Source organism: Passer domesticus, chromosome 23 (genome assembly GCF_036417665.1).
Source record: "Passer domesticus isolate bPasDom1 chromosome 23, bPasDom1.hap1, whole genome shotgun sequence".
Classification (NCBI taxonomy): Eukaryota; Metazoa; Chordata; class Aves; order Passeriformes; family Passeridae; genus Passer; species Passer domesticus.
Genome location: NC_087496.1, coordinates 250991 through 319725, shown reverse-complemented (window position 1 = coordinate 319725; position 68735 = coordinate 250991). Strand labels below are relative to the sequence as shown.

The 68735-nt window shown below is 49.8% G+C and overlaps 4 protein-coding genes and 1 long non-coding RNA gene across 5 annotated transcripts; all 5 read left to right on the top strand.

Moving 5' to 3' along the window:
* Positions 1-8607: 8607 nt before the first annotated feature.
* Positions 8608-12672, top strand: LOC135285340 (serine/threonine-protein kinase pim-1-like). The gene is given in 9 exon segments (XM_064397529.1): positions 8608-8618; positions 9376-9622; positions 9739-9789; positions 9994-10186; positions 10189-10359; positions 11007-11183; positions 11431-11580; positions 11799-11914; positions 12531-12672. Coding segments are annotated over 7 exon segments (957 nt in total). The 3' UTR covers positions 11538-11580; positions 11799-11914; positions 12531-12672.
* Positions 12673-30910: 18238 nt separating this feature from the next.
* LOC135285339 (uncharacterized) lies at positions 30911-37003 on the top strand. The gene is made up of 6 exons (XM_064397528.1): positions 30911-31110; positions 32301-32515; positions 33360-33520; positions 34835-34878; positions 35081-35292; positions 36839-37003. The coding sequence occupies exons 1-6, from the start codon at positions 31071-31073 to the stop codon at positions 37001-37003; spliced, it is 837 nt and encodes a 278-aa protein (XP_064253598.1). The 5' UTR covers positions 30911-31070.
* A 2287-nt stretch (positions 37004-39290) lies between these two features.
* Positions 39291-41840, top strand: LOC135285530 (uncharacterized). Its single transcript, XR_010350356.1, has 3 exons — positions 39291-39468; positions 40432-40582; positions 41685-41840. It is a non-coding gene; the product is annotated as an uncharacterized LOC135285530 (long non-coding RNA).
* Positions 41841-43957: 2117 nt separating this feature from the next.
* LOC135285338 (TOG array regulator of axonemal microtubules protein 2-like) lies at positions 43958-48208 on the top strand. Its single transcript, XM_064397527.1, has 3 exons — positions 43958-44112; positions 45720-45825; positions 46564-48208. Exons 1-3 carry the CDS (start codon positions 43958-43960, stop codon positions 46801-46803), a joined length of 501 nt encoding a protein of 166 aa, XP_064253597.1. The 3' UTR covers positions 46804-48208.
* Positions 48209-49652: 1444 nt separating this feature from the next.
* LOC135285529 (TOG array regulator of axonemal microtubules protein 2-like) lies at positions 49653-58277 on the top strand. Its single transcript, XM_064397876.1, has 6 exons — positions 49653-49762; positions 50733-52410; positions 53584-53800; positions 54884-54970; positions 57132-57581; positions 58036-58277. The coding sequence occupies exons 2-5, from the start codon at positions 52339-52341 to the stop codon at positions 57365-57367; spliced, it is 612 nt and encodes a 203-aa protein (XP_064253946.1). The 5' UTR covers positions 49653-49762; positions 50733-52338; the 3' UTR covers positions 57368-57581; positions 58036-58277.
* Positions 58278-68735: the final 10458 nt, after the last annotated feature.

Below are 68735 nucleotides of genomic sequence, written 5' to 3'. Positions count from 1 at the left end.
TGTGAGACCAAGGGACCATTGTGACATTGTGGGGCCCTGTGAGACCAAGGGACAATTGTGACACTGTGGGGCCACATGGAATCATGGAGAGCACTGTGACATCGCTGGGCTCATGGAACCAAGAGGACTGTACTGATACTGTGTGACTCCATGGAATGTAGGTATCATTGTGACACTGAGACGCCCCATCAAACCAAGGGTCCATTGTAACATCGTGGGGCCTCCTGCAACCGTGGAGACCATTATGACACTTTGGGGTGTCATGGGACCAAGGGGCCATTGTGACACTGAGGGGACTCCATGAAACCAAATGTCCCTTGTGACATTGCAAGGCCTCGTGGAACCATGGAGGCACCATTAAGTGACTTTACAGCCTCATGGAACCATGGGGCCGCTGTGACAAGGAGGGGACTCATGGAATGATGAAGATACTATGGGGCCCTATGGAATAAGCAAAGCATTTTGATACTATGAGGCCTCATGGAACCAGTGAGACCATTGTGACCCTGGGAGTCCCCACAGAACCAAGAGGAACATCGTGATACTGTGGGGCCTTGTGAAACCAAGAGGCCTTTGTGACACTGCAGGGCTGGAACCAAAGTTCCATTGTGACATTGCAGGGCCTCGTCGCATCAGTGCTCCATTGTGACACTGGGCAACCAAAGGAGACAATTGTGACACTCCAGGGCTCATGGAACCAAAGCTCCAGGGCAACACAGAGGGGCCTCCTGTCATCAATGGTCTATTGTGACATTGTGGAGCCAAAGGAGACCATTGTGACACTGCAAACCCCCAGGGTCCAAAGGTCCATTGTGACATTGCAGTGCTCATGGAACAGAGGAGTCACATGTCATTGTGGGGCCTAGGGAACCACAGAGACCATTGTGACAATGCAAGGCTTCATGGAACCCAGGCATCGTTGTGACATTATGAGGCACCATAAAACTAAGGGAACACGGAACAAGTCTGGCTGGTTTGACCTTCCGGGCCCCCTGAATGGTCCAGCTGACCTTGGTATGTTGAGAATCTCCTGTTACCTCCTACTGAAACACTGGGGCTCCGTGCTTTCCTTCCTATGGAAAAGAACTCTCCTTCTCCTCCAGGCACACATGGCCAGAATTCAGATTTCACCTCCAAATTTCCTTATATCAAGGAATTCTTTCCACAGGAATATTGCCAGGACAAGTCTGGCTGGCAGTGGTTTCATGGTCACTTCCCATCTGTCTTCAAAACACTGGTGAAGGCTCCGTGCTTTCCTTCCTAGGGAAAGAACTGTCCTGCTTCTCCAGGCACCCATGGCCAAGACTGGGGTTCCATCTCCAAAATTCCCTAATTCCAAAGACTGCTCCCAGACAAAATCTGCCATTGCTGACAACTCTGCTGACCTTGGCCTAGTGAGGCTCTCACCTGCCTTTCAAACCCTGGGGCTCTGTGCTTTCCTTCCTATGGAAAAGAACTGTCCTTCTTGTCCAGGTGCCCATGACCACAATTGGGATTTCACCTCCAATATTCCCTATTGTGACAGACTGGAGGAGATTGTTGGCTGGAAACATTTCACGTGTAGGGGAGGAAGGGGCAGGTCCAGCCCTGCCCTGGAAGCCCAGCACTGCCCTGCCCTGGGACCACAATCCCCCCAGAGCCTCTATCCCAGCCCAGCAGTGGCTGCCAGTCCCTGGCACAGCACAGGCAATGCTCCACAGCCACCTCTGGAGCCCCCAACCCAGCTCCTGAGTGACCAAATGAGCCCAAGTCTCACCTGGGGGAAGGGCCCAGGAAGACCAAGGGGTATTGAAGGCTGACCACAAGGCAAGCACACATCTTGACGCTACCTCCTCTTGGAATTTCTGTCTGAACACTGCTGAAATCCAGGAGGCAGTAGCTGTGTGTGTGCTCCTCTGTATTTTTCTTACTTTTTTTCTCTCTCCCTGTCTGCTTCTACTTATATGCCCCTTGGAAATTTTGATGAACTTAAAATTGAACAGCTTAGAGTTTGCGAAGTTGAATGTGCCAAATTAATGCTTTGAAAAGTGTTTTTTGTTGATTTAATGTCATAATAAAACTTTTGCCAAAGTTTCTCTGATTTTCTAAAGTTGCCAGTAAAGGCTGTATTGCTCTTTCTCTTGTCAGTATTTCTCCAGGGAGTCCAACTCAGAGTTCTCTGGGGGATGGAGGTCAGGGCTTGTCTGTCCTGCTTGGCACAGCCCAGGCAGGGCTTTCCCAGCCACATTCCACACTCCATTGGCCAGCTGGAGCCGCTGGTGCCTCTGAGTTCTGCTGGCCCAGCCCCAGGGACGCTCTCCTTGTCTGCCCGTTCCCCCACGGTCTCTGGGCAGGGATGGCCTCAGTGGGGGCTGCTGACATCCTCAGCAACTTGGAGCCTGCTGCTGGATTTCACTGCTCCAGAGGCTTGTTCAGCCTGCAGCTCTTCAGTGCAGGAATTCAGTGTCCAAGGGCTCACTGACATTCAGAACACCTTAACAAGCCAAGCCTTTGGGAATAATTTGATTTTAGCTTTCAAATCTTGTGTGGTTAATTCAACACATTTCATAAGTGTATTCAAAGTGAATGTATAATTGAATGAATACTTACAAAGACAGTGAGAAAATATTCTTTAGGTCCTAATTAGTTTTTTTTTTTCCTGATCATAAATCGATATGTGCAATCTACAATTGACACTGCATCCAAGTACCTCCTCATGCAGTTTGAATAGATATGAAAATCAAGACCCTTCATGGCTGACAATCAATCAGACTCTGTCCCTACCCCCTCCCCACCATTTCCCCCATCCAAGCCCTGGCACTCAGAGCAGCCTTGTGCAAATCTGAGCTGCCTCCAGCCGAGGCTGCACCTGCAGCTTTCAGCTCCTTGGCTCCAACTCCCACCTGCTTTCCTTGGAGAAGGAACTGCCTGAGACACAGAGGGATGTTCATTTCTTGTCAGCCAACAAAGCCGAGGGTAGGCACAGCTCCATCAAATGCAAAAGTCATTCTTCTCCCTGGCTCTGGCCCTGGCCCTGATCCCCACAGCCTGTCTTGTTTCCTTCATCCCTCCTTTGCCAGGGAGCTCTGCTGTGGCTGTGGAGAGAGATCCAAGCGCAGCCCCTGGAGTGGGAACCACAACTCATCAGGTTTGTATGCTTTGAGGGAGCAGGAACGGGTGAGACTCAGAGGCATAGAAAGGTTTCTCTTCATGGCACACATAATAAATGTGAACATGATAAAATTTAAGAAACATCAAAACCCTTCCCTCAGCAGCTTGTGACATGCCAGCAACATCTGACATGTCCACCATCCACAATGGATTGCCATACAGGAAGGATTTTAGACAAAGACTTAGGAAGAGGTGACATAAAAGATACAAATACAACTAAGATGTTCACTAAGAAGGTGTTGAAACTCCTGAAAGATTGGGCCACTCCCTGATGCTCAAAGCACTAAGGCAGTCAACAGAGACACAATGGAATGAGCAGAGACCAGCTGCAGGAGGAGATCTGGGAACAACGGGAATTACATAGATCCGGTTACTCCAAATCAAGAAATCTCCTTAGACATGGCCATTTCAACAAGAGAGCTGGAAACACCTGAAGGAAGAAAGCCATTAAATACTAGAAGGAAAGTTGGTAGCAATGGTTGAGGGGAAGATCAGTATTTCTTCTCCTGACATCAGTAAAAGAAACCAGTAGATCCAGGAAATTCCCGTTCCTGGTGGGAAAATTTTGCCATTTCTTAAAAGTACTCAAATGACCCCGATAAAAAATATTTTCTGGTATATTATGAAACCAACAGGTATTAAAACCTTTGCACCTTTCCAGGCAGACATCACTTTTGTGTCCATGAAGAGGCAGTGCCACTTCTGCATTGAGGTGCCCAGGGATTGGATCTCTCTGAGAGCACCTGAGGGAGAGCAGAGCACCTTGCAAGCTGCAGGTCCCTGACAGCCCCGCAGGGCTCCTGTCCCATCAACTTCTGCCCTGCCCCAGTCTGAAACAGGGCCCAGCATGGTGCCGGGATCATCAGAGAGCTGAGGTGTGTGCTGGAATTCCATGCTCTCCCCATCCTGCAGCAGCCCTGCATTTCCCTGCTCCAGCCTTGGTCTCCAACACAGCCATGGAGGCTCTTTGGGCTCCTGACTGTTCCTGCAGCCCCCCAGGGCAGCTGAGCTCTGCCTGTGGCACAGTCAGCCCTGGCCAGCGCAGGCCATGCTCAGCAATTGCTTGTGTGTACCTGGCCTTGCTGTCAGCCCTGGCAGTGGCTGCGTGGCCCCTTGGTGGCCCTGTGCTGGCCCAGCCATGGTGGCCCAGCCCCTGTGCAGGCCCAGCCCAGGCCAGGAGCATTGCGGCTGGGAACGGCCCCTGTGCCATGCTGCCCACAGCAGCCTTGGGGCTCTGTGCCCCATGGCCTCCCTGCTGGGCAGCCTCTGCCAGCTCCTGCACAGCCCCAGGCACCTGTGGGCCTGCACAGACAGCCCTGCCCCGGGCTCTGCCGGCCTCTGGGCCAGCAGAGAGGCCGGCCAGGGCTGGCCATGGCCGGGAACAGGCCCTGAGCCCCGCAGGAGGATGGAGCTGGGCCACAGCCAAACTCAGCCCAGGGCAAAGCTGGGCTCAGCAGCCAGGGCTGCCAAGGCCTGGGGACAGAGGCTGGCAGTGACAAATGTCCTGGGCCCCCTCCCTGCTCTGTCCATGCCCCCAAGGGCACAGAGCAGCCTCCTCTCTGGGGCACTTGCCTGTTTTCAATGCCTTGCACAGGCGCTGGCCCTGCCCCACAAGGCCTGGCCTGAGTCCTGCCCCTGCACGCTCAGCCAGGCTGAGATGGACACTGATGGTTTCTGGGGCAGGCTCTCTGAGCCCAGCCCAGCTCCCTGCAAGCTCTGCCAGCTGCCCTGAGCTCTGGGCAGCACCAAGGGCCTGTCCCCAGCCCAGCCGGCTCTGGCCCCACAGCTCTGCTCAGGCCAGGCTGCTCTGGCCACTGGCCCCACGGCCTCAGCCCCTGCCAAGGGCACAGCAGCAGCTGCAGCTCACACAGGACTCTGCCCCAGCCATGGGGGAAGGTGCTGGGCCAAGGCCAAAGGAGGCTCCCTGGCTGCCCTGCTCCCCTCTGGCTCAGGTGCTGAGAGCTCTGCAGCCCCTGCTGGCATCCCATGTGCCCAGGGCAGCACAAAAGCCCCGGCCTTGGGGCCCTCAAGAGCTGCTCCTGCTCCAGGCCCAGGGCCTATCCCAAAGCTGGGGCAGCCACAAAGCTGTGCCCATTGCTGTTCATTGCTGCTCTGATGGGGATGGATCCTCAGCCACTTGGAGGTTGATGATGAATTTTCCTACTCCCAAGGCCTCTTCTTTCTTGAGCTCTTCAGTTCAGGAATTCAGTGAGAAAAGCTCATAAACATTTGTTCAACATGCCCAAAGAAGAAAAGCCATTTGGAATAACAGAAGTTTTCAAGTTTTCTCTAATTAATTAGACAGATATCTGAAGTGTATTCAAAGTGTATATACTGTCTTGAAAACAATGCAGAGAGAACAGTTTGTTCTGTTTAATTTTTTTCCTGTTTATAGATTGATATCAGCAATGTCCAGTTGATATTGACCCCCAGCACCTTCTAATGCAGACTGAATAGCTATGAAAATCTAGACCCTTCATGGCTGAGAGTCAATCAGACTGTGTCTCCTGCCCCCTCCCAACCATTTCCCTCATCCAACCCCTGGCACTCCTATGGACCAGCAATGGTGTCACCAGCAGGACCAGGACAGCAATTCTTCCCCTGTGCTGGGCGCTGGTTGGGCAGCACCTCGGGTGCTGTGTCCAGTTCTGGGACCCCAAATTTAGCAAGAATTGGAGGGGCTGGAGTGTGTCCAGAGAAGGGCAACAAGGCTGGTGAAGGGTCTGGAGCAAAAATCCTGTGAAGAGAGGCTGAGGGAGCTGGGGTTGTTTATCCTGGAGAAGAGGAGGCCCGGGGGAGACAAGGTGGTGTCAGGGCACAGGTTGGACTTGATGATCTCCAAGGACTTTTCCAACCTTGCTGATTCTGGGATTCTCTGAAACCACCCTTGCAGCAGTTGCATGATGAGCCCTGGGCCTCCTCCTCAGAAGCGCAAGCAGCCCAGGTGCCTCAGCTTCTCCTCCCAGGCCCAAAGCCCATCCTGTCAGTCCTGCAGAGCCTCTGCAGCTCCTCCTCATTGCCCAGAACAGGGAGCCCCACAGGCAGACACAGCAGCCCAGATGTGCCCCCCTGGCCTGTGGTGCCTCTGGCAAGGGAGCAGCACCAGGCACTGCAGGAGCCTGCAGACAATTCCTGCAGCACCTGGGGGATGATCCTGCTGCCCAAGGGACGTTCCCATGGTGCCAAGTCAGGAACTGCAATGGGGAGTGGGGCCAGAGAGGAAAGGGCAAACAGGGATGGGCTTTTTGCAGGGGAGGGAACAGGGGTGGGCAACAGGAAGAAATTTGTACCAAAAAAAGGGGGGAAAAAAGCAAAGGTGAAGCCAAGGAAATGCTCAGGGCAGTTCAGGGGTGGCTGTCAGGCAGCCCTGGCTCTGAGCAACAGCATCTGCAGTGGGACAGGAATCTCCCAGCTAATGGGAACAAACTTTCTGGCTGACTGCAGAGGCCAGGACAAAGCTGAGTGGTTTCCCTGCTGTCCCCCAGCCCTTGCTGGCCCCAGGGGCTGATGACATTTGTGCTCCCTCAGGTTCATGTCCCCACAGCAGCAGCATGGGTGTGCTCCTGCCTGCTCTGTGCAATGCAAACAGGGGCTCCTGAGCCAGTGCTGCCGTGGCTGTGCCTGCAAGGATGCGGCACCTCTGTGAGCTGGGGGAGAGGCCAGGGCTGCAGAGGGGGGATGTTGTTGGCAGCTCCATGAGGATGCTCTGGGACGCTGCCCTGGGCTGTGCAGCACCCTGGGGATGGATCAGCCCCTGCTCTGCTGCTCCTTCCCGTCTCCCCCAGGGCCCTTGCAGAGCCCCAGCCATGCTGTTTGCCCCCAGCCTGCCCACGGCCAGCCTGGGGCTGCTCACCCTGGGGCTTTTCTGTGCTGAGCATTGGCCTGGCCGTGTTCTTGAGAGAGCCTGGGCAAGGAGCCTGCAGCCCCCAGGGCCTGGCCTGAGGCGTCAGCGCTGCCCCAGCAGTGCCCATGGCCTGTCCCTGCTGCAGCCCCGGCACTGCCACCCCCAGGACTGTGCCCGGCCCCGAGAGCACTCAGGCCCTGCAGCAACACCAGGGCCACCAGGGCAGCGGGGCAGGGCCACAGCAGCAGCACTGGCAATACCAAGTGCTGCTGCTGCTGCTGGGCACAGCTGCTGTGCCAGCACTGATCTGCCCCAGCTCTGCACACCGACATTGCTGCTGCAGCTCCAGAGAAGGCAAGAATAGAGGGATCTCTGCAGAAAACTTTGCTGGGAGATCCTTTAGTTCCTTTAAAACCTTTGAGACTGCAGCCCCTCATTGGCACAGTCTGTGGCCACAGGGAAGGTGGAGAGAAACAAAGTCAGAGATGGCAGAAACAATCGTCTAGCTTTAGGAAGAATATTTAAAAAGAAAAACGACAGGGAAATCAAAGAACCAAACCAAAAGAGCTATAAAAGATTACTTTTATTACAAGTGATTTGCCCAAATTAGCAATCAGTTTAATGCTTCCTAAGATGTCCAGTCATCAGTCTCCTCACTGCAGCCTTGAGCTCCTGGTTCCTCAGGCTGTAGATGAGGGGATTCAGGGCTGGAGGCACCACTGAATACAGAACTGACACCAACAGATCCAGGCATGCAGAGGAAATGGAGGAGGGTTTCAGGTGGGCAAGTACTGCAGTGCTGAGAAATGCATTTCTCCTGCATTTTCCCTTTTCAGATTCTTTCAGTCATCTCCTCAGAGGTACAGTTTGTTTTGGGGCTTTTCATGAACTGATTGTACTCTTGATTTAGATGGAGACTGTGGAATTGTTTTTAGATGTAGAAGAATCTGGACTGAAGACAGAAACAAACTCCCTGTCAGCCCATTTTCATCTTCTAGATCATTTTCAAGATGTCCTTGGGGGTGTTGGAATGATAATCACACAGCTCTCCACTTCTGGCTGCAGGCTCTAGAGTTTCTTTCTCTGCATTCAGTCAGGCTTGCATTCCCTAAGAGTTCTTGGTAGCCTGTCATCTTTTCTTAGGGTAGAACAGTAACAATGAAAACCTTACCAATGGCACAACTGCCCAGCCCACAAGGAAAAGAAAAGAACAAGCTGTCAAATTCTTCAAATATTTCTCCTGCTTTGCTGCAAGTGTTGTGCTGCACCCACAGTGTGGAAAGCTGCAGTTGGTGGCACACCTTGTGACAGAAGCTGCACCTCGTTCTCCGGGAAAGGTTCTTGGAAAAAGCAAACAGGACTGAGGAGAAGATTCTGGAAAAAATGAAAGAGCTTTTAAGAAATTAAATGAAAATTGAAACAATTCAAGATGTTTTTCTCGATTTGTTTTTATGCTCCCCTTTTCCATCTTGCACTAGTTGTCCATCCCATTAATTCCAAACAGATCTCACTTCTAAGATCACTTCTAAGATCCATGAGTTGGCAAGTTTTAGACATTTTAAGATACCATGACCTAGACACACTTTGGCTTTCCCTGTTTTTCTTGGAAATCAATGCTGGAGAGGTAAGTGCAGTGCTTGGGTCAGGTAGAAATTCTGCATTCAGGGAATGCGCTCTGAGAGTGTTTGACCCTCAGCAGGGACAATGCACAGCAGTGACCGAGGGGATTCCTGAGCCACTGTGCAGGAGTCCAGACTCTGGCTCTTGGCTGAACTCGGCAAAGTTCCCATGTTTGGACAGGCTCAGGGGCTGCCCTCGGGGAACGTGGGGCTCGGGGCGGGGGCGAGCGGGCAACGGACAAACGGACACGGGGACAAACGGCCCCGGAGCTTCAGTTGCAGCAGCGGCAGCAGCGGCAGCAGCGGCAGTAGCAGCAGCGGCAGCTTCGGCGACAGAAGAAACTTTAGATTCCCTTCTCCTCTCCCTTTCCCGCCGCCCCGTACCTCTCCCGCTCTCCCTTTCCCGCCGTCCCTCTCCTCTCCCCGCCTCCCTCTCCCCGTGCCGGGCCGGGCCATGCCCCCGGCCCGCCCCCGGCCCCGGGCGGGGCTGCCCCGTGCCCGCCCCCGGCCGTCCCGCCGCCGCCTGGCCTCAGCCCGGCTCTGGCCGTGCTGGCGCTGGCGGTGCTGGGCGGGCGTCAATGCCTGGGGCTGGGGCGGCTTCACCGGCTTTTGGCTCCGCCTGGCCCGGCCCCGGCCCCGGCCCCGGCCCCGAGCCCGAGCCCGGCCCCGGCTCCTCCCGGGGCCCGCGGAGGACACAGGCGGCGTTGCCTCTCCCGCCGCCTCCGCTGCGGCTTGCCCGGCCCGAGCTCCGCCGCTCGGCAGCGCAGCCGCCGGCCCCGAGCCTCCCGTGCCGCGTTCTGAAAACCGAACGCCGGGGGATGGCCGGGCCGGGGCGGGTGAGGGGCGCTCGGGGGCCGTTGCTGGCCCCGGGCCGAGCGCTGACAGCCGCGTCTCGCCCGCAGGGAAGGCGCAGGAGGCCCTACAGGAGCGCTACCGCCTGGGTTCCCTGCTGGGGCGCGGCGGATTCGGCAGCGTCTGCTCGGCGACGCGGCTCTCGGACGGCGCCCCGGTGAGCGGCGGGGCCGGTGGCGGGCGGAGGAGGAGGGGGCGCAGGAGGAGGAGGAGGAGGATGGGGCTGGGCAGGGCGGGCGTTGAGCTGAGCCCGCTGCTCCCCTTGGCTTGCAGGTCGCCATCAAAAGGGTGCCACGGAACCGCATCCGGCACTGGAGCGAGCTGGTGAGTGAGCCGGGACAGCGGGAGAAGCCGGGCCGTGCCGGGCGGGGATGAGCTGAGCCCCGGCATGGTGGAAGCCGCCAGGACGTCCCGATGGAGAGCGGGCGTGGGGCCAGCGCAGGGCGCAGAGCATCCCGGGCTGGCTGAGGGGTTGCCCAGCCCTGGCCCGGCATCGGCCCCACTGATGGCATCGTGCTCCTCCCGCAGCCCGACGGCACCAGCGCTCCCCTGGAGGTTGTGCTGCAGGACAAGGTGTCCACTGGCTTCCCCGGTGTCGTAAAGCTGCTGGAGTGGCTTGAGCTCCCCAGTGACATAGTGATGGTGCTGGAGCGGCCAGAGCAGTCTCAGGACCTCCTGCATTTCATTCGGGCACGGGGGTTCCTGCGCGAGGAGGTGGCACGCCGCTGTTCCGCCAGGTGCTGGAGGCCGTGCGGCACTGCACCAGCTGCGGGGTCCTGCACCGCGACATCAAACCAGCGAACATCCTGGTTGACCTGGCCACCGGGCAGGCTAAGCTGATTGACTTTGGCTGTGGCACCTACCTGCAAGACACAGCCTACACTCACTTTGCAGGTGAGCCTACACAGGGCTGTGCTCCCGCTCCTGGCATCTCATGGCCCAACATCTCTCAGCCCAAGCTGGCTGTGGCAGCGGGGATTCTCCCTTTTGCTGCCACTCAGGGGACTGAATCTGCAGCTGAGTTGCTTTAGAGCAGGGGTGGGTGGGGAGCCATCTTCCAGCCCTGCTGGCAGCCTTTGCCCACCATTGTGCCCAGGACTGGGGCTGGGCTGGGGCAGCCAGCCTGACAAAAACAGCCGTGGGTGGGGGTAGCAGAGAGGGAGGTTGGAACCTGTGTCCCAGCCAGTTTGTGTGCAGGCAAGAGGAAGGGCTTGGACTGCTCCACTTGCCCTGTTTGTCTTGGCTTTATAATATGTTTGGGGCAATGCAGGCAGGGAGAATGAGGGCATGGTTTTTCCCCAGCACGCAGTGGGTATTTCCTTTGCATGTCATGGTCAGGCCTAGCCAGGGCTTCCACTGTCCCCTTCCCACACCAGTGGCTTCTTTTGCAATCCCAAGTTTGTACACCAGTCCCAGGTGCTGGTGAGAGGACAGTGGTCACCCTGTGTGCCACTGATGCAGCCCTCGCCCGCCCAGGGATGCTGGGGCCAGGCTCTGGGAGCAGCAGCATCCCCCTGATGAACTCCATCTGTATTCCACAGGAACACCATCATACAGCCCCCCGGAATGGACCCGCTTTGGCTGGTACCATGGCGAGCCAGCTACCATCTGGTCCCTGGGCATCCTGCTGCACGAGATGGTCTGTGGGAAGATGCCTTTCAGGAGGGGCTGGAACTTCAGCTGGGGCCAGCTCTCGCTGCCACAACGGCTCTCTCCAGGTGGATCCTCTTCTCTGGGCATGGGTGCAATACCAGTGCTGGGAGACAGCAGCGGGCTCGGGAGCATCCCGCTCTGGCAGCTGCTGAGGAGGTGGCACATGTCCTGCTCTCCCCCAAAACCAAGAATTGATGGGAAAGTTCAGGCCCAGCTCTGAGCGCATCCAGAATGGCCTGGGCAGGGAATAGTGGGGCAAAACCAACAGGAGCCTTCTCCAGCTGACGGGCAGTTTCTGGTTTCTCTCCCCAGAGTGCCAAAATCTGATCGGGTGGTGTTTATCCATGCACCCCTTGGCCAGACCCTCATTAGAAGAGGTGTACTGTCATCCTTGGATGCAGGATATTCATCTGCCCTAGAAGAAGGGAGAGAGCCACAGGCACACTTAGATCCAGGGCCCTGGTAAGTTACAGCTGCACATATGCGTTGGCAATGAGAAGCAAAGGAACCCAGCCTGTGTCACTGCACCAGGGTCATGGGATGGGAACACGCAGCCCTTGTGCTGGAGCTGAGCTGCTCTGCCCAGCCCTGGTGGCTGCCATCCAAGCAGGTTTTGCTTGTCCTGGTTCCCTGACAGCTGGGGCCCTGGGCAGAGCCCTGACGGCCTGGTCACACCCCAGGGAAAGAGAAGGAGCCCCTGGAGAAGCTGTACCGGGTGGGACTGCTGCTGCAGGAGACAGCGAGGATGACATGATGATGACAACCTCTCCCTGGACCTGGCCACCAGCAGTTGAAGGTGATGCACTATGATTGTGGCACCTTCTTCAAAGCCAAACTCCACATGGAGTTTGCAGATGAGTCCACATGTGGGGAAATGCTCCCAGATTTGGGCATTGCCCAGCCTGGCTGGGAAGCAAAAGTTGCCCCTTTGCTGGGGCAGATGGAACTAAATCTTCAGTCAGCTGCCCAGCTGCTTTTTTGGCAGGGCTGGTGGGATGGGCTGGAGTGGGTACGAAATGGGAGTGGGCTCCTGGCCCTGCCAACAGCCCCCAGCACCCACCGTGCCCCGGGCTGGGGCTGGGGCTGGGGCAGCCAGCCCGACACAAACCCCTGTGGTGGGAGCAGAAGTGGGACTCCAGAACCTGTGCAGGGGCTGCTTTGCTGTGCAGGCAAGGAAGGCCTTGGGCTGCTCCACTGCCCTTGTTTGCTTTGGGATCACTGTTATTTTGGGGGGCAGTGCAGAGGGAAAGAGAGAAAGTGTGGACCTCCCTCACCCATGGCTGGATTTTTCCCTAGCATGTAGGGGTTGGGCCTTCCTCAAGGCCCTGACAGAGCTAAGAGTTTTGACCTTTCTTCTTCTTTTCCCTTTTTGTCTCTAACCTCTTTTCAACAATTTGTTTGTTTTTTTCTAGAGGAAGCATTCTAGGTGGTCCAGTCTGGATTGGGAAGTGCTTGGGACCAGCTGCAGCGTGGATGGGCCGTGCCCTTGGAGCAGGCTGAGGACATCGTTTGGGACCAGCTTTTCTTCCAGCCGTGGATGGCGTGAGGTGGGTGCCCGTCTGCTTGGCAGGGTGGGATCAGAGCTTTTGGGAGATGGCAGCGAGCACAGGAGCATCCTGCTCTGGGCAGCTGCTGAGCAGGTGGATGTGCCATGGCTGGCTGCAGGCTGGGCACATGTCCTGCCCTCCTGCCCTGCTCCCAAAGGCAGCACTGATGGGCAGCTCTGGGCACAGCTCTGAGCCTGGCCCGCATGGCCTGGGCACTGCGGGCAGCTGGGACTAGGGGACAGGAGCCCTCAGCTGACGGGCAGTTTCTGCTTTCTCTCCTTGCAGCCAGGCTCTGCGGATGCTGAGGCTGCTCTGGGCTCTGGCAGGGCTCTGCTGGAGCTCAGCACCGGGCTGGAATCAGCCAAAGAAGAAATGGTGTCACCTGCAGCACAGACTTGCTTGAGCATTTTGACAACGCAGCTCAAGTTTGCAGCGTGGACACCTCCAAGGGAAAACATGACACCTCCCAAAAATTAAAATTGTTCAATACCTTCTGAAATCAAATCAATCTGGAATGACTCCAAATGACGTTTTTCAGCTTGCTCAAGATGTAGCTCAGCCCTTCTCTGAACAGTTCTCTCCCCCACCTGCCTTTTACTTCTCAACTGCTCCCTTTTTTCCCCCAGTGAATTCCCAGCCCATCACAGTCTCCTTTACTTGCTGGCCTTCCGTGTTGCCCCTGACCACAAGGAAGGCCGAGCCCCAGGCTTAGGGACTCGTGCTGTCACTGGCTGAGGAGCAGCAATGTCTCAGAGGTCCAGTGGGATTTTAGTGTCATTCAGAGCCACTCTCCAGCCCTCAGCTCTCCTCACTCCTGAGTTCCCACTCCCTTCATCCTTGCAGCAGGATGAGCTCTGTGAATCCCCTTGAGCCTCCCCACTCTTCCCAGCCCACACAGCCACCTCAGTGAGGCTGAAGCTGAAGCTTCTCTGTCTTCTCTGGCACACCAGTCCAGTCCCCTGTGTGGGGAGCCCCAGCCCCAGAGCACAGCACACAGCAGTGCAGTCTGGGCTGGAGCAGCTGCCCTGCAGCCCTGGCTTGGCTGTTTGTGGCAGCTGAATGCTCCCTGTTTCCAGCTGTCCCTGCAGGATGGCCCCGAGGCAGAGCCCAGCTGGGCTCCCACTGCAGCCCCTGGAGCTTGGGGCAGACAGTGCTCCCAGAGCTGAGGTTCATGGGGAGCACCCGCAGCTGTGCCTCGCACTCAGTGCTGGCAAGTGTTGTGTTCTCATCTCCTGCAGCCTGAGGGGAAAACAACCTGTGCTGCCAGGCCAGCACTGCCCCTCTGGACAGGGACAATGCTGAAGGGCTTTCCCATTCCAGAGGAGCTGGTACTGAGCCTTGGCAGGGCCTGGCAGGGCTGGAGCCAGGTCTGGCCTGCTGTCTGGGACTCGGTGCCCACCAACCGCCCCCACCCACCACGCTCCATTCTCCAGGGACAGAAGGGTCTGTGTGTGCCAGGGGCTCTTGGATGTCTCTGTATCCATGGACAGAAGGGTCTGTGTGTGCCAGGGGCTCTTGGATGTCTGTGCATCCATGGACAGAAGGCTCTGTGTGTGCCAGGGGCTCTTGGATGTCTCTGTATCCATGGACAGAAGGGTCTGTGTGTGCCAGAGACTCTTGGATGTCTGTGCATCCATGGACAGAAGGCTCTGTGTGTGCCTGGGTTTCCATAATGTCTCTGTACCCATGGGTATGGCATGAACATGGACAGTGAAAGTGTCAGTCATGTTGCTTGCACACTCCTTCCTTTGTATACAAGACAAAACCAGGCACACCCCCAGGTATGGATATATTAATAGGATATGGATGGATAGGGGTTTCCCACAGTGCAGTAACTTTTGCATAACTCACCATTTAACTGGTGGCCAGGGGATTTTTTCCCTACTCTGTGTGAGAAGGTGTCCCAGAGCTGAAGGAGCAGCATTCAGAACAGTTTCAGGATTTCTAGGCAGGAAGTGGAGCTCACAACCATCCACATAACTCGCCATATTCATTGGGATGGGCTGCTGCTTCTCTAGGAATTCGGCCCAATGCAGACATGAGACTTGGAAAAATCCCAGCTCTCTGTGGGTTTGTGCAAAAGGGGGAGCAGCACAAACACTTTGTGCTTGCCTGGGGGACACAAGGTCCAAGGAGCTTTGGTGGCAGAGGGTGACCTGGGCTGGTGGCAGGTGAAGTTCCATTCCATTCTCAGAGTGGCACAGGACAAAGGTCCAAGTACCCCCAACACCACTGATTAAGTCCTTAGAGTGCTGTACATCCTCTAGGAAAAGCTGCTGTCAGACAATCTATTGGGATTTATAACTTTCATTTGCAACACTTTAAATCCAAATTTCAAACTGCAATATTTTTACACTCAAGACACAGTAATGCATAAATGCATAATAGATCTTTCAATTTCCTATTGATGCAATCACAATTTAAAATAACATAATATTGCAAACAAAACCCTGAATGTTTTAAAAAAGGGATGCTGAGGTCAGTAAGATGAATCCATGCCATCAGAACATTTACAGAGTAACTGATTTCTCTTCTTAAAAAGATCAGTTGCCTCTTAATGCAAAGTTACCAAAGATTTTCACTACACATTTGTTTTTTTGGTTTTATCTTTCATATTTTTTTCTTTCCTTTTTTGTCCAGTGTTTTTAACAGAGAACTCAGAGAACTCCTACAAAAGGAATGTACAGCAAAATGAGAAATATTTCTGATAAACAATGAAAATCTAGGCTCCTCCTCTGTTTCCTTTTCTATGGATACCCTGAAGAAAAATATCTAGCAGATGTGAGCAGAGGTGTGATGTGTTTCATTTGGACTGTGCTGGAGTTCAGCACTGCTGACATCCTGATCTAGTCAAGAGCTGCAGAATTCTTTTGCAGATCTCGAACCTTGTGTTTGCAGGCACAGCACCTGCAGTGCTGACACACCAATGCACATGAATAACTCTGTTATTCCCTCTCAGAATTTGGGCTCTGCCCCAGCACGAGGTGCTGCAGCCCTTTGCTCCTGGTTCCCATGTGGAGCAGCTCCCTTCCTGCTGGCTGAGCTGCTCAGGCAGAGCCCGGCAGCTCCTGGCCCTGCAGGGCTGAGGCTTTTCCCCACTGCTGGGCACAGACTGATGGAGCAGCACTGCTGAACACGGGCACACCCAGAGGCACCAGGAGCAGCTGCCTTTGGCCACCTGAGGCTCCAAGGCCCAAACTCTGAGCAGCCAGGGCTGGAAGAGACTCGCAGGCTCCCTGTTGGCTGTGCTGCCCCACTTGTGCCCTGTCGCTACAGGACACAAGACAACATGACGCAGACACGCTGCTGCTCTCAGACAGGAAAAAAAAAGAGTTTATTTTCTGACTCCTACATTTATAGATTTCCAAAGGTGACAGAGGATTGGAAGGTGAAAGTGCCACCTCTCCAGGGGCACTGGACAAACCAACAGTCCATCAAATTTCTCCTCCTCCATAAAAGAATGCAAACAATAAGTTGTTTACAGAAAAGTGTGTGAGAAAGTTTCATACAAGAATGCAAACATCAGAAGGCTTTAGAAAGTCTTAAAAAATCAGGGCGACATCTCACCCTTCTCAGTTTTAAAAAGAAAAGGAAAAAATGAACAACGTGAAAAGAAAAAAACCCATGAACAAAATTCAGCATCCATCCATGGAGGAATCATCGGAGTGATCACTCGCATCATCTGCATCCGAATCATCACTCCATGATTCACCCACTTGACGCCTTTCAGGTTGGTCACGGCTTCTGTTTTGCCTGTCAGTCGGATTCTGTCTCTGCGGTTGCAGGTCAGGGCGAACACACTTTGAAGGTACCCAGCGCACCCCGGTATCTGTGGATACACAAGCATACCCACGCCCCGAAGCGATAAGATCATAGGGACCTTCCCACTCTTTGGTGACTAAATTCCGCACCCGAACCTTCGCTCGAGGCTGATGTGCTTCGTCCGCAGCCTGCAACAAGAGATGGTGATTCAAAACAACAGGGTTATTTGAGTTCTGCGGCACCGTAAGATGATTGATGGTGTACAATGCCTTTGCCAACCGACTGTGCGGGGTTTCACCCTGCATTCCCCGTTTTTGTTTTTGAAGAACCCGCTTCAGAGTACCATGAGCACGTTCTACAATAGCTTGGCCAGTCGGAGAATGAGGGATACCAAACTTGTGTGACACACCCCACAACTGCAGGAACTGCCGCACCTTTTGCGATGCGTAAGCAGGACCATTGTCGGTCTTCACAGCAGAAGGTATGCCCAGAATGGCAAAGGCCTGCCTCCAGTGGGCAAGGACATCACGACGCAGACACGCTGCTGCTCTCAGACAGGAAAAAAAAGAGTTTATTTTCTGACTCCTACATTTATAGATTTCCAAAGGTGACAGAGGATTGGAAGGTGAAAGTGCCACCTCTCCAGGGACACTGGACAAACCAACAGTCCATCAAATTTCTCCTCCTCCATAAAAGAATGCAAACAATAAGTTGTTTACAGAAAAGTGTGTGAGAAAGTTTCATACAAGAATGCAAACATCAGAAGGCTTTAGAAAGTCTTAAAAAATCAGGGCGACAGTGCCCAGCCCAGCTCTGCCTGGGGCAGAGGGAGAACAAGGGGCAGCTCCCAGCCCAGCCCAGCCCAGGGACCCCTCCAGCCCCAGGGCTTGGGGCACTGTCAGCACCTGCTGCTCCAGCCACCACTCCTGCTGACCCTGACAGCAACACCCAAACTGGGGCTGATCCTGAGGAAACAGCAGCAGGGCCTGGATCTGATCCCTGACTCTGGGGCAGGGCTGGACAAATGACCCCACAGCAGCAGCAGCAGCAGCACATGGAGCTGACTTTCAGCACAGCCCCTGCCACTCTTCCCTCCTGTGTGCAGCGGTGTCACAGCAGCCTGAGGCACCTGGGAGCCCCCAGTGCCAGCAGGGACTTGAGATGGCAGCCCTGGGCTCCTGGAGGTTTTGCAAGGAACAGAGGTGGGGACTCCCTGTCCATGGGGAGCTTCCAGATGGAAAAGGCTGCTGTGCCCAGGCAGCTCCAAGGGCAAAGAAAGGAGAGTCTCGACCACTGGATCTGAGCCAGTCCCACAGTCCTGGGCAGCAGCCACTGAGCCCTGGGGGAAGAGAGGGCACAGCAAGAGGGACAAAACCAGGCGAGGTCAGAGACTGGAGAGAGCCAGAGCCAGCAGCAGGAACAGCTGCTTCACTGCACTTTTGGAAAAACCTCTTGGCTGGTTCAAAGCACTGAAAGGCATGAAGGGCAGAGAGAAGGCCATACCAAACAATGCTCCTGTTTCCACACCCTCCCCTCTCTGTGTCCCAGAAGGAATTGCATGGACTGTATTCAACTCTCCGAGTCGTCTCGTTCAGCATGAGCAGCTTAGCACCAGGAGCTGAAGGAGCTGCCACCATAGGCCACAGGAGCTGAGCAAGAGGGAACTTTTAGAGCAAAGTAATGCTGCTCAAATAGACCTAGCTAAATGCAGCGGATAGAATAATGGAATCACAGCATCATTTCTGTTGGAAAAAACCTCTGAGCTCATCCAGTCCAGCTGTTCACCCAGCAGTGTCAAGCCCAGCACTAAACCATGTCCCTGAAGTGCCAAGGCCTGGATAACAGCCCTGAGTGAGGCCTGAGCAGCAAGCCCTGAGCCAAAGGTGACCTCTGGATGAACCTTCCAACCAAAGGTTATCTTTGTATATGCTCACTGATGAAATATGCATGGTCATTAGCATTGTGATGGATGTAGCCACTCCTCAGTGACACATGTATTGGTCTTTTTGTATTTGCAAGCCAGACAGGGCCATGAAATCTGACATCTGTCCTTGTTTGGGGCTGAAGGATCAAAGTCAGCTCTCTTGGTCCCTCCTTGAGCCCTGGCCAGGCTTTGGGAGGAACCCAAGAGGAGGATGAAACCAGATGTTCCTGCACTAGAAGTGCTGTCAGTTTGTTCACTCAGCACTCTCAGAGCTGGGCCCTCTCACAGCGAGGTTGGAGCCTCACCTGTGGCTGGAGGCACCTGCAGGAATTCCCAGTGTCCAGGAGTGGCTCTGCAGCCCTTGGCTGGGACAGCTTCCCCCAGCTGCTGTGTGGATCTGGGGGATGGTGAAGGCTGAGGGTAAATGGTGCTGGATCTTTCTGCAAGCAATCTTTGGTTCTGATGATTGGGTGCATTGCTGAGCTGCTCCTTTTGTGATTCTTTGCTGCTTTGAGCTGCAGTAAATGACACTGATTCCTTCAGTTGCAGTCTGTGTCTTTGGTGCTGACCCTGCCCACTGGTAAAACAAAACTGGCAGAGTCTGGCCAGATCACAGCAAAATGTCACTTGTTAAATGTAAATGTGAGGAATCAGTGGCATCAGAAATTCCCAGATGGGAAGCCCTTCCCTGGAGTTGGCTGGCTCTGGAGTGGGCTGAGGTCGCAGCACTGTGTGAGCAGTGGGGCAGTTGGTTAAAAGAAGCTGAACCCCTGGATGTCTTAAAATGTATCCAAAAATTGCATATGGAAAAGGAAAAGAACTTGTGGGTTTGGGCAGACAAAGATGAATTTGTTAACCGTACATTGAAAACAGCACCTTCAGAAGGAACAATTCTTGTTGGAATGCTCCCACGTGGAGCAACAGAAGGTTTTAATCTTGAGCTCCAATGCATTTGTGCAAGTGAAATATTAATATCATAAATAACTATGTACATATTTATAGTATAATAAGACCTTAATATATATATTGATATATATATTTTATATATATGTCTATAGCTATCTAGCTATATCTATATTTCTATACCAATATCTATATCTACGTATAAAATAGTAATAATGTGAAATAGTGCTGACAATACTAATTTGGTAGCTTTGGCTGCTCAGGGATGTAACATTAAACACTCTATAGAAAAGGATTGGCCTGGACCCTAATGTCAGAGGTAAACTTTGTGAGATTGTATACAATGAAAAAAGGAGGAGGGCATAAAATTGTCTATTTTTACAGGGTTTGCTGATACTGTGATGCAGAGTGCTTTGTCTGTTACTGTGAAAAATACCGTGATTAAGACTGCAGGGTTTTTCATGTTCCAAACTATCCTCAAGCTGCAGGATTTGTTGAACAGGTGAGGGGGTTGTTAAAAGAGCAGTTGAAAAAAGGAGGAGATGGGAACCTGTCCCCATGGTGAACCCATCTCCCAGATGTGCTCCATACCCTTAACAATGGCCCACTGGGGAAATGGAAACCCCTGGCTGTACATGGCTGCACCCAGTTTGCAACTACAACCATGGACAGAGAGACTTGGACTGCCTGGGAAATTGTTGTGGGTGTGATGGCCCCTGGCAGGGCCAGCCCAGAGGCTGCAGGGCTGGACCTTCATGCATTGGAATTAATTAGGATAAATCCAAAGCAAATGAAAGCTATCAATACTGAGAGAGGAATTCCGATTCCTCCAGGACACTTGGGTTTGGTAACTGCTCGCTTGGAGCTTGGTCTTGCAAAATGTTCATGTCATGGCAGGAGGAAAGGAGGAATTGATGCTGAATATAAAGGAGAAATTACTGTAATTCTGTTAAACAATTGTCAATAAGATTGGATTATTCAACCCCATGACAGGGTAGCACAGTTATTGATATTGCACATTTAAGCACGATTGTGAAAAATGGAGATCCACCTCCAGTCATTACCATTTGTGGAGATAAAGGGTTTGGATCCAGCAGTCCTAACAATGGAGCCAGAGTGTGGGCCCGGAGGCCAAAAGGCCCTCCTGAGGCAGCTGAAGGAGCAGCTCCTAGGAAATACAATATTGAATCCTGAAACCTGGGCAGGAATAATGGGAATGTCCCTGCAGCCAAGTATTCTGTGTGAGAACAAGTAGATATTACAGGATACTGTTTTACACATCCTGCCAGATCAAATCTCCTTGTTTGCCCCAACGGCCCCTTTGGAAAATGCTCTGATCCACAGGGCTCCCTGTGAATGCTGCTCTGACACTGAGGGACTTGCACACAAATTCCATCCAGGAGCTTTGGTGCCCTCAGGGACTGGGACTCAGCCCCCTTCCAGCCAAAGGGGAAAGGGCCCCACCAAGCCTTGTTAGCCACAGACAACATGCTAAAGCTGACCAGCAAAGGACTTTGGAGGCTTTGTTCTGGAATTGAAAAGGCTCCATCTCCATGGACAACACAATTATTCTTTACTGAAATGAGATTGAGAAAAAATTAAGACCAGTGTCACTAAAGTACTATTGATGTCTGTAAGTTGTACCTTGATAGTGTGCCAGAATCTTTGTTTGCCACAAACACCTCCAGTGTTTCACCAAGGGATTAGTTCATCAAAATTTAATGATTAGTTCTGAAAATTTCAAGATCAGGGTAGTCAAAGTACTCCATGTCACTAATTTCTGTGTTTGTTCTCAGCTGAAGTTGGGAGGAATGGGGTTCTCTTGGAGGGCCCACCCTGTGGGGTGGCCAGAACTCAGTCCGTGGGCTCTGACTCGTAACTGTCAGTGAAGGGACAGTTCAAGAAAACACAGGAATACAATGATCCGTTTGACAGGATTCACTAAGATTTCCCTTCAGGAGAAACCCAAGCCTGTTCTAGTTACAGAGGCCACAGTGTGAGAGGATTTCTGTGCTTTACCATCACTCCCAATGTCAGTAGAACTTGGGCTGCTGGAGCTGGTCAGTGTCAGTGTTACCCCACTCCTGGCTGCAGGGCCACCATTTAGGGTCCTTCAGCAACAACCACAAGGAAGAGTTGGGGCCCAGAGAACATTTTCCCTGTGGAGTGCCTTGGGTTTCAGAAAGCAAAAGATTCTGGTTCATCCTGTGCCCCATGTGTGCTGCCCCGTCCTGTGGAGTTGACTGGATGGATTATTAGAAGTAGCAAATGATGCTGTTAAAATGTCCAATAAGCACATCCTATGGGCTCCAACAAACACAAATGGGGACTGCACAGAACCGCATGGCCTTGGATTATCTGCTTGCTGGCCAAGGAGGAGCCTGGGCTGTCATGGGACAGGAATGTTGCACTGCTGTCAGTGATGCGTTAGAAGGCCAACAGTCAGCAATCACCTTGACAGAAAGAGCAGGAGAAGAGTGGCAGAAAGAAGAAAATTCTTCTTGGTGGGATTGGCTTCATGGCTGCCAAATTGGAGGCTGCTGTGAAATGCATTTGTGGCAGTGTCTGTCATCATTGCAGTGTGTGCACTTGGTGTGCACTCTAACATTCCATGTTCAAGTTGTTGTGACACTTTATGCTGGGAAGTGAAGTATTGAGACTTGTCTTAAAAGAGACAGTCTCAAGTAAAGAGAGCATTTGATAAATAACAGAATAACAGCAACTCTTTAGGCATGTTTGAAAAGGAACGTGAATAGCTCTGAGTAATAAAATTTAACAGCACTTAATTGAAGCACAAGGGGAGATGCCTTTATGCCTAATATCTAAATCTAAACTGTGCTATTGAAATAATTGTTATGAAGCTAGTAGTTCACTGTAGCTCTCCGGACCCATCCAAGTAGCAAGGCCTGAACAGGCTGGGATCAAGGCCTGAACAGGCCTGGAGGCAAAGTTCATCTCTAGATGAACCTTCCAAATAAATGGTATATTTGTATCCACTCACTAACAAAGCATTATTAACAACATGATCAGTGGATGTGTTCCTTGATAAAACATGGATTTCTCTTTCTGTATTTAGAAACCAGACAAGGCCCCATCTGGCCTTGTTTGGGGGTGAAGGATCAAAGTCAACTCCCTTGATTCCTCCTTGAGCCCTGGCCAGGCTTTGGGAGAAACCAAACAGGAGAATGAAACCAGATGTTCCCACCCTAGCAGTGATGTCAGTTTGTTTGTTTGAGAGTGTAAAAGCTGTGTCCTCTCACAGCGGGCTTGGAGGCTCCTTGCCTGCAAAGGTGGAGGCACCTGCAGGAATTCCCAGTGTCTGGGAGTGGCTCTGCAGTCCTTGTCTGCCCCAGCTGATGTGTGAATCTGGGTGATGGTAAAGTCTGAGGGTAACTGGTGGTGGATCTTTCTTTAATCACTGTAGGCAATCTTTGTTAGTAATGACTGGATGGATTGCTGAGCTTCTTTTGTAATTCTTTGCTAATGATTATGTGCTTTGCTGAGATTATCCTTTTGTAATTCTTTGCAGCTGTGCATTATATAAATTACAGGATTCCTGAAGTTGGTGTCTGTGTCTTTGGTACTGACCCTTCCCGCTGGTGAAACAGGGTTCCCTGTTGCCTAAGAGTTACCTGGGAAGGCAAAAACCCTCACTCCAACATTTCCCCCTTCCTCCTTGTTCCCCGCACTTCATACACTGAGCATGATGTCCTGTGGTCTGGGGTATCCCCGGGGTCAGTTGGGGTCACCTGTCCTGGCTGTGTCCCCTGCCAAGCTCCCCCCCAGCCCCAGCCCCTGCCCAGCGTGGCTGGAGGAGGGGCAGGACAGGCCTTGGCTCTGTTGCAGCTCAGCAAGAACAAAACCATCTCTGCGTGCTCAGCCCTGTGCTCAGCACCCGGCCCAGCAGTGTCTCAGTGCCAGTGTCTGTGCCCTCAGTCCCTGCCAGGGCTTTCCATGGCAGCTGCCAGGACAGGTGACCCAGGTGTCACCCCCAGTGAGGGCTGCCATGGAAACAGTGCCAGCACTGCCCCTTTCTGTCTGGCTGAGCTGGCTTTTGGCCCTGGCAGTGCCCTTTGCTGCTGGTTCCTGGTGCCTGAGCGGCCAGCGCGGCACAGGGCAGGTGGCCATGGCACAAGCCCCCAGCCAGGGATCCCCTCTGGCTCTGGGCAGTGACAGCAGCCCTGAGCAATAGGCTGGCGCGCTGGGGTCGGTGCAGTGTCCATCCAACAGTGTCTTGTAATGGCCCAGTGCAGACTGGGATGATGATCCACCCTCCCAGCTGGCCCAGGGCAGCTCTGCAGTGCCCTTCCCCACAGCCTGTCTGCACAGAAGCACTTGCTGGGTGCTCTGCATTTCCCTTCCCTCACTCTTGGGTCTCTCCCACACCTCCCAGCTCAGAGCTTTCAGCTGCAAGGAGTTCAAAGCTGGTCTGTCTGTCAGGAGTTGGTCTAATTCTGCCCTGAGCAAACTCTGGATTTGTGTTTATTGCAGAACTTCCTGTGTGTCTAAAACATTCCTTCCAGGGTTCTGCCTTAGGGAAGAGGAACCTCCTTGGTGGCAGCTTGGGCTTGGCACACACTTGAGGAGGATGTCTGTTTTCAATGGGGAAAGTCAGGAGTTTTAGATTGCTTCAAAATATAAAAGAAACTGTACCCTCTTTGGCTGTGTACAGCCAGTTCTCTGAGCAAAGCAGGTGCCAGGTGAGTGAGGAGAGACAAAATGGGCTTGGGGAATGTGGAGCAAGGTTGTCCACACTGGGTCAGAGCTCAAGGCACAGCTTCTCTGAGCAGGCCAGAGCTCCTTAGGAGAGTCCCTGCTGGATCAATATCAGTCACTGAATGCTGCAATCATCTCTTGTGTAATAAGAACAGCAATAAAAGACACCCTTTAAAATAGGAATACATACTTCCTAGAAGCTCTTTGAAATATTTCTCCATAACTGAAAAAGGAAACCCTCCTAATGAACTGCACTAGAGCGGAGGGAAATCAAGGCAGAGCCATGGTTTGGCAGGACTTGCTTGATCCTAATGAGCCCTGTGGTGCATTTAGAGCTGAGCCCTGGAACTTCATGGCCTAAGAGGACATTGCACAAACCTTTCCAGGAGTCCAAGTCAGAGGAAACTCCCAAAGTGTCTCAAGGCATTAATGGGTCCCACTGAGGTCCCTCTCCAACACAGGCTCCTCATGGACTAGTTGGAGGAGAGAATTGGTGGCCAGCATAGCACAAAAGCCTCTTAGAGACTCAGTGTGGAAAGGAGAATCCAAAGGACATTAAACACCTTGAGTGTCTCAAAGCATTAATGAGCCCCTCTGAATGTCAGTAGAAAGCTCTCAAGGGACTCCTTAAAGCAGATTATTGGAGGCCATGATTGCACAAAGCTCTCAGAGACTCCAAGGCAAAAGCAAAACCCAAAGTCCTTGGAAAAACCTGCAGTCCCTGGGAGCATTCAGGAGCCCCCAGGGCCATTGCTGAGCAAGGCTCCCCAGGGATTCCTTCCAGCAGATCCCTAAGGCCACTGGGATGTGGGCTAGGGGGGGATGCTGAGGGCAGGACAAGGGGCTGACACTGCCCAGCCTGGCTGGGGCTGTGCCAGGAGGCCCCAGGGCCTCAGGACAAGGTGTCCCCTCCCAGCCCTTGGTGGCACAGACCCTGCTGTGCCCCAGGCCACCAAGACTTGGCTTCTCTTTGTCCCCACCTGTCATCACTGCCTCCAGTTCTCTGCTCTTCCTGGGCCCTGGGGACACTTTCTCAGTCGTGTCCCTCAGTGGGACCCATTAAAAGTCCAAGAAACTTTGGAGTTGGATTGTGACTTGGAGTTCTGGAGAGGTTTCTTCAGCTGCCTCTGAGGGACTGATGTTCAGGGCCTGAGCACAAAGCCCCAGAGGCTCATTAAAGTCCTTGTGCTGTGTCTGTGCTGCTGAGCTGGGCTGGGCTCCTGGCACAGAGGCAGCTCCTGGTAAGCAAGAAGAGCTTCAAAAGCACATTTCTCTTGATGAGCAGCTCTTCTGCCAGCCCAGCAGGGCTGGGGCACTGCCTGCAGCCAGCCCGGGCACAGCCCAGAGGCACAGAGAGCTTCAATCAGTCAGGGCTGGGAAGGTGCTGAGAAGTGCCTGGGGCAGAATCACTGCCAGCCCTTGGCACAGGAACCTCTGGCTGCAGGACAATGCAGCTGCAGCTCCTGGAGTGATCTCCTAAAGCTGGAACATCCCAATGCCTACAGACCCTGTGAGTACAACTCTGAGTATTTTTGGTGCAGGGGAGGTGAAATGCTCATGAAACTCTGACATGCTGAGATCTTCTGATCAGTCATGGAATATTTCCAAAATAAGGGTTTTTGTAAAAAAGCAGAAATTTTTGTAAGACTTTGTATTCAGTTTCCTACTACTGGATAATGGCAGGGAGGGAGAATGAACAATATAGGATGATTATGAATTATTAATTATGAAATTTGAAAATTGTCTGAGACATCTGAACTGTTTCTTTTAGTGATCACTAGGTTCACGGGAGATCCCTAATGTGCTTTCAGCCACTCTGCCCATGGACAGCACCAGCATCACTTTTGCTCGAGCCATCAGGCTCAGTCTGAGCTGTCCTTTCTCCAAGCTGCAAACAGAACCTGCCCCCAGCCAGTGCCCTGCAAACAGGCAGGGTTCTGTAGGGCCAGGGAGAGTGCACAGAGATTTGGGGTCTGTGGTTGCTGACAGGGAGAGATCAGGCACAGGGAAACACTGGCAGGAGGAAAATCTCCAGGAAGCAGAGATGATCAGGCAATGGGAGGAAACAAAACCCAGCAATGCTGTGGCAGGGAGAGTTTAGAGATGCCCTCAGGATCCCCTGCAGTGCAGCCCCTCCCTCTGAACAAGCCCCCTCCCTCCTGTCCCCCAGCCAAGCCTCTGCCCTCAGGGCTGGGGCTCCAAGGCGTGAAGCCCCTCCTGTGCAGGCAGAGCTGCAGCAGAGCCATGGGGCAGCTCTGAAGCCCCGGGCCCAGTTCCCTCTGCAGAGCACAGGGCTGGGAGCAGCTGCCTGGCCCTGGGGGCTCTGGGAGGGGGCACAGCTGGCTCAGGGTGACGCTGTGCCCAGTGCCCAGCTCTGGGCAATGCTGTCAGTGCACCCAAGGAAAGAGCTGCATCTCCCTTCATCCAGTGCCAGCATAAAGACACTTGGAAGTCTCCCTGAGATTGCAGTCCAAGCTGGGAGCTTCAACCCAGGGTGCAAAACTGTCCTAGAGCATCTCTGAGTTATAAGTTTAATGAGGAAATGCAGAGGTGTTCTGACACTGAAAATGCTGCTGGGTTCATGAAACGAGCATTGTGAGTCCTTGGCTACAGATACGGAGCTGGGCTGTGGTGGATCCATCTCCTCTCAGCAGTACCTGGTGACATTTTAGGGGAAGCATGGGAAGGTGATCACCCTCCACCTGAGAAAGGCTAAAGCCCAGAGAAAATCTCAATAGGTCAGAAGGAGAGACCATCTCCCCTTACTCTTCACTCATCACTTAACCTAACAGAACTTGCTCTGTTCCACCTGAGGGCAGCAGAAATGCTGAGGGTTTCTGATATCCAAGAACAGCAGCAAAGATACAGGGGATCTTAGCAAAAAAACCAGCAGAATTCTTGAACACGAAATGGTGTGTCTGTGTGTTACCGAGGAGGGTGTCTGGGAAATGCCTTTGATTTTGGTTCCAGGTATCTCCTCTAAATCTTCACTGTCCTTTCTCCATGAACAGGTCCCCATGTGCAGCCCCAAAAAATGTCCAACAACAGCTCCATCAGCCACTTCCTCCTGCTGGCATTGGCAGACACGCGGCAGCTGCAGCTCCTGCACTTCTGCCTCTTGCTGGGCATCTCCCTGGCTGCCCTCCTGGGCAATGGCCTCATCATCAGCGCCGTAGCCTGCGGCCACCACCTGCACACGCCCATGTTCTTCTTCCTGCTCAACCTGGCCCTCAGCGACCTGGGCTCCATCTGCACCACTGTGCCCAAAGCCATGCACAATTCCCTCTGGGACACCCGCACCATCTCCTACAAAGGATGTGCTTCTCAGCTCTTTTTTTTGTATTTCTTCCTGTCAGCAGAGTATTTCCTCCTGACCATCATGTGCTATGACCGCTATGTGTCCATCTGCAAACCCCTGCACTACGGGACCCTCCTGGGCAGCAGAGCTTGTGCCCACATGGCAGCAGCTGCCTGGGCCAGTGCCTTTCTCTATTCTCTGCTGCAAACGGCCAATACATTTTCCCCGCCCCTGTGTCATGGCAATGTCCTGTGCCAGTTCTTCTGTGAAATCCCCCAGATCCTCACCCTGCTCAGCCCAAGGCCCTGGAAAAGCAGATTAAAACACCCACCCAGAAAGTGCCCTATGATTCCAAGGTCAATCTTTCCTCTAGCACGGGTTTGCTGTCAGAGTCTGTATGGGATTATAAAATCACCAGGAGAAAAGAGCATGAACAAGTTCTGCTTTGGCAGTCCCTCAAGGCTTTGAGGGAGAGGCTTTGTAGTGCTTACTTGTTCACAGGAGCACATAACAAGGGTTGAAACAGTAAAAATAGTCCAAACCCTTTAGAAATTGGAAGGAAAACCTGAGGCACTGGGAGCTAGCAGCTCAGAAACGCGTGGTTTTTGCTCCTCTCTTCTACCTGAGAGCTTCCTGGGCAGGGGCAATTCTTCCAGTTGCATCACCGTGGCCATGGCTAGCAGGGGCAACGAGCAGATGGATTTAGTTTTTCCTGCCAGCCCCTGAAATGCCAGTTGTCATTTGTGTGCACTGAGGATTCTGTTTCAGACTCTGAACTTGCGCAGCTGCTCCTTGGGCGCTGCTGGCCCGCAGGCGCAGCGGTGCTGCAGCAGCTGTCCCGCACACAGGGAGGGCTCTGGAGCCTCCCCAGGGCCACCAAGGAGCGGAGGAGGGAACGTGCCAGGGATCTGCTGCAGTACCGTGGGGTTGTGGGGGATCCTTCGGTCTCTTTGATGGGAGAGGGAATGGGGCAGATGGAATCAAGATGGGACAGGGATCAGACAGCCCCACGCCAGGCAGCATTTTCTCCTCTGAGAGCTCCTCTGGGTTGAGCGAGCTAGTGAAGCCTGCAGAGCAAATGAGACCTGGGAGTGAGGGAAGGGTTGGTTGGAAAGGAGTCAGATAAAGCCCATGTGGGCATTTCTCCTGCCAAGGGGCTCCTGGGGAGAAAAAGGAGAGAAGAACGATGTTCCATCTCCCAACATTTCCTGGGATATGCTTTTGTGGTTGCCTTGGCAGTGTTAGTGATGTCAGGTTATTGGGAGGACTCTATGATCTTAAAGGCCTTTTCCAATGGAAACAGTTCTGCAATTCTAAACCTCCATTCCTGATTTGGAGGATGCAGTCCCAATTAGACCCATATTTGAGTTTTTAAGGAATTTAGCATCTACCTTTCCTTGAAAGTAATAGGAATTAGGCTTTAAATGCTCTCTAAACATTGAATTCCTTGGTCTTAAGCTGTGTGTTTGAATTGAAGAGCTTTTGTCCACAAAAGTTGGACCATGGGATGAACGCAAGCAATTCAGTTGCAGTGGCACTTGTTTCATCTGCTTTTCTTCTTCCTTTCCCCATGGGTGGCCGATTTGGGAGTATTTGTTTTGTACTTGGAGTTCTGGCTTCGACTTGCTCATGGATGTGCTGTAAAATCTTATATACTGCTTTCTACTAAAAAATGCTTGCAGACTGGTGGGAATTGCTAGAGACAAGGCTTACAAACCAGTCCCCAGTACGATTAGCCCAGTGTCCCTGCTTCAATCCAGGTATGCTTGTATTAAAAAGGAGCAAACTATTCTAACTCACTCACCCCCTCCCTCCCCTTTTATTTGGTAGCTCTTGTAAGGAGTCCTTACCATTCCAACTCTTAGTTATCAAATGCGTGAAGGCACAATACTGCTGTAGCAGAAGCCTGAGTTCAGTGAGAACATGTCCAAAGCACTGGGTCCCAACAGCAGTGGGCACGGTGAGAGACTTGGCTTTGCTGCCATGGCCATCCAGCCATGGGGAGAGCAGCTGCTGGGGCTTCCCCCATTCTGCCAAGAGCAGTCTGCCTCCAGCATGTGGACTGCATGGCCACGATTTGGAAAGAATGTGTAAAATGCATAGTTTGAATGTATTTTGATGGTGTCTGACATCACCTGACTGGAGCAGTTTGGTAGGCAGGACGCCCTGTGGGCAGGGCCATGGCAGGGATGGGTGGCTGGCACTGGCACTGGCAGTGTTATTTTTCCAGACAGGCTCCTGGTACATCTGCAGGGGAGGGCACCAGCAGCTGTATCAGCCCAGCGAGCAGCAGCACATGGAGGAGACCCTCATCTGCAAAGAGCCTGTCACCCCCTTTGCTTTCTCCCACGGCAGCACAAGATGATTCCGCTGGAGGTGAAGGGCTGCTGCAGCCTGGAGACTCCTTCAGCCAGCACTTGCTGCAATCTCGTTCCTGCAGCTGTGCCTGGAGGATGTTGGCCTGCAGAGGTGGTGCCAATGTCCAGGAATGCTGCTTGGCCCAGAGAGGCAGTGTGTGTACAAAAGCTGCATTCAAAGCCCTAATCACCAGACCCTGGAGCCACTGGCAAGGGCAGCAGCTCTTCTTCATTCCATGCAGGTGAGAGCCCAGCCTTGGAGCCTGTCCCTGGTGACAGGGAAACACTCTGAGTATAGGTTTGAATTTTCGGGGACAGTCCAAATGAGAATTGTTTTGAGGCAGGTGTTGTAATGTTGGGTTTGGGTGTGTCTGCAGGAAAGAAAGCAGGAATAAACCCCTTGCACAACAATGGAGAACTTTGCATGGCCAATTTACACCCTACAGATACGCTGATCATGTCAGCCCACTGAACACTGGGGGCATCTAATGCAGAGATCTTTGAATAGATAAGAGAGATGAGACTTGAAGAATAATTTTGCAGATGCTGAAGAAGGGATCAGACCCATGTGTCCCGTGGGTTAGGCTTAGTTCTGCCAAATCAAGGATGATTAGTTTTATCTGCTCTGTTGGAGAGTATTTTAGAATGACCTGCCAAGTGCTATTTCTATGAAGAAAATTTTGAATTGTCAGGAGCTGCCAGGGTCAGAAATGTTTTGAGGAAGATGATGTTTATGTTGGGTTTGGGTTTCTCTGCAATCAAGAAAGCAGGAAATAAACCACTGGAACAATGAAGCAGAGCAAAAGTGGAATGTTTGGATGGTCAATTTGTTCCCTAAAGCTATTGGCCAGCTGAATTGTGGGCTCATCTACTGGGGAGTGCAGAGCTGCTTTAACTTCCACAGCATGGTGCCATTGTTTGTGTCCCAGCACTTTGTTTGATGTGAAGAGAAATTAACCAATTCCCACACCAACCAGCTGCAACCCAGAACTGAGTGGGAATTCCAGAAATAAAGGACTTGAAAAGTAGCTTTGGAGAGGGTTTACTTCCTAGACAGTGTGAAACCCTCAGGTGTGGCCAGGCTGGGCTTAAGGCTGGCTGCCCTTGGGAAGGGAAGGGAAAGGGATGGAGTTGGGGTGGGGTTTTGCAGCCATGGAAATGAGAGAACCACTGGCTATTGCATCACAAAGGGGCAGCCCCATGGGCTATTGTGTCACAAAGGGGCAGCCCCACGCTGGGGCTGTGAAGGCTGTGAAGGTTGTGGCTGGCACGGCCGCAGCGGCAGCAGACGCGTCTGGCTCTGCCTCTCTGTGCCGAGCGCTGGCGATCGGAGTCACCCGGCCTTGTTCTGAGGCTGGGCACCAAGCTCCTGTCGCTGGCTACACTGAGAGTGCTCCCAAATTCAAACCCAGATCCTTCTGCCAGGCAGAAGCACGGGTTCAAACATGGAGTTTACTGGAAAAGGAAAAACCTCTGAAGGAAAAGGTGAGGATAGGAAGGAGCTGAAAGGCTGAAGCCAAATGGAAAAACAATCCCACCATATTTCAGGGAAAACTGCTCCATGGTGCTCAGTTCTGGGTCAGAGTAGGTGGCTGACAGATAGAGATGATCCTGCAAGGATGCCCATGGCATCACAACATTCTGTCATTAGTTTACTCTGCTTTCTCCTTTTTGACAGCAGCCAAATCACTCATACTGTCAGCCAGGACAGGGACTGTGGCCACAGCTGAGCACAGACTGGACATGGTCATGAGACGCAAGTCCTGTTGCTTTCCTTGCCATCAATGTCAGGTCTCACTACAGATAAATTTCCCGTTCTTCCTCTGCTTGCTGGTCAGGTCCAACCCTGAGGATGGTATTACAGTGCTACAGAAACACCAATAAGGCCTGCCTGTTGCTGACAGGACTTGGTGGTTTACAGAAATAGCAGTCACAGCTGTGTGGGTTTTTCCTGTGGATTCACAGGCCAGACTGAAGAAGGAATATCTTCTCCTCTTATCATTGGAGCCTTCGCCTTTTCCCTTCAGACTTGCCAGCTCCATACTGTTCATAGGAATTAAATGCAGGCTAGTTCCATGAAAAATGAACCCAAATAAATTTTCTCTAAAATGAAAAATTATTCCCCTTGAGTGCCACACCCATTAGATATGTTAATGATAAAGGTGGGAATTCACCTAACTCACTTCTTCCCTTGTGAGCATGGCTCAGCCTCACACAGAGGTGAGGGGGAGCTGGGCCAATCTCTGGTGGGAGGAAGGGTCTTGTGGCAGCCCAGAGAGCCTGTGCACATTGCCAGGGAACAGCTGTGCCCTGCATGTGCCCCTGCAATGAGCTGTGCTGCTGCCAGTGCCCCGTGGAGCTGGAGGGCTGCTCAGCTGTGGGGCAGGGAGAGGAGCAGGAGCGTGCTTGTGCAGCTGAGCCATTGCTGGAGAGCACAGGGCTCTGGGCTCCCTGCTGTCCCAGGGCAGCCCAGAGGCCAGGGTGCTCCTGTGGCAGCCCTGTGGAAGTGGGTCAGGGTTTGCCCTTGGCCTGCCTCAAGTGTCTGCCAGCAAGAGAATGTAGCCCTGTGCAGCTGTTTAGAAGTTTGCAGGGAATGTGTCCCACGAGATATGGAGCTTCAGATGCTTTGGGTTTGCATTTTGGTTTCACTTATATTTTGTGTCTCCACTTTGCAGGCCTGTCTGGCTACCCGCTTGCCAAGATGTTTTCCCTGGCCAGTCCCTCTATGCTCCTTCCCTCCAAGCCATTGCCTCCCATCCAGAAGAGCTCTCCTTCTACCAAGCCAAGCCTGATATGCAGCAGAGAGCAGGAGAATGGGAAAGATGGCATTGGCTATGCTGAGGGCAGGAGAAAAGAAGAGGAGCTGAGTTCAGAGGGACAAGGACATAAGGTAAGGAGACCAAGCTAAGTGCAGTGTGGTCAATTTCCAGTTTCTGTGCTGTCAGCAGAGCTCTCAGACCTTTTCCCTGGCTGGAACTGTCCCTTTCACTGAAGTTGAACAGGTCCTGATTTGGTTCTTTAGGTGGTCCAAAAATGATGGGATAGAAACAAAGGGTGTGCATCTGCCCCTGCTGCCTCCATTCCCATTCCTGACCATGGCATGGGGGCCCTGGAGGAACTTGGGCAGGCAGAGACCTTGCAGAGAGCAGCAGGGCAGGGAGCTCTGCTGAACATCCTAAATGCCAGTGAGGCTGAGATGGTGGATGTGTGGGGGCTGGAGAGCAGCGAGCATCCCGAGAGCTCAGCAGCAGCATCTGGGCTCAAAGGCTGCTGGGGAAGTGTAGGAGGGAAGGGCAGCAGCAGAAGAAATGAGGGGCTTGAGAAGAGCAGGTTTTGGCCTCCTGCAGAATGGCTTTGTGGGGACATGACTGGAGATCAGCACTGGCTGTGAGGTACCTTAGAGGCAGGGAGTTATAAAGCCTCTCCCATGACATCTAAAATGCCCGTGGAGGCAGTGACACCTCAGAACACCTTGATGTCAAATATGTGAATGCCAGCTGGGAATGAAGCCACTTTTGGAGAAGAGTGAGCACAATGGGAGAGGTGCCAAATATGTGTCATGGTCTCTCCCTCATCATCTCCCTTTCCATTCCCCATCCTGGGCCAAGCTGCTCCATCAGTTTTCCTTGATTTTTCCTGCCAGGACACAGTTAAATGCATTCCTGAATATCTTGAGGCATGAATGGGGACAAGGCTGCATGCTTGATCTGAGCACTGTGTTCTACTCTTTGCAGGCTTCCTTGCTGTGTTCCAGTGGAGGGGATATGAAGAAGGGGTCATTGGGACCACCTCTGATCCCCCCCATAGGCAAGGCAGTAAGTCCCTCTCTTGGCAGTGCTGCGGGCTCTCTGCAAAGCTCTCTGCAGCTGGAATTCCAGGAGTCCCAGGGGATGAGGTAAGCCAAGGTGTCTGCTGCTGCTGCAGTGTGCTGTTCATCTCTGTGTTCCCATCCCAAAGTGTGGTTATTTTGCACAGCCAGGTGTCCCATGTATTTAGGCAAACCTCTGTGTATTCTCCATTTTGCCGATCTATGATGACCCAGCACAATGTCAAAGCCAGCACCAATGTGCCAAGAGCAGAGGTGGTGGTGGGGAAGAGGAGGCAGGGCTTCAAAGCACCTCAGGATTGGTCCTCTGCTGGACTTGGCTATTGATTCCCTTTGTAATGGTTGTGCTCTTTTTTGGGAAGTGAATTGCATGGGTCTGGGTCCTGCAGATATTTGAATGCTGTCATTCTTGACTGTTAACTTCTGCACCCATGAGATTATGTATGGGCCAATACTGGCTACTGGAGAGGGGTCTGCAAATTCAGGTGCTGCTTCTGTAAACATCAGGAATATTTTCTCTGTGCCTGGGCCTCCACTGTGAAATGAGATGCCAGAGAAGTTTTGGGGTATAAATGTATAATCTGATCAATGTTTAATATTTTGATCTGGGCTTAAGATCAAAGCGGGCAAGGTGGTAGACAAGAGTTACAGGACCGTACCTGATGGAAAGATATTGGCTTGGATATGGGAGAGAAAATGTAGCTGTCAAGCTTATCCGAGTGATAACAATAAAGAAGGAGACACAGAAGTATCATTTGAATTGGAAATCTTTGGGAGGGCTTTTAAAGTGCAATCTGAATATCCTCCCCTAGCAGCTGAGTTGGAAAAAGCCTTTTTGTTCTTGAAAGAGCCAGGAGGTGTCATAGCATTCTCGGGAGACAGCAGCGCTCTGACCACATGTAGCATGAGACTGTCACCAGGTTTAGGCACGAGCAGGCAAAGTCAAGCTTTGGCACCTGTACAAAAGTAGCTGCCCTCCATACAGTCTCGTGTCTCAGCTGAGCAGCTCTTGCTGCTTCAGTGTGGCTGTAGGAACCACTTGGCTCCAAAAGGAGAGACGGCAGAATTGGGGAGTTAGGATGACAGTTGAGGAATGACTGACGGTGGTGAGGAAGAGGAGGCAGGGCTTCAAAGCACCTCAAGATGAGTCTTCTGCTGGACTTGGCTATTGTTTCACACAGAGCTTGGCCAGCTCTCTGTGACTCCCGCAATGGAAAGCTTAAGGAAAATTATTCAGCTTTGCATCCTGGTGTGTTTCTGTGCTGCATTTCCTCATTCATCAGAGTGCCCACGCTAAGAATGTTTACATCCTTTCATGGTACAGCCATTCCCTCCCTTCTCTTTCTACCTCCTCACATGTTCATTGTCCTCCATTTTCTCCAGGTCAGGATGCAGCAGCAGAAGCAAGGAGAACTCTGAACATGCAGGTAGGTACAGGGCATGTCTGTCCTAAAATGACCATTGTGGTCTTGACTCAGAGGTGACATTTGGAATGTTTGGTTAAAACCCATTCTTTTTTTAATTTCTTTAAATGCATTTCAGTTTTTTGACGGGCTCAGTGGACTCTCCCAGAGCCCAGTCACTGGGAGTGTTCTCTGGTGGTGCAGTGAAAATTCCTCCACTTTGCAGGCGTGACTAGGTTCATTTTCTCCAAGTCTTTCCGGCCATGTCCCTCTTCGCTCCTTCCCTCAAAGCCATTGCCTCCCATCAGGATCAGCTCTCCTTCTTCTAACAATAATAAAATGTACAGCATGGAGAAAGAGAACAAGGACATTGGCACTGGCTATGATAATGACAGTAGAAAACACCAGGAGCAGAGTTCAGAAGAAAAATGTTATAAGGTAAGGAGACCAAACTACGTCCTGTGCAGTAGATTTTCAGTTTATGTGCTGGAGGCAGAGATTGGAGATCTTTTCCTGTGGTGTGACCTCAGGGAAGCAGCTGAGCCAAAGAAGAGCTCAGCTGGACACTGTGCTTCAGGCTGTCTCTGCAGTGGCTGTGGAGTGCAGACTTCATATCCTCAGCATGTGTCAATAACAGGAGAGGTCTTTGAATGGTTTCTGGGCTCTGTTGTGGTTCCTCCTCTGTCTCATGGCTGAGAAAACACCAGCAGCAGCTAAAGTTGAGCAGCTAAAGTTGTCCAATCTGGACAAGCTGTCCTTCTAGATTTAGTAACCTATGGGTATCTGTGAGCCATGTCTATGTCTTGGTGGTGTTTTTTGTCAGCTGTGTCTGGTTGGGATGGAACAAGGTCTTTGCTGGAGCAGGCAGTCCTGCAAAGTCAGTTCCAGGTTGTCTCAGCTTTTGACTTGTACAGCCATGCCCTCTGCACAGTTGTCTCTGCTGCTATTTCTAGACATCATCAGCTTCTGCGCAGCTGTGTGCTGTGGCATGGCTTTGTCCAGAGGGAAGGGATGGGAGGTGGCCGTGGGGAGAGCAGCCCAGAGCCCAGGCACACAATTGCCTTGGCAGCAGGACCAGGAGCTGCAGTTGTTTTGGGTTTGCCATGGGGTGCAGAGGAGGCAGATGAACAAGAGTTTTGGTAGACAAAATGTCCAATCAAAGGCTTGGATACTTGATTTCAGCCTTGCTGAGAAAGGGCCCAGTGTCTCTGTGAGAGGAAGTGACCCTCTCACTGAAGCTGAACAGGTCCTGATTTGGTTCTTTAGCTGGCCCAAAAATGATGGGATAGAAACAAAGGGTGTGCATCTGCCCCTGCTGCCTCCATTCCCATTCCTGACCATGGCATGGGGGCCCTGGAGGAACTTGGGCAGGCAGAGACCTTGCAGAGAGCAGCAGGGCAGGGAGCTCTGCTGAACATCCTAAATGCCAGTGAGGCTGAGATGGTGGATGTGTGGGGGCTGGAGAGCAGCGAGCATCCTGAGAGCTCAGCAGCAGCATCTGGGCTCAAAGGCTGCTGGGGAAGTGTAGGAGGGAAGGGCAGCAGCAGAAGAAATGAGGGGCTTGAGAAGAGCAGGTTTTGGCCTCCTGCAGAATGGCTTTGTGGGGACATGACTGGAGATCAGCACTGGCTGTGAGGTACCTAAGGGGCAGGGAGAGAATAGTGATCTAAACCCATTCCCATGACACCCTATCTTCCAGGTGGAGGCAGTGGCACCTCAGAACATTTTGATGTCAAATATGTGAATTCCAGCTGGGAATGTAGAAAACTGAGCACAAGGGGAGAGGTGCAAAATGTGTGCCCTGGGATCTCCCTCACCACTTCCCTTTCCTAGGTCAACATTCCCCATCCTAGGCCAAGCTGCTCCATCATTTTGCCTTGACTTTTCCTGCCAGGTCCAGTTAAATGCGTTCCTAAATGTCTTGAGGCATGAATGGGGACAAGGCTGCATGCTTGATCTGAGCACTGTGTTCTACTCTTTGCAGGCTTCCTTGCTGTATTCCAGTGGAGGGGATATGAAGAAGGGGTCATTGGGACCACCTCTGATCCCCCCCATAGGCAAGGCAGTAAGTCCCTCTCTTGGCAGTGCTGTGGGCTCTCTGCCAAGCTCTCCGCAGCTGGAATTCCAGGAGTCCCAGGAGATGAGGTAAGCTAAGTTGTCTGCTGCTGCTGCAGTGTGCTGTTCACCTGTGTGTTCCCGTTCCAAAGTGTGGTTATTTTGCACAGCCAGGTGTCCCATGTATTTAGGCATTTTGCCGATCTATGATGACCCAGCACAATGTCAAAGCCAACACCAATGTGCCAAGAGCAGAGGTGGTGGTGGGGAAGAGGAGGCAGGGCTTCAAAGCACCTCAAGATGAGTCCTCTGCTGGACTTGGCTATTGTTTCACACAGAGCTTGGCCAGCTCTCTGTGACTCCCGCAATGGAAAGCTTAAGGACAATGAATCAGCTTTGCATCCTGGTGTGTTTCTGTGCTGCATTTCCTCCTTCATCAGAGTGCCCATGCTCTGGCGGTTTTCCTCCTTTCATGGTACAGGCATTCCCTCCCTTCTCTTTCTACCTCCTCACATGTTCATTGTCCTCCATTTTCTGCAGGCCAAGATCCAGCAGCAGAAGCAAGGAGGAGAACTCTGAACATGCAGGTAGGTACAGGGCATGTCTGTCCTAAAATGACCATTTTGGTCTTGACTCAGAGGTGACATTTGCAAAGCTTGACTAAAACGCATTCTTTTGAAAATTTCTTTAAATGCATTTCAATTGCTTGACGGGCTCAGTGGACTCTCCCAGAGTCCAGTCACTGGGAGTATTCTCTGGCAGTGCAGTGAAAATTCCTGCAGTCTGAAGTGTTGAGTGTCAGGAGCTGGAGTGGTACCTTGTGGCCCTGAAAATGCAGTGCAGGAAAAGGAAATATTCCTCTCCATTCTGCACATGCCTTTTATCTCCCTGCAGCCTTCCTAATGTCACAATTAGTAAGGAAAACAAGGCATTTAGCACAAAATGAGAAATGTTCCCACTTCTTCCTGCTTTTGTAGCAGAAAACCTTTCATTGGGGCACTTTCTGAGCTGAACCCTTTGAGACGGGATGGACATTAATGGACATTGCCTGGTTTTGTATTGGCAGAAATAGAGAAACCTGCTGTGACAGAATGTCCTTATAAATTTTCCTGTCAGGGAGAAGGAGCCTTCCAAATGGATGCATGCTATGCAGGGTCTGAGTTTGTCATCCTGTGACAGCACAAGCCCAAAGCCACCTATGGCAGGTTCACCATGACAAATCTCTTCCCTGGCTCTCTGCCTGTGTCAGTGTTGCAGGCTGAGGCTGGGGGAGGAGATGCCTTCTGCCTTGTCCTCCCTCCCTGCCTTGCCTGATCCCTGACAAGTGGCATTGTGCCAGACAAAATGCAGTGTCTGGTGCATCTGGCTCAGCCAATGCTTTCAAGTTGAAAGCCCCAATGACACTGTTGTTGTTCCTTTGCCATCTCTGGCTGTGTCATGATAGGACAGATGAGACTTGAAGAAATAATTCTGCTGATGCAGAAGAAGGGATCAGATGACCTGGTCCCTTTGCTCCGGGTTAGTTCTGCCAAATCCTGGCTACGGCCCCTTTGGAATGACTCCTTAATTGCTGATGTGCAGCTGGAATGCTTAATGCAGCTAGGGAGAAGTATTGCTCAGTAAGGAAGGTGACTTTTTTTCTGGACTCATTCTGGACTAGAAATGACTTATGACATTAATCCTTAGCTGTCTCACTTTTATTACTGACTGAAGCATTCTACAGGGTGAAGGAATCCCATTTTAGGACAGGGATTCCTCTCAAACTGCTTGGCTGCTGTATGAATTTACCCTCTGTGAAGCCATGTAAAGAATTAGTTCTCTTAGCTCTAACAGCTCTGTTGGAGAGTATTTCAGAATGAGCTCCATTGTTCTTCTTGCAATTAGAAAATCAGCCTTTAATCAGGCTGGCCCAAAATTGGCCCAGTCTCATACAGTTCAGAAGGAAACCCTCGGGGAAAATGAATTATCTGGTGCCAAGAACACAGTTCATGTTTGGGTAACACTCCTGCAATGCTAAGTTTTTCTTTGCATGTCCTCTAAAATATTCCAACAAAGAGAAGAAAATGTTGATCTAAATGCATCCAGGTATTAGAACCTGGGACTTTTAAGAACCAAAAGAAGATGTTTACTAATATCAGCATGAATAAGAGCAGATAAGAATTGCTGTCAAGAGCAATCGCCATCTCTGCCCTTCTCTATCACACAGAGGCTCTCCAGCATCCAGGGGTTGGGGCCTTCATCATGCAGCAGGTTTCAGTCTGCTGGCCACCAGAGTAATGTCATGTCTGCTGCCAGTAGCCCATCCCTTGGGAGAGGCTCTAGGCATTGTACCTTGCTGCTCTCAGTCACAGTCTCTGTGTCTTCTGAGGGCTCTGCAATCTGGAACCTGTCTTGCCTGTTGTCCAGCATTGTGGTTTTGGGGGCTTGACATCTGCCAGAGATTTACACAAACCTTTGCTTTCATTTCCAGGTCTCTCACTGAGCCAGGCCAAGGAGATGGATCATCACACCGATCCTGGTCTTACGCGTGACACAGACCTGAGGGAAGGTTTTGGAAAGGTAAGGGAGAAGGACAGGGATGAGCAGATTTCCTTTCCAGTGGCGGTTTAGTGCTTGGCCCAAAATGTCACTGAAAATCATAATCATCCTCTCCTGGGCAATGTGGATTCTCTTGGGAATATATTTGACAACTAGAGAGGAATTGCTTGGCTGTTTCCAGTGGTGTCAAGGTGCCTGGTTTGGAGATGGTGCTAAGGTCATGTCAGAAGCATTCTTTATGTGCAAAGGCTGTTTTAGAGAAGTTCTGAATGACAGAATAAGCTACACATCAGTGAATGTAAGCAAAGTGCATCCTCGGAAGCAGAGAAGCAAAGATTCTAATGTTGTGTGTAAGCAAGGCTGCAAAAGAAAATGGGAGAGTTTGATTTTTCCTGGTTACCTTTCTGGCTGTATGTCACAGCCCTCTCATTCTCAAGTTTTCTGCTCATTAACAGCAGTGTTTCTGCAGCTTGTTTTCATATGACTCCCCATTTTGGTCTCCTGATGTCAGAGACCAAGTCCTTCAGAGTCCTTCAGAGCTGAGTCCTTCAGAAGCCAGGAAGTGAGAAACAGCTGCAATTCCTGGCCATGAGTGTTAAGCAACAGCTAATTACCCCTCCTTGCTGGATATTGCGCATGGTTTTTATTCTCCTGCCATGGCCCGTAGGAACTGAACTGCCTGCTCACTGGCCGTGTCAGCTCTTCCTCTGTCTTGGAGCACTCCTATGACCTTCATGCTTCAAGCAGGGCTTCCTGACATAGGCTGCAGTTGGAGCAGTGTAAGGTTGTGGCACAGAAATGTTCCACCTGGCTGTGTGTAATTGCCAAGGTGAGGATGGGAGTCATTCCTCTGAAACTTTTGGAATGGATATGGAGCTGCATTGAAATCTATGGCACTCTGTGGACTCTGTGCTCCTGAGGAGATGTTGTGTCTGGTTGATGTATCTCTCCTTACAGTCTATGATGCATTTTAATTGCACCTAGATCCGTGCTGCATTGTGCATGTTGGCTCAAAAGAACTTAGAGCGGAAGGATGCAGAGCTTTTGGAGAGAGACATGAAGAAAAGGAGGCAAAGGAAAACATCCTTGCAGCCCATTCTGGAGACAGTTGAGCCCAGGGATGAAGCTGAAGCAAGTAAGTGGTGGCTACACTTGTGGTGGTCCTTTTTGACCACTTGCTTGCCCTTTGCAGTGTTGCAGTCAGACTGGGGGACTGTTCCACTTGCATTTGAGTGGAAGCTTGCTTGGGATTTAATTCTGTTTCTGAAAGAAAAATACAGGGGCATGAAGTGTCTTGCCCATGGCCTCAGTGAGTCAGTAACAGAATATCAGTTTCCCCCCTTCACCTCGAAAGTCTTTCAGAGTAGAAAATTCTGTCTTGCAAAGCACACTGGAACTTCAGACTCTCTCCTGGAGAGCAGTCTTCAGGCAAGGTGAATTCAAAAGAATGCTTTTCAGCCAGGGTGCAACCTGGAAGAAACAAAATGCAACTCCTTCTCATGAAAACACCAGAGATCCTTCTCCTGCCACTCCCTGCTGAGGAGCTGGTGCTGTAGAGCTGTGCTGAAGCCCCCAGGCAGTGCTTCTGCTGTAGCCCTGGGAGCAAGCAGCGTTCCCGACTGAATCCCGGCCGAGGGGCTCTGCCTGCAGGGCTGTGAGCACTGCCCGAGGGCGGCAGCAGGGCCCTCAGGAGGCAGCACTCAGCCCCAGGGCAGCACGCAAGGTTATCTGCACTTTCTCTGGTAACTTCCCCTGCCAGCCTCTGGAACAGGAAATCAAAAGCAAAGCAGTACTGGGTTTCCTTGTTTCTTAGGGGAAGCATTGCTGCAATTTGGTTTGAAGCTAGAAGAGAGTAGATTTACATTAGATATTATAGGGTTTTTTTTTTAAAGGAAGGGGATTAAAAGCTGGAAGGGTTTGCCCAGAGAAGCTGTTGTTGGTCCATCTTTGAAGGTGTTCAAGGCCAGCTTACATGGGGCCCTGGGGAACCGGATCAGGATGAAGATGTCCCTGCTCACAAGGGTTGGACTAGATGGTGCCTAAAGGTGCCTTCCAACCCAACCCAAACTCTTCTAGGAATCTGTGATTCTTTTTCCCATACTAGTGTGCCATTGTTATACTTGAAGTTCTTTGGGATAACAAAGAGATGTTACCCAGCTCTGGCAAGTTTTCTCGCCGTTTCCATCATCACCCTGTCTAATGCCTTCCACTTAGAAGCTCCTCTTTGGTCCCTGCAGGCTTTAGCCTCCCACCTGTTGATGGCACAGCTTCTAGAGTGCAGAGAAAACAGCCTGGTAGTGCCTTGAAGAAGAAGGTCTTGAAGAAGCAGGACAATGTGTCCTTACTGCCCAATAGGCCCATCATCCATGGGGATGGCAGCTTCCCACGCAGCTCCTCAGGTAAGCCTGCTCCATGGCAGCTTTCTCCACACAGGTTTTCCCTTGCACAAGGAGTACAAACTGCCTCCTGCCTCAGCCAGCACAGCTGGGATCTTGGGTCCATAGTCTGTCCTGAGAATGAACAGCAAATCTACTTTTGAGTTACTCCAGCTTGGGAGTGCTGGAGCAGTGGTTCTTAGAGCTCTGTTGGAAAGTTGAGCTGAATCAAGTAGTGTAAAGGCCTGAGCTCTGGCTTTTGCCCATCCTGATAGTCCAAACTACAGCACTGGTGCCAGGAGGCAGCACTGGTGGCTGCAGGGTGAGCTGCAGGGCAGTCTGCCAGGGTGTGCTCACCGTGCACCTGCGAGAGCCACCACCATCAGTTGCTCACTCACCATCTGGCCCTCTGCCTGTGCTGCTGTCCAGTTCTGCAGCCAGCTTTTCTGCTATCCCAGCAAGGGCTGTCTCTGCAGGGCAGTCAGCAGCTTGGTGCAGTTGTGCTGCTGCTGCTCCCAGAAGTGCCCGAAGGCTCCTCGTTGCTGCCATCCCACAGCCTGCAGTGCCAAGAGGGAACAAGCAGTGCCTCCTGTGTCACCCAGCAAATACAGCGGCCGTGTGCAGCCGATGACACCAGGAGGGGCTGCCTGCTGCTCCCAGGCTGTTTGCTGCCTGCAGGAAATACACAGCAGACAGTCCCTAGTGGCTCCTGTCTCTCCTTTGTGGGCAGCCTGCCTGTGCTGTGATCCCAAGCAGGGTGAGATAAGAAGATGGTAGCTAGGAGTGATACTTCAATGCTCTTTTCTAGTGATGCTACTTCCATGCCCAGAATTGACCAGAACTAGCCTGAGGTGGCTCTCCATTCATACTGAATCCAGATGTGTATGCCTACATACTTCTGCAGTGACATCACTGGTGTCAGTGGCTGGGGTACCTCAGTGACATCCAGATTAGCTCCTGTCTGAATATTTTTCTTGTTATGGTTCCTCCATACTTGGTGAGAATATGCAAGGTAGCACAAAAACCCTATAAAGTCTAGGGCAGTTCATCAAGATTCTGTGCAATATTTATACTCCATCATTGTAGACAGCTGAAATGTTTTCATCTGCACATTAGAAAATGAGCTTTTTAGTGCACAACATGAAATTTTTGATTGACAGTGCTTTTGATGACAAATGGGTTTCATAAGAAATGCATTTATCATCTGATTTTCTTCATACCCTCTAAGTTTTTTTCCTTACCATAAAATTTAATTAAGGCAAACCCAGGTCAACTGATCAACAAGAGAGTGTGTCTGCCAACAATGTGGATCTGTATTTGCATATTTTTATCCTCAGAGTGCATTTGGAAACCTTTTTAATCAACTGTCTAGTCTGGAAGGTACATTTTTCCACAAGAGAAAGCTTAGAACCTACTGAGTTTGCAAACACATCCATTAGATGACAAATTTCACCTCAGCATCTTTGAAATACAGGCAGTGTGCACCTCTGAAAGAGTACAGATTGATGATGTTTGGAAAGAACAACATCCATAAAGTACTCCCTTCCCAATAGTACGGATACTAAAATGTATGTGCACTCAGCTGCCTGCTGTCTAGAATATTTGCAGTCCGTGGGAACAGAGGCGCTGTCAGGTGGGAAGGGTCAGGTATGGCTGTTCCCTGGTAGCTGCTCCGTGAGGATTGAGCCGGGCCCAGCAGGGCTGGCCTGTTCAGGCTTGGCTTGGTGCTGTCTCCAGGCAGCTGCAGGTCTCTCCTCAGGGAGCTGCAGAGGGCCCCTGTCCTCAGGGCTGGGGAAATCAGGGTGCTGAGACAAGAGGGGCACTGAGGAGTTCCCTCCTGGGCAGCGAGTGCTGCTGCTCAGCGCTGTCTGGCAGGGAGCGGGAGCTCTGCGGGCGCAGGAACCTGCCGCTGGCCGTGGCACCTGTGGCCCTGGGGAGCTGGGGCTGCGGGGCAATTGTCAGGTTTAGCCTGGAGCTGTGCCCAGCTGGGGGGCTGGGAGAAAGCAAGGAGCCCCAGGAGCCAGAGAGCAGGGAAGTCTCTGAGCCAGTGCCAGATGGCACCACAGGGAACCCTGGCTGGGAGATGGGGCTGCAGGCCGCTCCATGGCGGGTGCCTTGCCCGGGCCGCAGTGCCCATGGCCGACCCTCTCCTTGCAGTGACCTCGCAGACGGCCACTGGTGCCCAGCGCCGAGAGGAGCCGCTCCGTGGGCATGGGCAGAAGGACAGAGCCTCTCCAGACCCACAGCACTCCTTGCTGGAGGCACTCTCCTTGCTTGGCAGCGATGACTGGTAAGAAAGGTCTTGTTCACTCTGTGTCCCTCTTGGCATTAAGGTAGGTTAGAATTGTGTCTTGCTAGTGCCTCTGAGCCCCTGAGAGCCCAGAGTGGACAAAGGGAACTCTTGAAACCACTCCAGAGCAGTGAGAGGATAAAGATTTGAGAGCAGCCTTTTCTTGGCCTTGCTCTGCAGCACTGCTCCAGCTGCAGCAGCTCCGTGCTGTTTCCTCGCTTTGCCTGTTGTTCCATGGAGCTGCAAAGGAAACCTTGAGGGGATGGCAGAAGTTTTGAGTGTAGAGATTTGGGTGCCTTGGGCCACTGGCCCAGTGGGACTGAGTAAGATTCCTCTCTGCCCCCACTGCTGACAGCAATGGCAGGTGACAGCGTCTCCCTGTGACCTCCTGCATGGGAGTCCCAGAAGCAGCTCCAGGGAGTTCCTCCAGGGACTTGTGCTGTCCAGTCCCTCAGCCTGTCATTACTCCTGAAGGGCTGATGGCAGAAGAGAAGGAAAAAGAAATGAAATCCTCTAGGAATCTTGCACTTTTGGAATTCAACTTTTTCCTTCTCACTGCTTCATATGGGCCTGAGATGTTTTGTCAATACTCACCATGTGTCCCAAAATTATACACAGGCAGAAGGAGGCCCAGAGGTGATAACCCTACAAATGTTAGGTGATATTGGTTTCCTTTTTAATGTCTTTTTGATCACTCCCTGGTAGATGTTTCATTCACACAGGGGTAAGGACTCCATTCACACTGGGATGAGCATGAAAAATCTGCCACAATGCATCTCCTTGTGCAGTCACCTTTGTTTTGTCCTTTCTCTTCTGCTTTCTCTTCCCCATTTCTCATGGGTGCCCTGTGAGGTGCAGAGAGCTTCTGCAGGTGTAGGGGGTCCAGATGATGCTCAGGGGTGCCAGTGGGATCAGTCGCCAGCCCTGTGCTGCAGCCCTGATGCCTCACATTCCTTCCTGTAGCTGAGGCCCTGCACAAAGTGCTGAGAGACAGAGTTGTTTGCACCTTTTAAATAACACGTTGCTGTTGTGGGGGTTGTTTTAGGTAGGGGGTTTTGGGAAAAGCCAGAGTTTCAACAGTTCTTGCTCAGGGGTGGAATCTTCTGGGACATCCTGCTGCTTTTTGGGGGAATATGTGAGGTGGAGTGGAGGGGGTGACAGAGAGAGGCCTAGATGGCAGAGGGGAAACTCAGCTCCAGAGTGCCAGTGCAGACTCTCAGTGCTGAACTGCCTGCTGGGGCTGACAAAAAAGGAAAATGCCCCAATAACAGCTCGGTGGGACTGTGTCTCAGGGACAGGCACAGGGAGGTGACAAGAAACAGCAGTTTGGTCTGGTCTACAGCTTCTAGGAAGCAGTGCCAGGGGGGCATCATGTGCCAGAGATTTCAGAAAGGCTGTCTGCTTAAATGGCCACTCTGAAACCCCTCTATTCACCTTTTGGATTTGTGTAGGCTTTTGACAGCCACATCATCCTGTGGCAACCTTTTCCACAACTAAATTAAGTACTCCTTGAAAAGCACCTCCCATTGTTTGACTGAGCTGCCAGCCTGATAATCTCAGAGGGTGCTGCCTTGGTGGAGAGAAAAAATCAATCTTCTGCCTTTCAGGGAGATGAAGGAGAAGGGACTCTACAACATCAAACACCTGGCTGGGTCCCATTCAGAGGTCCTGCTGTGTAGACTTCATGACGTTTGCTTGGCAGTTACCAACGAGGTGAGAACATTGTTCTGAATTGTCCCACATACTTCATACATGGTGTGTAGAGTAGGTATCTGCTTGTTCGTCTCCATGTGTGCTCAGGGTCTGCCTTCATTTCTGCTTTTAGACCGTCTATTTCTAATGTCTGTCAGCTATCTGTACGATCTGTGGGTACATGTAGCTGTATTTACTGGTAAGTTGGGTATCTGACACGTGTCTTTGAGTGTGGTGCCTTTATAATGCAATGTGCAAATGCAGAAACTGAGACACTAATGAGGTTATTTGCCAGAGTCCCAGTCTCTGCCCAAGCTGTAATTCAACACTGCAAATTGGTCTCTGGGTCTGAGCCTGTGTTTTCTGTTTCCTGGCTGAGTGCTTCAGCTGCTGGTGTTGTTTTTTGAACAGGAGCACCTGACTCTTCTATCTTTATGATTTGTTCTTTTATGATTTGAAAGCAGCCCTTGCTTCAGTTTTCTAGTCAAAGGGCTTAAAATCAAAGCTGTGAACATTTTAGAAGAGTTAAGTAGAACACTTGAATGAAATATTTTTTTTTAGGCCTGCAGTAAGCAGGTGTGAGACCAGAAATTGGTGCCAGAGTAAAAGCCTTTCTGTGCTTGTGCTCTCCTGCTCTTACTGTACTTTGATGTTCCTTTGGACACAGTGGGATGTGTTGTCATTTTCTGGGACTTCTGTTGCAGGCAACTGGTTTTCTTTTCAAGGTGATTCTTATGTTTCCCCTCATGATTTGTCCAGGTGGCCAACCTCCGTTCCAAGGTGTCCTACTCTGCAATTGTCACTCTGGGAGAGCTCTTTGTGACCTTGAAGAAGAACATGGACTCTGAGGTGGATGAGGTTGCTCGGGTCCTTCTGCAGATGGTGTCCAACTCCCCAGAATTTGTTCAGAAAGCAGCCAGTCAGACCCTGGGGATCATGGTGGAGAATGTGACTCCTGCACGAGCAATGACTGCTCTCATGGACATGGGAGTCAAGTAGGTTGTTCTTCTTTTAGTGATATTCTTCACCTTCTAGTGTGTGGGAGGGAGAAGGGATGAGACAGAGAATGGGAATGGTGGGAGGGAAGGGTCCTGTATGCTGCATCTTCTGTGAACTCAGTGACTTCATTCTCCAATCAACATCATTTCTCTCTTCTTGTCACCTGTTTCTGCCCTCCTGCAGCCTATCAGTTCTCAGAATCCCAGAACTTTAGAATATGGGGAGTTGGAAGGGGCTCATCAGGACCATTGAGTCCAGCTCCTGGCCTTGCACAGAACAGCCCAAGGGTCACACCAAGTGCCTGAGATTGTTGTCCAAATGTTTCTTCAACTCTGTCAGGCTTGGTGCTGTGACCACTGCCCTGGGGAGCCTGTTCCAGTGCCCAACCACCCTCTGGGTGAAAAACCTTTTTCCTGATACCCAAATGAAAGCTCCTCTGACTCAGCTTCCTGCTGCTTCCTGGAGTTCTCCCAGGCTGTCAGATTTTCCTAGCTGTGGTGACTGGTGGGGAAGTGAAAGTGCCTGCAAAGCCTGAGGATAGAGCCTTGTCCTTTTGTGGCAAGAGGGACAATTGCAATTGCAGCTGTGAGTGGTGTTTGGTATTTCACAGCACTAACCACAGGGGCCCTGGGAAAACCATGTCTCCTCATGATGCCATTAGCTTGAGAAAGGAGGAGGGTACTTGCTGGGGCGTGGAGCACATGGGGGACAATCTGCTGGGTGTGGCACAGCCTGCACAGCAGGTGCAGCTCCTGCCAAAAGGAGTTTTGTATGACTGTCCTGGCCATAGAACTCTACTTTCTATTCAAACTCATGTTTCATGTTAGCCTTGGGATGATGAATCACTTTAAAGGCACCTTCACAGCCTGACTGCCATGGAACAGTTGAAGCACATGCTGCCTTAAATGTTGGTGCTGGGCCTGATAGTTCCCAAGAGACACTCTCTAGAACAGGACAGCCTGGTTAAACTGCCTGTCCCTCCTTTCCTCAGCTTTGGAATAGGGTAAAACATTCAGATGTATCCGTTGCCAAGCCTCTCAGAAGAAACAGGCTGCATTGCTGGATATTCTGCAACTTCATGGCCCACAACATGTTTTCCCTGCATTTGTTTCTTCCCAGAGGTCTGCAGATTTGGGGATCATGGGTGGAAAGAGCCTCAATCCTGCTGCAGCTCTGTGTACTGGCTGCCCTCTGATGGGTCAGCATGAGTTGTCTTTAATTTCTAAATCATTCATATGTAATCTATTTCCTTAATCTTTCTCAGAGTAAATACTGTGAAAGGAGCTGGGTATCAGAGAGTGCAGGGAGACTGAATTCCTCCCTCTGCCTTGCAGGCAGTCCTTCTGTACAATGCTAGCTTTGTGTTTACCTGAGTTCAGAACCTTCTAGCGGTGTCTAAAGTTGCAGGGAGAAGCCAGGCCTCCTTCCCCCAGCAAGGACAGGGAGCAGGCTCTGGCCAAGGCCTGTGCTGCTGCTGCTCCTTCTCCCTGTGCCCCAGGGTTTGCTCTCTCCTTCCCAGGAGCCGCCACGCCCAGGTGCGGAAGTGTGGGGCCGAGCTCCTCCTGTCCCTGATGGAGAGAATTGGAGTCACAAAGCTGGCAGGCACAGCCAGGGCTGAGAGGCTGGCACACGTGGCAGGGAAGCTTGCTCAGGACTGTCACCAGGACACAAGGTAATGATCTTCATTTCACCTCCTAAAACAGGAAAAGCCTTTTGTGCCTGGCTATAAAGGTAAAACCCCACAAGAGTGGAAACTAATGGAAATATGAAGTTCCCTCACTGTGTGAATAAGGCTCATAGAAGCATGGAATATGCTGAGTTGGAAGGGACCCATCAGGGTCATCGAGTCCATCTCCCGGCCATGTGCAGTGACCCCAAGAGTCACTGCATGTGCTTGAGAGCATTGTCCAAAGGCTTCTGGAGCTCTGTCAGCCTTGGTGCTGTGACCATTGCTCTGGCTTGCCTGGGCAAATGACTGTACTGGGTAACCTGAGGTTGGCCAGCAGAAATGAGCATTGCCAACTTCCTATGGCTTGAAGGATTCTTTACTGAGATCAAAAGAGCTCAGATGAGCCAGTCCAACAGTTTTCTTTGGCCTTGGGTGCACAACACAAAGCCAAAGTGTTGGCTAATATTTATCACTGAAGGATCCCAAACATCCATTTCTCCTTAACTTCAGACTTTCTTAGAAATATTTCAGGGGTCTTTAGCCAACATATTCAGTCTTTCTGAACTTGGTCTGCAGATTTCTAGAATGCTGTTTTCTGTGGCTCAATGACCTCCAAATTTCTTCTTGAAGAAAGCTGTGATTTCCTAGTGGCAAAATCAACCCAAACCACCAAAGTCCCCTTACTCTGATGATGAAATTCCCATTAATAGCTGCCAAGAACACCAGAGCAACTAACTGCCCCTGTGCATACATAAAGTATAGAATAATCAATAGGATGCATGAGGTGTTTTGTCCTGGCTTCCCTGCCAGTTAAAGAAAGGCAAATTATTGTGCAATGGCAGCAAGACATTGCTAATAGGCTCTGACAACAAAGCAGATGTGTTCTGCTTGTTCTCTGGGATCCTTTGATCCCACAGGAGCACACCCACAGTTTCAGAGTGAAATGGTATTTTTCTGTTGCCCACATTCTCCTCTTGCCTCCTGTGTTCATCTGACAGCACTGTGCAGTATCAACTGGAGGTAAATCTCCCTCTTTGCTGAGTAGGTAATGCCTTCTTGTGCAAGGATTGCACATGATGAATTTAAGGTATAAGCCTCTTCTGTTCACACTCTTCCTTTGTTTGTTCACTTTTCTTTCCTTTCCTCCCTCCCTCCCTCCCTTCCTTTCTTAGGCATTATGGACAGGAGATGGTGAAGATGTTGCTCAATCATCAAAAATTTAAAATGCTTTTGGAACGATCTCTTTCCACCAGTGACCTGGAAGATATTCTGACAAGAATGAAGAAGAAAGTAAGTGCTTGGCAGGAGAAATGTCTCCTTTGTGCAAGTATTGCCACTGCTAATGTGAGATCAAACATCCCCAATCTGTCTTGATCTCATTCCTCTACTACTGAATAATTTTTCTCCTGGGAATGAGCTGTTAATCCTCAGCCTGTTCATCTGCAGACCACAAAGAAATTGATGTTATTAGGGAAAAAGTGGGGTTTGAATATTTTCAATATCATTCACAAAGAAGAAAGGGAAAGAGAGCAAATGGGTTTACATTTAAGTGTAAGGCCCCACCATGCTCTCCCTCCTCTGCCCAGTAAAGCAATTAAGTGAGAATAGTGCTTCTGAAGAGAACAGAGTCTTTGCAAAAGATACTGGAAGTAGTAGTACTAAAAATTTCCAAATTTACAAAAGATGGCCAAGTCAATCCTAGTTACTACAATTACAGTCTTTTGGGAATACTGCCCTGCTGTCAAGCTCTGTGGAACTGGAAAAATCTTGGTGAATTCAGCAGCATCCAGTGGAAACCCCTTTGTTTTTGGTTTTTTTTTTGGGGGGGGCGGGGATTTTATTTTTTTTTTATCGACATTACAGAAGGGAGCATGCCTTTCTTCAGGCACAGGGAGAGTGAGTGTTGAACCAAATCCTTCCAACACAATGGGCCAATCCCCAGAGAGTCCATTTTTTTCTGTTGCTTCTGTTGTTTACGAACACTCGTTGCCTGCCAGTTTGCATTATTCCCATTTATGCTCAAGACTAATGAATTTGGGATTTTAGACTGCTGCTCAGTCTGGTAGCACCCATAACCTGCCTTGGGCTATTGAAAACAAAGAGTTGGCATCACTGAATCCCTGGGCTGTTTCCATCTGTAAGTTAGGAAATGTTTCCCTAAGCCTTGGTAGCAGTGATCCTGGTTCTAACTTGTGTTTTAAGCAGGGAATTTCCTATTTTATACTCTAAAGATTGATGGGGTTTCTCTATGTGTTTGTAGGGGATGGAAAACCAGAAGGCTGAACGCCCATCTGTCAAGGAGCTGGTGAAGAAGAGGAACGATGGCTCCAAGAAGCCCCAGGCCACATTGTCTTCTAGCAAACGGTACTGAGCACTTTATTCAGATGTGACAAAGCACATGACAAGCTTTACATGTCTCTTCCTCAGGAAAATCTTTCTGGCAGAGATGGCCAGTGACACAGATTGTTCTCTTTCCCTACAAATGCTCTATGATAAAAAAGTCTACTTCTGCATTACACTGAACACAACTTCTTTGGAGGGGTTTTCACAATTGAGAGACAAAAAGACCCCATTGGTTGCAGCTCAGATGATCCAGTGCAGTGGCAAGGGCAGTGGTATGGAGGCTATGACAGGGCCAAGTTTCTGCTGCCTGACTTGGGACAAGGAAATTCAACCAGGGCTTTTTTTTCATCTGAGTGGAGTCTTTTCCTGATGGGTGTTTTGATGAGAAGTCTCAGTCTAGAAGCAGGATGCCATTCCACAAAGATGCAGTTCTCATGCATGTGGTTTGGCCTGGCTGAATCATGGTTTTCTTGCCCTGAAACAGTATCAAGTTTGAGTAGTAAGTAGCAATGCAATTCCTGATCAACTTCAAACAACAGGTGTCTCAATGTGTACTTTTTGTCTTGATATTCCTGTCCTTCATATGATTTGCTTGATGGACAGCATGTTTGGTTTATTTCATCCTGTGCTGCAATCAGCATTTAAGACAGGAATTTGGTCCTTGCTGTCTCTTCATGGCAGTTGCAGAGCTACTTGTACCTGTTCTCCTCTGATCACAGAGGGGATTTATTTAGCTCTGTCACGCTCAGCAGTGGCAGGAAAGTCACCACATGCCTCAGTAGCATAGCTAGCATCTTTCCATGCTCATGGAAGAGACAGCTTGATCCAGGAGAATTGTTCCCAGTGGGGTTGTTAAGCTGTGGATCTAGTCTCTAGGGAAGCAAATGAAATGTGAGCATAGTTCTGGGGTGTCTGGCTTCTGTTTTTATCTCTGTGACTGATTTTCTGAATCCTTCACATATGACCCTGTTCATCTGTTCAGATGCATCTGAGCTATTTTTGCAGAGATTGTCATGCCTGGTTGTAGAGACACTTCTCCAGAGTGATGAGTTTCCTGATTATGAGACACAAACATTCCATATGAGGAGCCACTTAAACTTGGAAGTAGTGTCTCTCTTTCTCCACAAAGCAATGTGACCTGTGTGCCTTGGCAGCCATCTGAAGATAGATCAGATGCATCTCATCCTTGCTTTTCCTGAGTGAGCACTGGCAAGAATGTTCCTTGCAGATTGTCTCCCAAAATGATTGTCATTAGGTCCACATTGTTTTTCAGAGCCTCATGACTTTCCAGCTTGAAATCACATAATTAGAAAAGCTACTGAAGATGTTTTTCTCACAATTTACTGAAGGTATTATCACCAACAGGTCCTCATTTGGTTTTATTTTCCAGGGTGAAATCTACCTCTGATGGATGCCTCCTACACTGTGCACAAGCCCAGGTCACGTTACCTCCGGTTGAGGAAGAAACGGAGCTGCTCCAGAAGCTTTACAATCTCCTGGAGGCCAAGGGGTTTCAGACGCGCATGGAAGGAGTGTCACTCCTCCAAGACCTGTGCAAAACCAGCCCCCAGCTCATCTCCACTAACATTGTCCAAGTATGTAGGGTATCTTCATTGCTCCTTTCCTTTAGCTCCTTTCCTAAGCCTGTAGCAGTAAAGTTAATTCAGTGTGTCTTGGCACTCCATCCTGGCTGTTTGGGACATGCTGGTCCCTCTTACCCAGGCAAATTTAATTCAGGTCCAGGCTTCAGGACAAGTTATTTCAGTCCAGCTGTATTTGTCTGGCAGGTGCCTATTGATGCTGTTCATCGATGATGACAGAATTTTCTGCTGGTGTGACTGCTGCTCTCTCCTACTCCCTGTTGGGTTAAGTGAAGGCAATCCAGCCACTGAAAGCATGGCAATTATTCTCTAGACCAAAAATGGGTTTACCTAGGGAAGAGAAGATCAGACTGGGTTGGTTTAAACCCAGGGTTTTTTTTAAGAATACTTCCATATACTCCATCTAGTCTTGCACAGGCACAACTCTGGCTCTCATTTCCATCCTTGTTCCTATTCCTCTTGGTAAAGACAGTTCTCACCCTTCTTGAGGGGTCTTTTTTTCTCTTTGGAAAAGGAGGAAAACAGCTAAGGACTCATCTCTGCCATCTCCTCCCAGTAGCTGCTATTCCCCTTTCTCCAAGAAAAGGTGCCTGATGATGTGTCTGTCAAGGGACTGAACCTGCTCTAATGAGGGCTGTACAGCTCATTAAATTCCAGAAGTCTACCTGTTACTTAGAGAAATGATCTGCATCCTGGAAGAGTTGATCAGAGTCCTGCACTTCTCCAGATACTGCCGCTGAGACAAACAAAAGAAAACTTAGATCTCCTCCTGCCATAGTTTTGGCAAAATCCTAATTGCCCTCAGTACTTGAGGCAACTGTGTAGAAAATCGGGCATTGTAAACATCTGCTTCCATACTTCTAAAGCAAAGGTAGTCTTTAGCATGAATAAATGGAATGGATTTAATGATTTCTAGATGGAGAGAAATACCATAGGAACTATTCTGTCCCCAACCAAACCTCTTAAAAACAGAAGAAAATCTTTCTAGCAGCATGAGGTTGTGCCACCATTCCAGTGAGTGGCCCACAGGAAAACAGTGAAATTGTGCAAGCAAGTGCTGACCTGACAGAAAGGATCACTCTCATCTTTTACATTGCTGACTGCTACATCCACTCTTCAAACAAGGACATGTGAATTCAGCTTTCTTGTTGTTTGTTCTCTTCACAGATTTTTGATTATTTTGTCCTGAGAATATCTGACAGCCACAAGAAAGTGAAGCAGAAGGCGCTGGACGTGCTGGCTGAAATCACAGGCGTCCTGAAAGATGCCTTGAACCCGGTGATCATTGGTTTGGTGGAAGGAATAACGAAGAACCTGAACTCCAAGGATCCCAGGGTTCGTGCTGCAGCTGTGAAAGCATTGGAAGAATCCATTGCTCATTTAGGTAAGGCTGAGCCCTGGCATGGACTCTCCTCACCTGTGTCTCTGTCTCTCTGACACAAGAGAGTGCTGAGTGCCTTGGTAGCTGCTGTTGTCTGTGGAAGGCTCCAGCTGGCATCCCCCAGAAGCTGTGCAGGTGCAGTCCTTATGCACCAGTCCCCCAACAGGCTTGAACGTGATCAGCATTTCCCAAAAGTCCCAGGAGCCCTTGGCTCTGTGCTGCCTGTCTGAAGAGCAAGTCCCAGACTACAGCTTTGCTACAGTTCAGAGGCAAAGGGGGTTTGGAGTTTGCTTGGGCCCCGTTTGACTTCCCAAATGAATAGCTTTGCTCTTGGCATGAAGGGAGACTGACCCATCAGAGCTCCTGCAGAGCAGCCACCGGGAATGCTCTACATGATAGGCATTAGCTGCCTATTTTCCCCTTTTCTTCTTTGTCTTGTATTTTCAAAGGGGAACTTAGGATTCCCCAAGTTCATTTCTTTATAACAAATAGGTATAAACCCAGCTGTCAATGATGCCCTGTTCCACATGTTGTTTTGCATGGGGCAAGATGTCTACAGCAGTTAACTACATAGGCAAAGGCTGCTCTCAATTCCTTTGCCACACAGATTTATGTCAGCTCTGAAAATGCCACACTGGGGAAATATGCCTGAAAATAGGAGTGTTGAAGAGGCAGGTGTTCAAGGGGAGTTGCCACTTTCTCCTCCTCAGCTGCTCTGTGAACTCAGGAACTGCCTGACTTGGTGCCTTTCTGTGTCCCAAGTATGGGGTTCTTCCTTTTTGCTCTGGGATGCAAAACCATTTCACTACTTACATGTGACTGAACTCTTGATGTCCCTGATGGGCAATGTTTTAACATAGCTCCTGATACAGCAGACAACTTTGCATTTACAAATGTGAAAGGAGAACTTTTCTTTTGCAATTTAAATCCCTGCCAAGCAGGCTGGAAGGAAAGAAGACAGGATTCAAGAATCAGTAGAAATGTACTTTATTTTATAGAATGGGGTTGCCCCTGCCCTTTCCCTCTGCACTGTCCCTTGTCCTATGGCCTCAGAAAAGTGAGCAGAAACATGTGTTTCACTTGTAGATAAAGTGTCACTGCTGAAGGAGTTCAGCTACCAGTGGAATCAACTGAGTGGCCAAGCTCTGCTGGATGTCACGGAGTGTATCACAGGTATGGCTTCCCCTTCTAGGCCAAGAGGTCTTCCCAGGGAGTATTTACAGGCAATGCTTGTGAACAGACAGCAGAGTAGCTCCTCCAAACCAGGAGGTGCTGAGCTTGTCCCTCCAGCCCAGTGCCCAAGGCAGGTGTATTTGGCAGGTTTCCCTGGCTGCTGCAGAGCTGTGCAGCATCTGAGATGGGGGCAGAGCTCGGCCTCGGGGCTGAGCTCCCACTGGGGCATCTCAGAACCCAGCTCCAGGAAAGGGAGGGGCTCAAAATACCCCAGCTGGCTCCTCTCTTGGAAGCTCAGGGACATCTGTCATCTTTTAGGGAAAATGGTGGCAAATGCTGTTTCAGGGGATCAGTTTGTTTTGTCCTCACAGAACTCTTGTTTTTCTCTTGGAAAGCTTTGAGGCTGAACTGTGCAGAGCCTGGGGTCACAGCTTAGGTCAAAACTCAACAGATGTATTAGAGGCAGGGATTTAGTGCAAGGCAGCCTTTGGGGGCAGAGGGGCAGAAGCAGAGTGCTGAGGCTCCCTGCCTGTGCTGCCAAAGTGGCACTGGACTGAGCATTTCAGGGTGTGCAAACAGTGTCTGCCTGTGTCAGCACTGTCCCAAATGTTACAAATGCAGCTGATAATTGATTCCTCAGAGGGGCTTGCTATGTCAGCAATAGCCAAAGAATGGGAAAATTATAATCCCAATATATACTAGAGCAGACGATTGATAGTCTTGCTTTATCTGGGGCTAAAGCCACTGCTAATTAGGCCAACATCTTTGAATGCAAGGTTTAATACACTTTGTGTCTCCATTAGGAATCTCAAAAGGGCATGTTCAGTGATTGGGAATGTCAAAGGCCTTTTAAAGAGCTTTGAAAAAAGTAGATCTCCAGCAACAGGGAATTTAGTTTTACAGATCTTTTGATCTCTTTTTCAAATAAAGGAATGAAACATAAATTAGGACTACTTTAGAAAAAGTAGATGTTCTCTCTGAGATTTAATAGGAAGAGACAGCTGTTCCTTACCTTCAATAGTCACCAATATCTTTAATTGTATTTAAACTCAAGTGAATTCCCATGTTAAAATGGGTACCATAACCCTTTTCCTGCTTAGCACAATTGGGGTTTGGGTACTTTCAGGAGCTGTTTTAATATTGATGACTGCCAGTGGATTAAAAGCTTAGAGAAAATAAAGTCTCTTCCACCACAGAATAATAAATGGCTACTAGATAACATTTTGCCTGATCAGAAAATAAGAATGGTCTCCAGAGCTTTTCAGGATTTGATCTTTCAGCCAAATCTGCCATGCAAGGAGCCTGTTGGTAGTAAATTTTTGTCTGTGATATAGTTTGGTTCAGAAAATGAGCAGAGAGCAGATTTCAGAGACAATATGAGAAAACACTCGTGTTTTGGATGAATTTCAGTCCCCTGTGTAGCATTTTGTTCTTTCTATGCCCCTACGTCAGTGGACATTATAAGAAAAAATGCCATTAAGATTGGGAGGGGAAATGGCATTAAAATGTGGAGATGCTCAAATGCCACAGCAATGGGGTCTAGCTAATTCTCTAAGACGCCCTGAGGTTTGAAACAGCTGCTTGTTGGAAGCCCCAGAAGCACTCTGCCAAAGACACCAGCTAGTCACTGATGTTTCCAATCCAACTGTCAAGCAGCAGCCGTCTCTGGTGGGCAGGAGTTTTGAGGTGTGTTCTAATACTGCCCTTTGCTGTGTGCCATTGAGCAAAGGGAAGAGCCAGATTAAACGTTTGGCACTTGACATCAAAGTCATGAAAATGGAATCATCCCTTTTATTAGAAATCTCTCAATTTTCTGTCCATGGTGCATTTCCGGATCTTCAGTGTGGGTTTAGACAACTTCTTAATGGAAATAAAAAGCAACTGGACATTTCATTCATTGCTCATGCAGAAAGATAATGTGAAATAATTTAGTAAAGGGACAAAGTCTGCCACAGGGACAAGGCTGTGGTTGGATAAATTAGTCCTGAGGGGTTGGTGGTTCTGTTTCCAGGATGATCAGCTGCTTTGCCCGTTTGTGGATCATGGGGCTCTGTGCTATTTTGCTGATCTTAGCCAGAAGGCTTCCAATTAGCAAATGCAGAGGTAGATCCCTGTTTGCATTGAGGCTGATGGTTGAGAAGCTGTGTCTCTCTCCCGGCAGTGCTTGTGGAGTGGGTTTATGCCAGGAGCCCTGAAGTGGTCCAGCACGACGCCCTGCCCGTGCTCTGGTCCTTCCTGGAGAACAAGGCGCTGCCGGTGCGAAGCGCCAATGTCCGCACTGTGGCCACCAAGCTTGCCTCTGCCCTCCACAAGGTGATGGGCACCAAGCTGAAGAGATGTGCTGCCAGCCAGCCTCCACATGTGCGGGAAAACCTCTCCAAAATGTTGGGCTGGTGAAGGCATGATGTTCTCCAGAGAGATGACAACGTGCTGAGTTGGACACCTCCAGATCTGCCTTGTTAGCTGTGCCAAAAGAGACCAAATGCTAAGGAATGGTGTGCACCTGCCCCCTCTCTCTCCATCGCCCTTCCTAGTCATGGCATGGGGGGCCTGAAGCAACTCCAGACTGAGGAAAAGGTGAAGGCTGATCATGGCTCAGCCTCACACAGAGGTGAGGGGGAGCTGGGCCAGTCTCTGGTGGGAGGAAGGGTCTTGTGGCAGCCCAGAGAGCCTGTGCACATTGCCAGGGAACAGCTGTGCCCTGCATGTGCCCCTGCAATGAGCTGTGCTGCTGCCAGTGCCTGTGGAGCTGGAGGGCTGCTCAGCTGTGGGGCAGGCAGAGGAGCAGGAGGGTGCATGTGCAGCTGAGCCATTGCTGGAGAGCACAGGGCTCTGGGCTCCCTGCTGTCCCAGGGCAGCCCAGAGGCCAGGGTGCTCCTGTGGCATTCCTGTGGAAGTGGGCCAGGGTTTTCCCTTGTCCTGCCTCAAGTGCCTGCCAGCAGGAGCATGTTTCCCTGTGCAGCTCTTTAGAAGTTTGCAGGATGTCTGTCCCATGAAATATGGAGCTTTAGCTGCTTTAGGTTTGCATTGTGGCCCCTGTTAAAATTTGTGTCTCCATTTTGCAGATCTGACTGGTTACAGTCTTACTGAGAAGGTTCCTCTGGACAATTCCCATGGTGCCTTACCCACAAAGTCCTTGCCTGCTGTACAGAAGAGCTCTCTTTTCTCCAAGTTCAGGAAGAAGCTGCTGCCTGTATGAATATTGTTTGAAGAACAGGATTTATATGTTAGGTTTTGTAGTAGATGTACATATGTTCTGATCCTTAGATGTAGTTTTGAATAAATGTGTTTTGATTGTACCTTTAAATCTTGATTACATATTTTAATGGTATATATTTTATACTGATGATGAAAAAAAAGTAAATAAATAAATTAAATTTAAATAAACCAGGAGAAGAATGTGAGACCAGGTCCTGCTAGCCTAGAGATGGTGGGAGTGCAGCTCACTCAATGTGCCAGTGTCTCACCACATCCTTTCCTCCTCACTGGGCCTCTCCTCTTCCTCTTTGGCCATGTTTTCTTTGTGTCATTTGTGCTGCTCTTTGTTACTTGGCATTATGACAGGGCCACCTGTTGACTTGTTTGGGGGACAATGGATCCAAAAGATCCTGTATAGTCAAAAGCTTTCTACATAGGTGTGTTCTGTGCTCAGAAAAGGCCGGAGAAAAGAAACAAAGAGAAGTGTGCCCAAACCCCAAAGTTTTGCTCCTTTGCAGTCTCACACAGATCTGGCTCACGGGTGTCTTCAATCACAATTTCATAGGTAAGAAGAATTCGTGTCTTTCACTGGGAAAAGATGCACTGATTTGGAAAAACCGTCTGTATGTATATTTACCCAGGACAGCAGCCCAGCTGTGTTGTTTGCACCTTGTTTGCAGAAGGATGAGTGCACTGGGAGGCCAATAACAAGTGACAAAGGTTCCTCAAATCTGTACTGCAGCCTGGGTGCCATTCAGCCCGAGCTAGGGGACAATTTGTTCATCATGGAACAGTGCTGGCCACTGAAATGAATTCCTGCACAGCTGGAAGAAGCAATTCTGGATGCAGCTCCAGCTGTTGCTGGGCTGCATGATCATTGACAATGCTGCCTTTCCAGAAATTATTCCGCAGTTTCCTTTTATAGGCATTTGAAGCTTTTGAACTTCACATTTCACTTTGCTTTGCCTTAGGGAAAAACACTTTTAGGCCCAGTGCAAAATGTAACCTTTTGCCAGCAAAGTTCTCATGGTTGCCAGCTTCTGATGTTACAGAAGAAACGGCATGGGATTGTGTTAATTAGGTCTTCTGAAAGAAAAATTCTATGTCACCTGGCTGCATGTGTTTGCTTAGCTATGGGTCTAGTCCTGGCCTAGTAAAGCCCAGGCAGGGTGGCATGTTGCAGGGAAAACTAGCCCGTGAGCTGCTGGGGTTGCCATCACCAGCAGAGTGAATGTGGCCTTTGGGGATTTCTCTGGAGACAAAATTAGGGACCTACTCAATGCCACAATATTCTCTTAGATCTTTCTAAAATATCCTAGAAAAGGCAGTGAAACTTCACATCTCCTTGCACAGCCACTGTTTGAATTGGGGCATTTTTGTCCCTCCTCAAAGTCATTGCTCTTGCACACCAGAAACATGAACATCCACCAACAGGAATGATGCACGGTCCTCCTGCTGCTGCTTCAGAGCACTGGGAAGTGCAGACCTGGGTATTACCACCATGAACACTCAATTAGCATTTCATACTCCTTCAAGCTGTCCAGATCTCAGGGCTTTTTGTTTCAAAGCAGCCACTGTAGTGGCTCTAGGGAAGAACAGGAAATGGGAAGCAGCAACTGCCAGCCTTGCAAGGGTGTAGGGGAAAACCGCAAGTGTCTGCCTCAAAAGATGAATGGGAAGAGTGTAATTGCCAAAGCAAAAGCCTCATTAGGATAGCAGGATCAGGTCTTTACTGCATGCTTGCATGAAGATCATTTGGGACCTCCTTTTTGCATCTCATGCAGAAAAGGAGCTCTTAATAATACCATAGTACTTAAAAGCGCATTGGGATGTAGCTCTGTAGTGGTTCTCAATGAAGCAGACTGCCTGCTTTGTCACTGCCAGCCCTGGTGAGCCTGCGAGGGATCCTAGTGTATCTCATGCCTGTTTTGCCTCCAAGCAAAGCTGGCGTTTCCTTCTTAGTGTAGAGTAAATAGAAGAGTAATAAAATGGACAATTAAACTGGCCACTTTGGAGGATATGCTCATGCTTTCACATGTCAGTTCTGTACCTCATGCTCCCAAGGCTTGTTACTCATCATGAAATATTGCAATAAAAAACCACAGCTTTTATGTTACGTCTTAATAAAATTGCATAAGATCATCAAGAATTCTGCTGGCAGGAACAAAACAAGAGCCTTCCAACACTCACTTGCAGCAGTCCTGGATTTCTGAAGCCCATTGTGAAAAGCTGCTGTAGACTGAGTGTTTGGAGTTGGTTTGGGCCTTTATGAAAGAGATGTGGAACAGAGTGCAGGGCTCTCCTAGCAGAAAACTGTTTGTCCAAGCCCAGGGACATGGTGCTGGCAGAAGTGGAGCAGCCCTGCTCCCAGCCCAAGAGTCTGTGAGCTGAGCCACGCCAGGGAGAAAAGGCACTGAGGAGCTCCAGCCCAGCTGCTTCACCTGCTGTGACTGTTCCATGGAGCTCTGCCACTGGCAAAAAGTCGATGCCAGACAAGCCACCGAGCTTTCATCAGCTGCTAGAACTACTCCATGACAGCTCCTGTTCTTCCTAAGAGAGATCCCGGCTCCACCTTGTAACACGTGTCATAGGGGGATCTGTTTATTAATAAACTGTTGGGGTTTTTTTCCACTTTCATCTATTAGTAATAATTTCCTATTGCAGGAAAGGGATTGTTGGAACAGTTTAGAGGAGATGACTTATTGCACAGTATCCTGTTTTAAGTTGTCTCAAACTCTGTGAGACAGATGGCTTCACATAGGAGCATCCCCAAGGCTGCTGAGGGAAAGGCACAGAGGAAGACAAACTGAGTATTTCTGAGGGAAATTCCTTGACACCAAACCACCCGAGTTGTCAAACAGTGGACCTGCCATTTTGAGACAGGGGGAAACCATTCAGTGTGTTTGGTCCAGGCAGGGTTATGCTCAAGGCAAAGGAGTGTCAGTGCACTTGATTCCTTCTCTCCTCATTGTGGCCAGCACGCACAGGAGCCCAGAGCTCCTCCAGAAACCATCACAGCACTCAGTGAGAGAAAACTTGTGCCCAGTTCTCACCTAGAGCTGTGGTGCCCAGCATTCCACCGCACTGGAATGAGGAACTGTTCCAGCTCTTTTAGAAGGAGCTAAGGAGGTTTGGCCTTCAGATCAGCTCCTTCCTAGCTCTTGATTTGCTGCCCTGGATAAGCTGCTGCTTGTGGCAGCACTTGTTTCACAGCTGACAGCCCTGCTCTGATGGCGAGCAGCCATTGCAGGAGCTTTTGCTGGTGACATTGAACATTTCAGATCTTCCTGAGGAAAGCTCAGGACAGAACTTGTCAAAGGAGCATTGCCTGGCCGATGCTTTTAAAATTAGATCTTTCCTCCACTGGCATTCATGTCCAGGGGCCTGTGACCCCAAGTGGGCTGCTGCCTCCTAAAATCCCAAATGCCACAGGATGTCTCCCAGACCCAAGCTGCCAGCACCTCCAACTCGGGCTGCCCTGGCAGTGCCAAGTGCCTCTTGCAAAGTGACACCATGAAACTGGGGTGGTGAGTTTTGTTTCCAATGGAAAATGGCCTGCATTCAGCCAAGGGGCCTGTGGCCCCAACTAGTCTGCTGCCTCCTGAAATCCCAGACAGCGCAGGATATCTCCCAGAGGCAACCTGGTACCACCTAAAGCTCAGGCTGCCCTGGCAGTGGGAAGCACCTCCTGGAAAGGACATCAGGAAACTGGCCTGGTCAGTTTTGTTTCCCATGAAAAACGGCTGGCGTTCGTGTCCAGGGACCTGCATCCAGCCCAGGGTCCTGTGGCCCCCCATGGCCTGCCACCTCCTAAAATTCCAAATTGAGTGGCATGGGGCCTGTGCTGCAACAACTCCCCTGGGCCCTGGAGTCTCAGACCTCAGGCAGGCACCGATGACCAACAGGGAAAGGCAGGCAACAGGATGCTTCTTGCTTTAGCAAAAGCCTCAATCCTTTATTGTGCCAGCGACCAAGACAAGAAACAAGGGGGTAGTCATGGGTTTTATATGACAGGCTAGGGGTGGCATTTAGGGTCAGGGTCCAATAGCAGAAGGAGCAGGGGACTGCAAATGGGTGGATCAAGGAGGACAACCAATGGAAAAAACCAAGGTGAGGACATTGCAGTAGAATTTAAACCAATGGGTGTACAGGAAAGGAAGAACATTCTGGAGCCATTCCTTGTTTGACAAGATGGAGTGGAATGCCTTTTTCCGGACTTCCAGGGACACGCCCCACAGGGTGGAGGGGTGGAATCTTCTTTAAATCACATCCCTCAACCGATGCTGTCTGTCTGGGTAGAATCCCTGCCACCTGGGGCGGGGGCACTACACAACTCCCCCTTTTTTATTTCTTTTAGAAACAGGAGAACAATCTTTAAGTTATGGCCCCAGAATACTCTTCAACTTAAATTCCTTCATACTTATGGGGTAACTTCTAGAGGCATTAGGACAACTCATAAAGGGATTCCCGGGGACATAAGAATGAACAGTAAAACATTATTAACAAGACAATGACAATTATAGAACTGATAATTTTAGCTAAACTTCAGACAATAAACAATCTTAATGGAAAGATTAAACATGAAAGGGGTACACACAAGAAATTAATTTTGACATATGTAAAGATTGAAAGGTATAGGTAAGAAAATAAGTTTAACGTAATAATCAAAGTAACACTTAAGGAAAGTCTTTTCTTTCATTTCTTTGTTCTCAACTTAATGCCGTTAATCTAAGTAAACTAGTCCTTTTTTCTCACTCTCACTGTCTCTCTTTTCTTTTTCCTTTTTTTCCTCTTTCTCTTCCCTTTAACAGTCTTTCAAGTATTCTATACTATCACTCCTTGTCTTACAATCAGACAGCTTACACACACCTTATTTTCACTTGCTTTTCACTCTCATTAAAACTTCTCTTACTTTTCTACTAATGAGAATTGTAATTTAACTCATCAGGTGCGAAAGTAAAACACGCCATTTATAAAAACACAAAATAAAACTCATCATTTGTAAAAAACTTTTTCAACCAGTGAAAAATCAAACATCAAATTAGACACTGTTATGTTTTGAGGCTGGCACAGTGCCAGTGCTTCTATGAAAATACACTTTCTTGAGTGGCTTCTGTGCAATGTGATCAGGAACAGAGCAAAACAGGTTTCAATTTAGGAATAAAGGAGACAAACTTTATTAACTTCCAGCATTTAAAAAGGAACAGACACAAAACTAAGAATGAAAACTTTCCCAATACATTCCTCCTCCCCCCCGTCCCTTTCCTTCATGGCATGAAATGACACCACAGATTTTTACATTATCATCATCTCTCAGATAATCAACTTTTGAGTCTATCATCACCTTTCAAATAATCAACTCTCAAGTCTATCAGGGAGAGAGGAGTCTCCCCTTGCATCATAGGCTTCCCCCGGAAACACAATTGGAACTTCTTGTGTTTCCGTGTCACTCGTGGCACTGCTCGGAGAACATCTGCTCTCATGACTTCTTCCCTCCATGTCCAGTGCTCTCACCACTGCACAGGGACCAGAACTGCCTTTAGGGTTCTTCTTTTAAGGATGCCCCACCTAGTTCTAACAAAAGCAGCAGTCTCTTAACTTCGGGACACCAGTCCTTCCCAAATTTCACCCCCTGGGGCCGAGGGGCCTCATAAACAGAGATCTTCTTCTCTGAAGACAGAGGGCATCTCACACCCTCCTCAGCTGTCTCTGTTCTTGCCACTGCTTCACTGTACTCTCTTTGGCTTCAAGGCATTGCCTCCCCCTAAGTGCAGTTTCTGTGTCACAGGAAAAACATAGGTCTGTCCATGGCCATATAAGAAAGAGTCCAGCTCAAAGCTACTCTATTATCTCTTCCCACTTAGGATTCTTCTCACCTCTTGTAACATTTCTCACTTGTACTCACTTTCATCACACTTGCCCACTGCTTCATCTCTCTCTCCTCATTCAGATGCAGGAGGATCAGTGTTTGTAAGGTTCTTATTCTAGAAAGGGGTTAAAATTTTTGCCTCTGTCTGCCCAGAACTCCCAGGGCTGCTGGGCACTTTTTTTGTGCCACATCCCTTACTTCTCCTTCTGGCCAGCTGTGCTGTCACTCTGTGATATTGAATTTTAAGGCAGCACAGGCACTGGCTCTCTCTCTCTCCTGGGGAGTAGGGGGTGGCTCAATGCTTTTCAGGGCTGTTCCACTTTTCCATCTCACAAGGCCTTCACCTCCCCTCCTTTGCCTGAAGCTCCGGCCTACTTCACCCAGCCGCAAGGCTTCGCCTCCCCCACCCAGCCCTGGCTGGGTAGGGAAGGTCTGACTTGCTTCACGGACTGGGACCAGGAAAGTTCTCTTAGGAGTTCTCTGCTCTTTTCACCCCTGGTGTTCTCAAAGGCACTCCATACCTTCAGTGGCCAAGCTAAGTGCCAGTATTCAAATCTAAGCACTGATTGCTTTAATCACAGCTTCCCAAAAAAACTCACTTCCTTCTTAACCTATGACAGACACATACTTTTACAATATGATATTGTCTTTCTGCGGGGTTCCTTGCAGAAAGGACAATAGACAGGGTATAAAGAGTGCATTCTAAAAACTCGATTTTTCCAATTAATTAAAATAGAGGCATTTAAAGATTTAACATGAATAATGGGAGTTAGGATTGTTTCTGTCATATTAAATTCTTGTAACTTTAGTTGAGAACTATTTACATTTTTGTATATATTAAAATTAAAAGAGATAATAACAGTCTGTAAAAACTAAATCAACATTAACCAGCAAAATAATAGTACTGGTATTGAATAGCTTACATCACTTCAATTAATACTATTAAATCAAGTTACTCCTTTTTAATGAAGACTGGGGAGCTGTAAAAGGTTAATCAAACTAACATATCTCCAAGGTGATCTAGAACTTGGTTAAACTTAAAATTATCTAAATACAACTGAAAATATATTTACCAGGAAGGAGGAATAAAAGGGGAAGTGTTATGATTTCTATAGAAAACTTGTACGGTTACGTTAATTTGCTGTCTGGAGCAGGCTTGGTGATGATTTCTCCTCTGCTGGCGGCGCTTGGGAGCTCTAGGTGTCAAACTTTGTTGAATGCAGTTTGCCACAGCATGCTGGAGATGTCTGCCACTGCAATCCATGGTGGTGGTCACTGGCGCAGGCACAAATTCATTGAATATGAAGTTTCTTTGGGGAGTCCGGATGGCAATGGCTGCATTTAAAGGAGGCTCTCGACACTGGAACACATGTCCCAAACTGTCTGATGGATCAGCCTGGCTTTAGAGGGGCTGTATGGTGCTGGTGGAGGCAATGAAGGGGGAGACCCTCTCAGAAGAGGGAGTAGAAGCCCTGATGTTGTATGTTGGGTAACTGTAGCAAGTTGTCTGGGGGTCCAGTCGGGGGGTTATGGGCGCCACCATTTTGGCAGAGTAAAAAAAAGAATGGTTTCCGGAGCGGGGTCTCTGGTTCCATCTTCCCTAGAAGAGGCGTGCCCTATGATGGAACGGTCAGAGCCTCCAGAGGTGGTGCATTCGGGAGAAGAGGCAGAGCCAGAGGCGAGATCAGAGCCAGGAAGAGAAGGTGAAGAGCTGGAAAACAGTTTCAAGGTGGTGTGACCATTACCATCTTGAAAAGGAGGGTCTGGGATGGCATGGCCAGCACTACTCAAGATCAGGGACTGGGGAGGGTATGGGAAAATCAGAGAGGGGCAGAATAAGGGGAGCTTCACAGAAGCTAGAAGGGGTTTTATGGGAGACGTGACCAAAGGCAGGAGGCCTCCATGTGCTGCATGATGGTGTAAGGTCTCTTGGATGGCAGAGGATATGGGCAGCAATTCAGGTGCCATAGTGAGTGTTCTTCACACAGACTAGGTCCCAAAAGTTGATGGTAAATATGGAGTCTTGCAGATGCACCAGGAAAAGTGTTGTAAAGCCACCAAACAATTCTTTTCAGATCCCATTTAGAAAACTCTGTCCCATAAGAATCTAAAAATAAATTAAAATGTTTATAAATGTCCTGTTCTTCCTTTGTAATTATTGTTCCCATCTTTATCTTTGTCCCTGTAAACTTTCCCCCATGCAACACTAGGACTGGGGGTTCCTGCAATCTTGGCCTGAAAGCTCTTGGGGATGAGACCTGGGTCTTCTTTATAAAATTGTCCTAGCTTGACAGCACTTTTAAAAAAAAGACTTATGGGGCTGTTGGTCTTGACCTGCTCTCTGCTGCCTCTGATGCTCAGCTCTTCTCCTTTCTTACCAAGGGGAGCGTGTCTGGTACACTGGCAATCAATGATCATCAGGGCCTCAGGGCCTTTAGCATTGCTGCCTCACGTTGGGCACCACTTGTTCTGGCAGGTGGCTGTCTAGAGTACCTTCCCAAAGAAGTGTCTTGGAAAAGACTCCTCAGGAGCACAAGGCACGACTGCGCTCATGCAGGGTGATTTCTGCTCTTCTGAGATCCAGGCGACACAGAAAGAGAGATGGGGTCTTTGTGTGGGGTTCCAAGGAGAGCCTTCATTGAGCTTCTTCTTCAGGAAAGTCTGGGGACTAGGAGCCACTCAGGCAGGGAAAGCACAGCTTTATATAGGGTTCTTGAGGAGCGGGACAGTACACCAGGGCCAATGGGATGAGGGCACAGGGGTGGAGAGAGTGGGAAGGGCCAATGGGATACATTAAATCTGCATATCACAGCAAGGCATGCTGGAAGAAGCCTTTCTTCTCACCTTGACAAGAGTGGTTATTGCTTGAGGGGTTTTCCATCCAGGGGACAGTTGTAGACTTTTACCTGTTGGCCCACTGGCCTTCACAACTCCACTACCTTTATTCATTAAAAAGGCTTCTCCCATGGCTTTTTTACAATAGCGTAAAAACCATGAAAATGTAAGCAAAACAAAAAAAAATTAAAATTAAAATCCACAAAATGTTTTTAACTACATGTCCTGAGTTGACTATATAATGCTTTTATCCCCAATCATCTTGTTCTGTTTATACCAAATAATAAGTTTTACACCTTTAAGACTCTCCCAGACAGTGAAGAGGGGAGGGAAGAAGCGCACAGTTTGTTTTCAGACTGCTCTCACTCCTCCACATTCCTGCTCCTGAACTGTGTTTTCTGCAGATGTACAAACAACCGGACAGAACTCCTTTTTCCTTTTTTTTTTTTTTTTTTTTTTTTTTTTTTTTTTTTTTTTTTTTACTTTTAGTTAGTTTTAGCTAGCTGAGGCAAAGAAGTTCCCTAGACTGTATTTTTTTTTTCCTTTTCTCTTAGACCGGTTCAAGCCTGCTCTAGACTGAACACCCAAAAGAACACCAACAGCTCCACCTGTGGACCCCTGGCCGTGCCTGGGCCGCAGCGTTTCCAGCACCAGAGAGACTGATCAGAGACTGAGTGAGCCGAGCTGCAACCCGGGGAAGGGACTGTTCTGAGTTTGCTTTTTTTTTTGGAGCAGTGAGAAGTTTTATTGTTAATATTGTTTGGGTTCCATTGTTTAATAAACAGGTTTCTTTCCACTTTTTCTCCAAAGAAACATTTTCTCCCGAACCAGTTAGAAAAAAGAAAGGCAATTGAATCTGCTTTTGTAGAGAAGCCCCTTTACGAGTTATCTCCCAAACTTGCCCTAAACCAGGACAAATACAGGTAGTGGCGCCCAATGTAGGGCTTGAGAAAGTAGAAAAACCCCTTTATTGATTGCAGGTTGGTTATGCTTGCTGTGTAGTAAGTTAAAGTACCCAGTAGCCATGTTGTTTGAATTTGTAATGTCTCTTGGGGAGGCCTTTATGTGGCTCTGGTCTCTAGACCTTTTTGAGGTTTCAATACCTTTCTGGTCACTAAAATTATTGTCCCTATCATGTAGTTTTTGCAGTAAAAAGACACGGATTAGATTAGCTATTGCGCTGGCCTTGGTGATAATGATTTATAGGGCGTTTACAAAGATACTGGCGTCTGTTTATGATATGTGTGGTTTATGGTTTCTTTGTCCTACCCTGCATCCCAGTTCTAACAGTATGTTTTGAGAATTTATTAGTAATTACACCCAGCTAGTTAGAGGAGGAGCGGGGAATGAGGCTTTCCAGCCTTTCCTTTCCTTCTTCTCCTTTGAATCTGTTACGTCACTTTTGGAGAATGTTCAGTTTCCCCTGAATGTTAAAGACACCATCTTTCTGGTATTTAATCTGGTAAGCTTCCTCTATATGGTCTTCAGCTTCTCTAGAATGAGGGCTGAGATGTCTAGAAGGGCTGATGAGACCCCTGACCCAGAAGTAGACCCACATGTGGAGAATCCTGAGTGGGGTGGAGAATGGGAAAATATGGGCCAAATCCTGAAAGAATTCTCTGACCCTATAGTCTGGGACTTTCCCCATGAACAAATTCAGAACCCAGCTACGGTGAAGAAATATCTGAAAGAGAAATATCATAATGACCCTAAGGAGAAAAAGATCATTGCAGTGAGCTAAGCCCTAGCATATGCTTATCACACACTGCTAGATACTCTAGGGCAGCAGACAGAAGAAAGAGGGCAGAGAGATACATCAAGAGCTATCGTAGTCACTCAGGCTGCAGCCAAAACCCCAGGCTC

Bases quoted from the DNA above. Each gene is read 5' to 3' on its own strand.
- LOC135285339 (XM_064397528.1), top strand. From the start codon at position 31,071: ATGGAGTTTACTGGAAAAGGAAAAACCTCTGAAGGAAAAG. The intron at 31,111-32,300 runs GTGAGGATAGGA...TCCACTTTGCAG, and splicing joins AAAAACCTCTGAAGGAAAAG to GCCTGTCTGGCTACCCGCTT. The intron at 34,879-35,080 runs GTAGGTACAGGG...TCCACTTTGCAG, and splicing joins GGAGAACTCTGAACATGCAG to GCGTGACTAGGTTCATTTTC.
- LOC135285338 (XM_064397527.1), top strand. From the start codon at position 43,958: ATGGCCGACCCTCTCCTTGCAGTGACCTCGCAGACGGCCACTGGTGCC. The intron at 44,113-45,719 runs GTAAGAAAGGTC...TCTGCCTTTCAG, and splicing joins TTGCTTGGCAGCGATGACTG to GGAGATGAAGGAGAAGGGAC. The intron at 45,826-46,563 runs GTGAGAACATTG...TGATTTGTCCAG, and splicing joins GCTTGGCAGTTACCAACGAG to GTGGCCAACCTCCGTTCCAA.
- LOC135285529 (XM_064397876.1), top strand. From the start codon at position 52,339: ATGGAAGGAGTGTCACTCCTCCAAGACCTGTGCAAAACCAGCCCCCAG. The intron at 52,411-53,583 runs GTATGTAGGGTA...TTCTCTTCACAG, and splicing joins TCTCCACTAACATTGTCCAA to ATTTTTGATTATTTTGTCCT. The intron at 53,801-54,883 runs GTAAGGCTGAGC...TTTCACTTGTAG, and splicing joins AGAATCCATTGCTCATTTAG to ATAAAGTGTCACTGCTGAAG.